The sequence below is a fragment of the Myotis daubentonii genome, chromosome 3 (genome assembly GCF_963259705.1).
Source record: "Myotis daubentonii chromosome 3, mMyoDau2.1, whole genome shotgun sequence".
In the NCBI taxonomy this organism is placed as follows: Eukaryota; Metazoa; Chordata; class Mammalia; order Chiroptera; family Vespertilionidae; genus Myotis; species Myotis daubentonii.
The window spans coordinates 204,793,898-204,865,986 of NC_081842.1; the positions used below are offsets into that span (position 1 = coordinate 204,793,898).

Genomic DNA, 72,089 nt, shown 5'->3' on the forward strand with positions numbered 1-72,089 from the left:
CATAAATTCTTCCATATGAATTTTAGAAATCCATTTATCTAGTCTCTCCCCCCAACCCCCCCCCAAAAAAAAACCAACTTGAGATTTTGTTGGACAATATATTGAATTTATCAATTACTTGAGACAGAATTAAAATTCTTATGCTTTCAAGTTGTCCATCCATGAACATGGTACACCTATCCATTGAACAGATTTCTATTAGGTCCTCTAATATTTTGTGCTTTCCTTCATAAAGGAATTATACATTCTTTATTAGATTTAATCCTAAATATCTTACTTTATCCTTTAAAGCCCTTTTTTATTTTTTTAGGGTGATGTTTGTTACAAATCCTAAAAGTGCAAAAAGGAATGACACTTTCCCACCCATTTTCCTGAGTACCCAGTTTTCCTCCAGAAGAAACCAATGTTACTAGATTATCTATTAATTTTAATGTGGTAAATATTAGTATACTAGAGGCCTGGTGCATGTATTCATGCATGGGTGGGGTCCCGAGGGGTGGGGGGGCGGCACATGTTCAGCCCTCCGGACAGGCGGTGGGACGCCCTTGCCAACCTGGGATCCGGGATCGGTTGGATTGGTCCCGCTGACATTCGTGCTGGTTGTTGGGAGCCAACTGGTGGCTGCTTTTATATTGTTTCTTCCTTACGGAGCATTTAGAGAAGGGAAGAGGCCATGGTGCCCAACGCTGACTTCCAGGAGGCTGGCAGCGCTGTAGGGATCATGCTGGTGGCACTGGTCTGTCGGTGCCTGGTCCGTTCTCTGGAGATTGGACCTGTAGGACTACTGAGGGAGTGAGTGGCTGCCGCTGGCCTGGTGGGCCACTGGGACAGGTCGGTTAGCTGAGCGGAGTTGCCATTGTGGAAGCACACTGACCACCAGGGGGCAGCTCCTGCACTGAGCGTCATCACAACCTGTTGTTCCAGTCATTCTGATTGGTTGGTCATTTAGGCTTTTATATAGATAGTTATATTGATTTTTGTTCCTCATGCTTGTATCTAAGTAACCTGGCTGAATTTTCTTATTATTTCTAATAGTACATTGGTCTTGGATTTCTTTTATGTATATGCATTCACCTGCAAAGAACAATCATCTGGTCAATTCTTCTCAGTGATTTTAATGCACTGGCTAGGATGCTGCTCTAATAAAGTAGCTATGGAAAGTAGCTGGAAATAGCTGTGATAGAGGGCAATCCTGTCTTATTCCTGACTTTAATGAAAGGGCTTCTGTTTCATATTTATATATGGAATTTGTTGGAAGTTCTTGGCAGATGTCTTTATCAGATTTGTTAAAATTTTACCTCTGTTTTGCTAAGAATGAGTACCATTACAGTTTTTATGAAATTATTTATGCACCAATTGAGGTCATATGGGTTTTCCCTTTAATGTATTAATTGTGCTGAATCACCCACTCGTGGGGAAAAAAAGTCTCAAATAAAATACTTTTACCCCAAATTATTATTTATTTTCATGAGGGGGGAGAAAAAAGAACCTTTAATGATAGTGAAAATATACTTTATTTTAATACAATAGCTGCCAGCAATATACTGGGTCCAGAGACAAAAGAAAAATACAAGCATTCTTCAATAGGCTTTCATTTGCCTTTTCAAATAATTTTAAAGGAAATACTCCAATTCTATTCAACATTATGACCTGGGGAGTTGAAACATTTTTCCATAATAAAAATATAAATTTGACAGCCCCAACATTTGATACTTTGTAAAGAATGGAATAAAAAAGCCCACATAGTATATAGATAATGAATGCTTCCCTCTCTTTGAATCAAATACTATTACAGCCAGTATAAGAAATTGGTTGATCAATCAACTTGATGAAATGTGTATCAAAATGTTCATGAAAAAAATATGTATTTTTTATCATGTTTACCTTGTAGATATTTTCTAAATGGATATTTTAAATGCACAGAAATAAAAGCTATTTACATGCAACTCTGGAGAGACTCAAAACTCAACAGAAGTAAAACTGCCTAAATTCTAGAGTTGACCAATTTAGAGTAAGAGTATGTGTCAGAAATGTCTTAATTGTATACAGATTGCTCAGGGGCTTAAAGGTAAGTTGTCTAAACCAAAGTTACCAAGAAGAAAGTCTTATATTAATTTCATCACTAGTCAACAATCCTAGTAAAAGTAACAGAGCTGTACAGAAAACCTGCATTTACTCTTTCTTTTTAAAGGAAGTCATCAACTGAAATGGAGAACTTTCCAACTGCTGAACATGAAAACGTCACAGAATCCCTTGGGAAACAGAGCTTCCACCCAGACTCTAATCTCCTTGTTGGTTTAAGTGAAGGGGGAAATGAGTCAGTAGTTGCCGAAATAACAGATGATTTCCATTACATAACCCATACACCTCATGAATTGTCATGTAAACTTTTATTCCCACATCTCCTAAGATGTAAGCTATAATCTTTGTACAGATATAAGGTGGGGTAAAAGAGCATTTGCTGGGACCACCCTATTTACCGCCTTTTGTCCATTTGCCAATCTCAATTTCATGAACTAATTTCCCTGATAAAAGCAATGAGGTCTTTCTACAGAGAAAAAACCATTCTGCCTTCATCCATGTTGTAACAGTCCTACCTGTTCCTTGGACACTGAGAGGGATGCATCATGGGATATGTTTTTTAAAGATAGAGAACAATCATCGGATACATTTTTCAAAGATAGAGAATAAATATTCAAGGTAAAAATACTTCACAATTGAGTTTTAGACTGTATTTTTCATCATTCTATTTATTCTAAGGAATGATGCTCTTTCCTCATTAGCTCTCTACTCCACACCACTTAGTCCACCATTCACTGGCAAGAGCACCACCCCTTCTTTTGACTCTTTTTCACACCCTAAGCTCTGAAGCAAGGTTCAATAATACTCGGATGCCAAGTTATCACTATTTAAAAATAGGGAAAGTGATGCTGGCTGTCTGTGTAGTGGTGGCAGATGTCACATTTCTACCCAATGAAGCTAATGCTATAGAATTTCTCAATAGATCACCTGTAGTAGTTCTTCCTGGAACCACATAAATCAGCATCCAATATTAATTACACAAAAGGTGGGTGCTCAAACTTTTGATCAGCAAGAGAGAATTTTAAGAAAAACAAAGCAAAAAAATCTCCCTGAGCCAAATAGATACAATATGGAGCTTTACTTATCTTTTTGAACTAATTACTGGTGCATTAAAAAAAAATGCAGTATGCTTATAAAAATCAGGTTGCTTCCATACAGCCAGTGCTTACTAAATGTTAGCGTATCGAAGGGAGGAATCATTGCCATTTTAAAGCAATATACTTAACATTTCCAGAAACAGCCTATAAGAACTAGGCTTCTTAAACAAGGAAAATAATTACGGAACGTTCTGTAGTAACAACCCCGTCCAGAAAGTCCAATTGAAAAAAAAATGAGTAAATAAACAGCAAACTCGTTTTGTTTTCACTAAGCCCATCCTCCCTTGTTAGAGCACAAATAATTCCTGCTTTAGAACTTCAATTTAAAAAACAAACATGCAGAATGCTATTCCTCAATGTGGCTGCAGAAAAATGTAATGGAAGGAAACACAATGGCTGACATTAGGCAAAACTGCTGTAAATATGCACTCACCATAACAACTATAATTTAGTCCAAAAGGTGTTTAAGCCCAAAGTCTAACAGTAAATAGGGGTGATTGGAACAGCTGCTAATCTGTGTGTTTTGTCTTATTTTCAATATAGGATGGAGAATGGGTTTTTTGGTTTCCTACATAAGCTTTAGAAACAAAATTCTATTTGATATTTTGACAAACCTTAATTTCTGTGTTAATTTTTACCTTCCTATTCATTGTACTGCTATAGCTAAGTCAACTAAATAGTAGTTTATGTAGTGTTGCTCAAAAGATCTACAAACAGCAAGATCTATGCTGACCTAAAAAGGAGCGTTTTAAAATAAAGAAAGCAGTAACGTTCCAAATGAATGGCACTGGGCAAAGTACATTAGCAAACACCACACTGAGACAGGTAGAAGGTGCTGCTGGTTTAGTTTATATGGGTAAGATGCTCAAAAAAAGACTGAGGATATTATCCCTCCCTCTGAACTTTTAGCTTCTACATAGTGTCAGATGTTATCATTGGTGTAAAGAATAAATGCTTTTAGGAAACGTGAAAATCCATGTACAAAACAGAATAGCAAAATCTGTAGTGACTTCCTGTGGAAGGCTCTCTCCTCTGGTGGTGAAACCTTTAGCACTTCTCCAGGATAGACTAAACTGAAACAGAGGGTTCTGATACAGTAGCAATCCTTTCATATACTCTTACTAAATATAAAATTCCAAAAATACATAAATATCCCTTGTACCATGCATTATGCACCAGTTTGGGGCTGACTGATGAGGTCATGCTTACTAGTTTTAACCGTTAAACATTGCACCTCAAAAGTCCTGCCATCTATACACAGTGAAAGGACAAAATGGGGAGGGCTCTAGAGATAGGAAACTACCTCTAAAGTAAAAAGTTTGTGATGAACTGTCTCCAAATTAGAAGAGAGGAGGATATGGGTTAGGGGAGGTAGGCAGGGTAAAATAATTTTAAAATAATACTGCTTAGGAGTGTATGTTTAAAGATAGCTACTATACCTTATCTATCCTTTATCCTAATCTTGAATAACTGTCATATTCATGCAAAATAAAATTTCTATTTTATAGGAAGAGGAGCAGCCTGTTAGAAAAAGCATATTCTTAATCACGAAGCGATGTGAAGACCTCTCTCATAAGTGCTGTTTTACTTGGTCAGTCTTTTGGCTACATCATTATATGCTATTTCAACCTCCTTATCACTGGGGCAGGTATTGGTGAACTCATCCCTACTATAAGCATTAGTTAAGTATCTCCAGATGCCAGTCATTCTTTTTGGAATATCAAAGTTGCGATATTTTTTGGCCACCACCTGAAAGACAAAGAGATCAAAAGTTAACATTTATTTTCCATGTTAACCAGAAACATCTCTAGATTTTAAGGAAAACTGATTTTGTGAAACTCTGAGAACTCCTTCTATTTGAAAGCTTAATGTCCTCTATACCATTCTATCAATTTCATCAGAGAGGGGGAGAATGAAGTTAGAAGTCACCTTCAATCTAACTAGAATCCTATATAATAAAAGGCCAATATGCAAATCGACCAAATGGTGGAACAAGTCACTATGACATGCACTGACCACCAGGGGGCAGACGCTCAATGCAGACACTTAGCCAGAAGCCAAGCTCAGGGATGGTGAGTGCAGTGGCAGTGGCGGGAGCCTCTCCTGCCTCCGTGGCAGCACTGAGCAACGAGCCGAGTGGTAAGGAGCGAGTAAGCAGGTGGTAAGGAGCAAGGGGTCCCAGACTGTGAGAGGGATGTCTGACTGGAGTGGGCCTAAGCCAGCAGGCAGACATCCCCTGAGGGGTCCCAGACTGCAAGAGGGCGCAGGCCGGGATGAGGGAAGCCCCCCTTCTAGTGCATGCATTTCGTGCACCGGGACTCTAGTTTTAAATAATGACGAGGACTGCAAACCACACCAGAGATTGAGAAATGTGATAGTGACTGCAAACACCTGCTCTGGCCATCCAGAGAGATGGCCATGGGAAACCCCTGGGCAGATACTTAAAACACACACACACTATTTTAGATCTGTTTTCCTCTATCTCAACCTTTACTGCACAACTAGTGTTTATTACTATTCTATTTAGCAGTGTCTCATACAATACATGCTCAATAAGCATGTGTCCCTTGGATAGAAAAAGCCAGGTGATCACAGAGCAGAATCTATTACATGTCAGTTAGCAAACTCCAATCCAAAGTTACCTGTTACATCTCTGAATTTTTATGCAGTCAGAGAAAAACGTAATATCCCTCTTTCTCACACACCTCAATTTTCAGACATAATTTCCATCTCATTAACTCTATGATGTGTAAGGCCTAAGCAGCGTTAAAGTACACTATTGGGGGGGGGGGTCCCCCAGTCATGTCAGAAGGTCAGAAAAGTTTACGCAGGAAGAAGTGCTGTCTTAGTACATAGTTGACTAGGTCTAGTGGCAATGAGACACCACATCCTACGGGCCTACCTTCACAATGTGCAGTTTGGGCAGCAGGTTGCAATCAGCCAATGTCATTTCATTGCCATCCAGAAATTTACGTGTGGAACACTTAATGTCCTCCATGCTGTTCTCATCAATTTCGTCAGGGAGGGGAGAATTCAGATATTCATCCAGTTTCTGCAGTGTCTTCAAGAGACCCCTCTCCAATGCTGAAAGAAAGATGGGAATATGATGAGAAGGGAGCCCACCCAAGCCCAAAGTAGAAGCATTACTTTCAGTCAGTAACTGTTTGTCAAATGCTCGCTCTGACACTAGCACAAAGACAGAACAGACAAGGTGCCTGCCCTCCTGGGCTTACCTACATGGCACAGGGGCGTGAGACAGATTTGTTTGGATAAATATCAAAACAAGCATGACAGTTTCAGACAGTGGTGTCTGTAAAATCTTGTTAATAGCTCAACAGCCTAGATATGAATACATAGCATAGATGATGTTTAAACTGGAAAGATTAGCTATAGCTGGTTTGGCTCAGTGGATAGAGCATCGGCCTGTGGACTGAAGGGTCCTGGGTTCGATTCCAGCCAAGGGCACATGCCTGGGTTGCAGGCTCATTCCCCAGTATGGGGTTTGCAGGAGGCAGCCCATCAATGATTCTCATCATTGATGTTTCTCTCTTTCTTTCTCTTCTCTCTTCTCTCTCTCTCTCTCTCTCTCTCTTTCTCTCTCTCTCTCTCTCCCCCCCTTCCTCTCTAAAAATCAATAAAAATATATTTTAAAAGATAATAAAAATAATAAACTGGAAAGATTGGTGAGAAAGAGCAAACCTTCTAGTTCAATTCTAGGGAAGAAAATCCTGCTGAAACAGAATTTTTACTTTCAATTTTAAGTCCTACTCCCCTAAGAATATTTGGATTTTTCATCACAAAATGTGTTGTTAAACCCCAATGCAAACAATCTGGAGAAAAAACCTGGAGTTTTTGCACTAATATTACACAGAAAGCCAAGAACAGCATATTGCATACTAACATGAAAAACAGAAGTCAGATTAGAGCTGAATTGAGGGTGTCTCTAGACAAATAGATTAAGATGCTATAATTGTCGTGATTTAGAGAGAAGTGGGACAGAGCCAACCCTGTATATCTGGAAAGTCAAGTTAATGACCTTCGTAGAGAGGAGGTGGGAACTTTGTTAGAAAGGAATATGGAATATATATAGACAGATCTTCTCTCATCCTTTCTTAACCTTAACCTTTCCAATCCACCTTCACCTCCCACTCCCAGAATATATAAACTTACACAAATGATTACAGTATTGGTTGTAAAAGGAAGTTAAATATTATGAGTTGACAACCTTTTAGGCTATAAATGTGAATAAAGTTGGATCTATTATGGGAAAAGGCAAGTTCCACATGCTGCCCATTAGATACTTCACCAGCAACATAAATATATCCTAAGCCAACACTTCTTCCAATGCTCCACCTACTCATCCCTTACCCCTTCAAGTAGTTCGGACAATAGCCAGTGGCCTTAACTAGATAAAAAGGAATGACGGATTTTACACTGAAATAAGTCAGACAAATACAGAGATACCTCATCTGACTGCGTCTGCTTTACCGTGCTTCACAGATATTGTGTTCTTTACAGATTGAAGGTTTGTGGCCACTTGTGTTGAGCAAAGTTTATCAGTACCATTTTTCTTTTCTTAAAAAATATTTTTTATTTATTTCAAAGAGAGGAAGGGAGAGGGAGAGAGAGAGAGAAACATCAATGAGAGAGAATTACGGATTGGCTGTTTCCTGCATGACCCCTCCTGGGGATCGAGCCCGAAACCCCAGCATGTGCCCTGACCACGAATTGAACTGTGACCTGGTTAATAGGTCAATGCTCAACCACTGAGCCACACTGGCAGGGCTCAGTGCCATTTTCAACAGTGTTTGTTCGCTTCATGCCTCTCTGTCACATTTTTGGTAATTCTTGCAGTATTTCAAACTTCCTCATTGTTATTATATTCGTTATGGTGATACCTGATTCGTGATCTTTGATGTTAATATTGTAATTATTTAGGGGCACCACAAACCACACCCATATCAAACAGAACTTAATGTTGTGTGTGTTCCGACTGCTCCACTGACCGGCCATTCCCCCATCTCTCTCCTTCTCCTCGGGCCTCCCTATTCCCTGAGACACAACAATATTGAAATAGGCCAATTAAAAACCCTACAATGGCCTCTAAGTATTCAGGGAAAGGAAGGATCACATTATTCCTCACTTTAAATCAAAAGCTACAAGTGATTAAGCTCAGTGAGGAAGGCATGTTGAAAGCCAAGGTAGGCCAAAAGCTAGGCCTCTTGCGCCAAACCATTAGCCACGCTGTGAATTCATGCAAAGGAAAGTTCTTGAAGTTCTGCAGCCCATGGATCAAGGAGTAATTCTGACTGTCAAGTCTTATTTAAGAAATACATTTTGTAAAGCTATTGCTGCCATAAATCATGCTCCCTTTGACGGATCTGGGGAAAGTACATTGAAAACCTCTGGAAAGGAGTCACCATTCCGGATGCCATTAAGAACATTCATGAGTCATGGGAAGAGGTAAAAAATACCAACATTAACAGGTGGGAGGCGGTGCGTTCCGGCCCTCACGCATGACATTGAGGGGTTTAAGACTTCCGTGGAGGAAGTGGCTGCAGATGTGGAGGAAACAGCAAGAGAACTAGAATCAGGAGTAGAGCCTGAATATGTAACTGAATCACTGCAATCTCATGATAAAACGATGAGGGGCTGCTTCGAATGCATGAGGAGAAAAGGTAGTCTGCTGAGATGAAATCTACTGGTGAAGATGCTGTCAAGATTGCTGAAGTGACAACAAAGGATCAGAATGTCGCATGAACTCAGTTCAAACAGCAGCAGCAGGGTTTGAGAGCACTGACTAATTCTGAAAGAAGTTCTATTGTGGGTAATATGCTATCGAACAGCATCACATGCTGCAGAGAAACCGTCCATGAAAGGAAGGAAGAATCGGCCAAGGAGGCAAACTTCATTGTTCTTATTTTAAGAAATTGCCACAGCCACCCCAACCTGCAACCACCACCACCCTGATCAGTCAGCTGCCAACATGGAGACAAGACCCTGCACCGCAAAAAGATTATGATTCATAAAAGACTTGTGCACTCACTAGATTATAGTAGGAACATAACTTTCATAGGAAGCCAAAAATTCATGTGACTCATTTACTGAGATATCGCTTCATTGCAGTGATCTGCACCAGAACCCACAGTATCTCTGAGGTACGCCTGGACCATATTGTTTAACTTATATGTAGAATCTACAGAGCAAAACAAATGAACAAACAAAACTCACAGAAACACAGAATAGATGGATGGTTATTAGAGGGAAAGGAGGTTGGGGAACGGGCAAAATTGGTGAAGGGGGAAACTAGGCTTATTGTGGTGATTATAGCATATACAAAGATCACATTGTTATGTTGTACACCTGGAAACGAATGTAATGTTACAGACCAAGTTTACCACAGAAACATTGGGATAATGATTATAACTGTCTACATTTCCATAATAGCTAAAAATAAAAGACTGCACAAAATTTTAAATGCAAAAAAAGGCAGTATCACTGAATATCTTGTAGTTTTTAATATGCTTTTAAAAAATGTATTAGTGTGGTGATTGCCATGTGGAGGGGGCGGAAGGGAGGTGGAAGGTATAGGAGGCATGTATGGTGATGGAAGGAGACTTGACTTGGTATGGTGAGCACACAATACAGTGTACAGATGATGTGTTGTGTGGATGTGTGCACCTAAACCTATATAATTTTGTTAACCAGTGTCACCCCAATCAATTCAATAGAAAGAAAGAAAAATTTATTAGTTATGTTCAGTCCTTGATACAGGTACTTCCTATTACTATTACATTTTAAAACCTTTATATTTTTAAACTCAGGGCTGGTTTACAGTAAACTAATAGTCTACTAAATCATGAACTTCTTCCTTGTATGATCACAATGAACAGAAGCATGGCCAGTAAGGAAGATAACATTGCCTACATTTAAACACTGAAATGTCTGCAATGGACTTGAGTGGTATGGCAAGTGAGCAAGCTAGTAATCTTCAACCTATTCTAAATAAATCCTTTTTATGAATTAACTTTCAAATGTATCCAATAGAAAATAAAATATCTTAAATTTACAAGGTTTATAACATATGATGCTTAGGATTCCAGATGTAAGGCACGAACTAAAATAAAGATAACAAAACATTACAATTATTGTTCTTTCTATAATTTTGGGCTTAGGACAGCACCTGCAATCAAGTTGAATTGCTGTATCTGACTAGAATCTTGGGTAATTTTTCAAAGGTAGAAATGTCAGAATAAAAGGTATATTAGTGAACACAAAGAATGCTGAATTAGTTTGCAACAATTTTTATGTGTCGATATAAGAGATGGCCAACAAAATAAAGAAAAATAGAAGTATCGAAAGGCACTAAAGAGCATCATTTAATAAACAAGTTTTGAAACCATAACAAAGGAATTTTAAGTTGGTTGAGAATAAGAAAATGTAAACATTAACCACTAGGAGGCAGTAGCAAGCCACCAGAAAGTAGCTCCTTGTCTTTTGTAATTAATAAGTAGCACTATTGTTCTCCAATACCCCTGCTGTAGTAACACTCGCATCTCTAAAAAGGTCTTTCAAAGGCTCTCAAAAAAATGAGTAAGTATAATAGAAGCCATACAGTCAGTTTTAAATTATGGAAATCAAAACACCCTTTTTTGCCTAAGAGAACACAGCAAAATTTAAGATTAGCACATGCACCCACCAGGGTCAGAAGTATGGGGAAATGAATACGAAATTTCACGTTAGTGGAAATATTAACTGGTATACACTTTTGGAGAATAAAATGTTTTAACCTATTTGGAATCTAGTACAAGGCAGTATTGTTTGTCATAATGGAAAAAAACGGAGACAATCTCAATGTCTATCAACAGGGATATGGTTAAAAATCCATGTTATGAAATATTAAGCAGCATTTCTTAGACAATGAAGTAAAGTTCGATATTCTAAAGAATTTCTACCACATAATATGTGAAAGACAAGTGCATAATGTAAATATATAAATACACCATTTATGTACACTGCAAAATTACATAGAAAAAAGATTGCGTACTGTTGGGGAAGAGATTACATAATGTGATTAAGGAGCACTGAAATATAAATTTACATTTATACTACTTGAACTTTTTAAATAAGCAGGCATAACTCTTATTACCTGCATAATTCGAATGAGTAAAGATAAGGCAGATACCATTAAATATAACAAGTCCCTAATTGTTGTAGAAAACAATACAATTCACAAAGAAGAAAACAAAAATTATGAACACTTACATGGATAAAACTATATTTTAAATCTTCTGCTAGTTTTAATAAAGGGTAATCTGACATAAACAATGTTTAAAGGCTAGGTAACACATTAGAGGAAAACACGAGAAGTAGTGTATATTTAAAGATGGTTAAATATATAATGCAGTTTCATAGCTACAATGATTAACAATCATCCTCTGATTCCACTTTTCCAGAAAGAGAGGAAGGGAAGGAGAATGAATCTTGAATGAATAGGAACTCATTAGAACCTACAGATTCAATTCCTCCATTTAAAAATAGGAATTTGGACATTAAGGAATATGCTTCAGAGCATATAATGGCAGGTTTTCATCACTAGTAAATTCAGGGAAATGAAGAATATTATAAACACCAAACAGACTAATAAATTATCAGTTACATTTGGGGGCTTAATAAGTTATATAAATTAACTGGGGGGATAAACAGATTTGGGACAGGTCGTACCTAACCCATCCCCGTAAAAGGAATTACTCATTAATTTCCTTTAATGCTTCAAAAGATTTCACAAACTATTACTCCAAACCAACTTGGACATGTTACCAAAAGAATTATATATTTTACCTATCAATTTCTCTATCTCTCAATCTATCTATCATCAGTGTTTATTTTATTCTTTTTTACTTTGGATCCCAACCTAAAATACTGTAGCATCTAGGCATTTAATCCCTTACTTAGAATGAGATCTTAAAATTGCCCAAAGCTTTGTAAAATATTAGAGTTTATAAAATATTTCACAGGCTGGTAAAACTAATCAAAGACCTGCCTATAATGACTTACCATATAAAATAACAAATCCACCTCCATGTAAGTTGTTCATTATTTGGAGAAATAAGGAGGTGGATCATTGATTTACTATGCTTATTTAAGGCATTTAATTATATGAGACAGGTAAGAGACTTGCAACAAACATACATAAGGGAGACCCATTAAGGTACAAAATTATTTGGAACATTGTTTTCTAAAGTCTCATGGCAGTGACAGGCCCCTGTGGAGAGAAGTTGCTTAGCAACTGGATTTCTTATTTACCAACAGGTAATTTAATATAAGGCCTTCTAAGTTATGCACTGTGTAATTCACTGTTGTTTGTTCTTGTTGGTTACAGAATTCTAAGGACAGTAAGTAAGCATAGGTAGCTACTTAAGACAGTAACAAATTGATAGGAAAAAACAGAATACATACAAAGCTATACTTAAATGACTCATTCTCTGCCCCCAAACCTGTCCACCAAAGCAATTTTCTTAAGCAAACACATTTTTTCCCTCTCCTCCCCACCAAGTGTCAAAAGAAATTCAACCACTCTCCAGCTTCCAAAAGCCACAAAAAGAAATGAAAACATTATGATTTAACTAAGAGCATTCAAAGAACTATGCAGCAAGAGCATCTGGGTATAAAAGACAGTTTTATGAAAAGGAAAGGTAGAAGAGTATAGAAACTGTGGACAGAGCGTGCTCCAGTGTAACTGTTTTCTTAGTGTGTAAAATGCTTAGACAGAAACACGAGTCAGAAAAAAAGTCAATTACGAAGGAGAGTTGCTCCCAAATCAAGACAGCCACTCGAACACATTTAATAGATGTAAGCCAGGCCTGAGCACTAACCTTCTCCCTTTTCTCCCTTCACTGTAGAAAAACATTTCATTCAGTGAATATTAATTATTCCGGGAACCATTGAAATTCAATACTAATTTATGAAATGCAATAATAATTTTTAAAAAGCCCGAAAAGCTTGGAAATCTGTCTAAATGATAAGGAAATCAGCAACTGTTTCAATTTTTTAAAAAATGTTATTCTTGCTTAAGCAGCTCTGATCCCCCCCACCCCACCCGACCCCACTTTCATACTCTTGGCCATTTGCTGCCATAAACTCCCACCCAAAAGAACCCCTCTAGGGTCATCCACAGGGTTGGGGACAAAAAAACAGCAAGAGGCAAATCACTCACTTCAGATCACCCTACATGCAGAAGTTTCTCCCACATATTACATTTTGTAAGGGTGGCACTGAGCAACAGAGAAATAAGATGTCAGGAATCTTGGGAACAAGTGCTCTGTTGTGTTATTACAAAGTTTTCCTACTTTGAGAAGTCATTAGTGGCATAACAGCTTTGTATTCAAAAAGCACACAAATGTATATTTTATATATTTAAATATTACATATTCATATATTTCTTCTTTAAATAGGAAAATATATATGAAAAAGAATTCAACAGTCTATAGGGGTGGGGAACCTTTATTCTACCAAGGGCCACTTGGATATTTATAAGATTATCCGAGGGCCATACAAAATTATCAGCTTAAAAAATAAGCCTGCTATATTTGGTCAAACACTTAATGAACTCACCCCTCATGCCTTGGCAGGGCCAGACCATATGATTTCACGGCCTTTGCCCACAGACAGGACGCTCCCCACCCCTGTAAAACAATGGGGGAGTCCCTGACCAGGTAGCTCAGTTGGTTAAGGCGTCATCCTGATACCCCAAGGTTGCTGATTCCATCCCCAGCGAGGGCACAAGAATCAATCAATGAATGCATAAATAAGTGGAACAAAATCAAATCAATAAATAAAAACAAAAATAAAACGATGATTAAAACCTTTAGGAGCTGCCAAAACCGGTTTGGCTCAGTGGATAGAGCGTCGGCCTGCGGACTGGGGGGTCCCAGGTTCGATTCCGGTCAAGGGCATGTACCTTGGTTGCAGGCACATCCCCAGTGGGAGATGTGCTGGAGGCGGCTGATCGATGTTTCTCTCTCATCGATGTTTCTGACTCTCTATCTCTCTCCCTTCCTCTCTGTAAAAAATCAATAAAATATATTAAAAAAAAAAAAAAAAAAACCCTTTAGGAGCTAGCTTTTTGGTTATTGTTGTTAGTCTTAATTAAATACTAATGCTCTCCCTGCACAGTTTCTTAACATCCCAAAGGAAAGAAAAAGGGAAATTAGTGGATGGTGTGGTTAAACAGGTTCATTAAATGGGACCTCTTTCAGCCCAGCCGATGTGGCTCAGTTGCTTGGGCATCCTGCCGTGCTCTGAAGGGCTGACGATTTGATTCTGATCAGGACACATGCCTGAATTGCAGGCATGATCCCCATAGGGAGCATTCAGGAAGCAGCCATTCAGAGGCAGCCAATTGATTCGCTCTCACATCAATGTTTCTCTCTCTCTCTCTCTCTTCCTCTTCCCTTCCTCTCTCTCTAAAATTCAATTTTTAAAAAAATGGGGGGTGGGGGGGAGGAGAAACAATACAAAAGGACCTCTTTCAAAGAGGCTTCCCTCCAATATACCACATATAAGTTTGGTGAATGAACTAATGAGAGAGTGTGTCCTTTAATAAATAAAAGAAAATCACATCCCTATTACCTAAAACCATTCTCACCATGAAAATATGACTTGAAATTAAAATCCTTTTAGGATGCAGAGAAATTTGGAAGGCTGGTGAGTCTAAAGCAGGGGTGGGTAAACTTTTTGACTCGAGGGCCACAATGGGTTCTTAAACTGGACCGGAGGGCCGGAATAAAAGCATGGATGGAGTGTTTGTGTGAACTAATATAAATTCAAAGTAAACATCATTACATAAAAGGGTACGGTCTTTTTTTTTTTCTTTTTTTTTTTTTTTAGTTTTATTCATTCCAAACGGGCCGGATCCGGCTCGCGGGCCGTAGTTTGCCCACGGCTGGTCTAAAGGCTCTCTTAGTTGCCGAAACCGGTTTGGCTCAGTGGATAGAGCATCGGCCTGCGGACTGAAAGGTCCCAGGTTTGATTCCGGTCAAGGGCATATACCTGGGTTGCGGGCACATCCCCAGTGGGAGATGTGCAGGAGGCAGCTGATCGATGTTTCTCTCTCATCGATGTTTCTAACTCTCTATCTCTCTCCCTTCCTCTCTGTAAAAAATCAATAAAATATATTTAAAAAATAAATAAATAAAGGCTCTCTTAGAGAAAATCCAAAAATTGCTCTGTAAGGGTAGTTAGCACAAAAATCCACTGAGGCTGATTTTAGAATGCTGGCACCTAACAATAAACAAGATTTAGTAATGGTTTTAAGTAAGCGCCATCAATCCATTGTTTTTTGTTTGTTTGTTTTTTAAATATATTTTATTGATATTTTACAGAGAGGAAGGGAGAGGGATAGAGAGTTAGAAACATCGATCAGCTGCCTCCTGCACACCCCCTACTGGGGATGTGCCCGCAACCAAGGTACATGCCCTTGACCGGAATTGAACCTGGGACCCTTCAGCCCACAGGCTGACGCTCTGTCCGCTGAGCCAAACCAGTTAGGGTTCAATCCATTGTTTTTGATGCGCCATTAGTTCTTTGTATAGCTCCCTTCACACAATATGAGAACAAATTCTCTCAATAAACATTTTATCACACACCTACTATATTGCTAGGTACTGTCCCATGAGCTAAGGACTTAACCTGGTTTTTCTCAACTCTCTGATCAACTGCGAAAGCCAGTTTTTAACACATATGGGAATGTCTGGACTCCAAAGTATTCATTTATAATCATTCTCATAATAGGGGTGGTTGTTGTTTTTTGCAGTGATAATCCAAACATTCTTTTTTACCTTCATTAGCCTCTGGCCTTGAATTCTTAATATATGCAGAGAACTTGGCAAAGATGTCCATTCCAGCAGTATTTGATTCTGGGTGCTTTGGCGAAAGCTTTAAGTACCTAAATGGAAAAGTGATAATGTATTACAGATCCCCCGAAGATACATTAGCATAAATCCCCTCAATCAACAAACCACTGTGCTAGCAGTTACTAGACATCTTTTAATAGTTATTATTACTCTAAGAAATACCATCATCTGTTTTCTGGGATATTTTTTAAAAATATTTTTTTACTGATTTCAGAGGGGAAGGGAGAGGGAGAGAGAGATAGAAACATCAACAATGAGAGAGAATCACCAATTGGCTGCCTCCTACAAGCCCCAGACTGGGGATCGAGCCCACACCCTGGGCATGTGCCCCCAGCGGGAACCAAACCCTGGCCTCCTGATTCATAGGTCGACACAACCACTGAGCCATGCCAGTTGGGCAGTTTTCTAGGATATTTTTAAGATTTTTTTTTTTCCTTAGGAAACAAGGCTCTGCAGTGTTTTTGTTCACACATTAATATTCTTGGCAATCAAAAGGTATCCGCACTCCACCTACGTTTTACAAACTAAAATGCTGAGGAGACTGTCTACTTGTTCAGAGACTTGTGCCAAGCCAGTGGGCACTTTAGAAAGAGATCCCTCGAGCCGCGCTAAGGAAACTTCTGTGACGATGGAAATATTCTGTATCTGAACTGTCCAATCGGTATCCCACTAGTGACATGTGGCTATTTGAACATGAATTTAGTCACAGCAATTAAATCAAGTTAAGGATTCACATTCTTCCAGCCACAGAGCTTTCTTAAGTAGGAATGCTAGCCCGATGCTTGGTGTATGGTGCCCTGAACCAGCCCTGGGAGCAGCAAAGTCGGGACTGGTCAGCATCTTGTTCATCCAGGGGGTTAGGGGCAAAGGCAGCGAAAGGCAGATCACGCACTTCAGATGACCCTACACTCGGGACTTTCCAAAACCTCTTCTATATTACATTTTGTAAGGGGCACTGAGCAACAGAAAAATAAGATGGCGGGAATTTTGCTAGCAAGTGCTCAGTTGTGTTGTTACAAAGTTTTCCTACTTGGAGAAGTTATTAGTGACACAACAGCTTCAAAAAAAAATGACACAAATGTGTATCTTACGTATTTCAATTTCAAACACGCATGCCCATATGTTTTTTCCTCAAATTGGAAAGTACATGTAAAAAAGTTTAACATTTTGCTCTTGCCTCTGACATCAGCTCCAGGGACTCAGGGCTAAAGGAATTCCGACTCAAAGAACCACTCTAGGAAAAGTTTATCTGCTAAAAGGCCCTCCAAAACTTCACCGGAAAATGGGCTTTCGGGGCAGTAAGACTTTAGAAAAATATCTTATATTGAACTATAATTTAGACTTATTTATATATTTTAAGGTACTGTTTTACCACTTTAAATTAAAGATGAAGATGAGGTATTTTTAGATAGAAATTTAGTTCAATTGCGAGGTGTGGTTTCAGGTTAGTTCTTATAGTCAGTATTTTTTACACTTTGCTATTTTGAATTCAAGAAATAATACATTTTCTAAAAATTGGACACAGCAGCCCTGGCCGGTTTGGCTCAGTGGATAGAGTGTCCGCCTGCGGACTGAAGGGTCCCGGGTTCAATTCTGGTCAAGGGCACATGCCTGGGTTGTGGGCTCAGTCCCCAGTAGGGGGTGTGCAGGAGGCGGCCAATCAATGATTCTCTCTCATCATTGATGTTCCATCTCTTTCTCCCACTCCCTTCCTCTCTGAAATCAATTTTAAAAATAATAAATAAATAAATAAATAGGGCCCAGTGTACTATATGGGTAAGAATATAAAATATCTATGGAACATTTATATGTTCAAGCATCTTTCTTTTTTAATATCTCTCAATTTTTAAGCTTAAAGATTTCTCTTATAAACAAAAGTATTTAAATAACTATTTTTAGTGAAAAATTATAGTATATTAATTTCTCCCAAGCTTTTATATATACATATATATATATTACGTATGTATGTTTTTTCTTCCCATCTATAGAAAACCTTATCCCCACACACTTTTTTTTGTTTCCCTACCTGCGCTGTAACAGTTAATCCCTTCTTCAACATCCCTGGGTTTCCCTTGACTACAAAAACAACCAACTTCCAACTTAAATGCTTTCACCACTGGTAATACAGTACCTTCATTGACTCATTCCAACAACAAAAAAAATAGTGCAAGGTACATAAATGCCTATCCAAATACATTTATGTCTTTCTCTAGCCAAGTTTCCAAAATTAGTCTTCTTTTCCCCAACCAATATTTAGCTGTACCAACTTTTTCTACTGAAGTAAACTTCATAATTTCCCAAAAAACTTACAGGAAGGCAGGCTTACATTACAGATCATGTATATACTCACTCTTCATACAGATATTTCTACAGATAATGTATATATTCACTTCATACATGATAATAATTCTAATTATTACCTATTATGTGTCAGGCATTGTACTAAGTGTTGGGGATGTAATGAGCCTTTCTATATGAGCACACTTGGTAGAGATCTATTTTGATGAACAGGTAAGAGTGAAGGACTGTCAATCAGCATATCCTTATTCATATGTAAACAGACGCTATTAAAATGTTTTTAAAACACTGTCTCTAAAGCAGGTTAAACATGCCCTGTGTTTCCCTTCCAAGACAAACGATTAAGTGTGTGTTCTTAACTTAATGCATACAATACTATAGCTACAAGAGGCCTTCTCAATGTTTCATTTTGCCTAAAAGGAATTATTTTCCAGCCCCAGTCACTGGATTAATTAAAAGTTTCCCCAAACTAAAACACACGTATTTCCAGTCCTCACCTGCAGTGCTTTTAAAACATAAATCAGCCCAGCTAGTGTGGCTCAGTGGTTGAGTGTTGACCTATGAACCAGAAGGTCATGGGTTAATTCCTATTAAGGGCACATGCCCAGATTTCCAGCTCAATGATTCTCTCTCATCACTGATGTTTCTATCTCTCTCCCTTCCTCTCTAAAATCAATAAAAATATATATTTTAAAAAATAAAACATAACACTGGATTTTAATAAATCATTCATTATTATTAGTTTTAACAGCTTGATAAAACAATAATTTTCAATTATTGTGAACATTCATTTTAACATTTAACAAAAGGAATGCAACTAGTTAATAAAAGGCTGTGTCAATCATAGAATGGACATGAGCATCCTGGGTATTTAGACTTTTAGATTAGTTCTTTACTCTGTATTAATGGTAGACTAGCTAATAATATTTCCATCATTTTAGGAAAGGTTTCATATATTTTCTCCTTTCTCATACTAATGTAAGAATAAAGTCTGGTTATACAGCTTATTAAATTATCCTTATAGCCGAAACCGGTTTGGCTCAGTGGATAGAGCGTCGGCCTGCGGACTGAGGGGTCCTGGGTTCGATTCCGGTCAAGGGCATGTACCTGGGTTGCGGGCACATCCCCAGTGGGGGATGTGCAGGAGGCAGCTGGTCGATGTTTCTCTCCCATCGATGTTTCTGGCTCTCTAACTCTCTCCCTTCCTCTCTGTAAAAACTCAATAAAATATATTTTAAAAAAAATTATCCTTATATATTTAACTTTGGTTTTTTGCCTGGGAAAGTTTATTTAGAAAATCACAGAGGCAGAAGAAATCAGCTCAGGAAACAAGTTACAGCGGGAAAAAAAAAAGGCGGGGGGGCCCTGGAACTTAAGCGACAAGGAAGCCTTGACTGGTTTGGCTCAGTGGATGGAGCGTCGGCCTGCGGACTGGAGGGTCCCAGGTTCAATTCTGGTCAAGGGCATGTGCCTTGGTTGCGGGCGCATCCCCAGTAGGGGGTGTGCAGAAAGCAGCTGAATCAATGTTTCTCTCTCATCAATGTTTCTAACTCTCTATCCCTCCCCTTCTCCCTTCCTCTCTGTAAAAATATCAATAAAATATATATTTTTAAAAAGAGACAAGGAAGATGCCCCCAAGGGAAGAGGGAGGGGAAAAGTGGGGGTAAACTCTACAGACAGCAGCACTGGGTCCTCAGTCTTTTTTTTTTTTTTTTTTTTTAATTGATTTAAGAGAGGAAGGGAGAGGGAAAGAGAGATAGAGTCATCAATGATGAGAGAGAATCATTTGTCGGTTGCTTCCTGCATGCCCCGTACTGGAGACCAAGCCCACAACCTGGGCATGTACCTGACTGGGAATCAGACCATGACCTCCTGGTTCATAGGTCAACGCTCAACCACTGAGCCACACCAGCCAGGCTGGGTCCTCAGTCTTGAGGGTATTTATCTGGAAGTTGCAGGGGAGGATCCCAAAAGGATATTCATCAGCTTTCCAGGTGAATACATTCAACTTTCATTGCATGTATTTCTCATTTTTTAAAAAAGGCTTCATAATACCTTTGCAAGCTCTTCTCCAAAATTATCTAGCTTTCTCTATCCTGCTATCCTGTTATCAGTAAGTTAGCCAAGTGTACAGTCCTGCTCCAGTTAAAATTCCAAGTTTCAGAGCTTTTTGAAAGCTTCTTTTGGGCGGGGGTGGGATCGAGGAGGCAAAGTAGTTCCTTCATTCAAGCAAGGGGAACTAAAAACATAAACACTTTCCCCATCGAAGAAAAAAGAGAAAGTTTCTTCTTAAAACCTATAGTTACACTGACCAGCAAAAGCTGCTTGGTTTAAGCTTTCCGTTAGTCTATAAATGCAAAACAACTCTAGAATAGACAGTTGCCTGTATTTATATTTGTCATTGCTAAATCAGAAGTGCTCACATAAAAACACTCTGTTCTCATTAGCATCAAATGCCAAAAACATTTATTAGAAATGCTAGATTTTAGTCTACCAGCTTGTACAATAATTCTGCCTTCCGCCTCATCCTATTTGGAAACAAGAAGGTTACAATTTTGTGAGGAGGATCAGCCAGAGTTAAGGACCTGAAGGTCTACCTGTTCTAGAGAAATGACAGTGAGCAGGATGGTCCCTGAATGCCACAGAACAACAAAGGAAAGGGAGAGGAATGCATGTCAGTCCCAGAAACCCGGCTCCTCCTAGTCCTCCTTCCTCTCCGTACAATTCTGCGCAACAGAGACGACTCTGCTGCCTGCTGAGCAGTTCACATCGCGGGCTGCAGCGCCCACGGAAGGGAAGGAATTCCCAATCCAAACATGCTGCTGCAGTCATATAAACAAAAGCTCGTCGGAAGTTAAACCTCACCTACTTTTTAAAAAGGACTCATTAAATTCAGTTTGACAACCACCTTCAGTCCAGCCTGCTCATCAGAGTAAAGTAAATTTTCTAGGATTTCTCGACCCTTCCTTTAAGCTTGAGCTAGCCTTCAATTTGGTACTCTTTAATGCACAATCCCACTTAAAGACACATTTCACCTCTTTTATAAAAGTCAAACTCAACGAAATGAGAATCAGAAAGAAGACAACAGGAGAAACATAGGTTCTTGAAGTTACATAGACCTGGCTTTGGAATAAGTACGTCAGCTCTGCCACCATTAACCTTGGACAAGTTGTTTGGATTACTCATCTTCGGGTTCTTCATGAAGTCTTTGAGGACTGAGATAATCCACAAAATAATCCATTAATGCACTGTACACAAGGCACATAATGGTACTTGAATGTTAGTTAATAACAGCAGAGGTATTAGCAACATCAAAAACCCTGCTTTCTAAATTAAGTGAATTATAAAACTATTTAGGAACTCTCTTTAGATTATAACCTACAACATAAAAGCAAAGAAATTACCCTTAAAGAGAATTTAGCACACTGTGAACCCTTTATAACAGAAAGATCTCCAAGTTTTAAATTAAATTATTTAAACTGAAAGGAAAGACCATCTCTGGTTAAAGTATCTGTATGAATACATCCAAACAAAATGAGGCTGAAATTTCTATGTATAAAAAGCAAAGTGAAAATGTTTATTTCCATGGTCCAATTCAAAAACCGATGTCTTACAGAGGACTAGGCATGAAGAAACCAGAATGTGCTGATATTAGATCTATTATCTTAATGTCCATTTCCTCTCAGAAAAATAACAAGAAGGTCTAATAAAATATTATTTTTGGCCCTAACTGGTTTGGCTCAGTGGATAGAGTGTCAGCCTGCGGACTTAAGGGTCCCAGGTTCGATTCCGGTCAAGGGCATGTACCTTGGTTGCGGGCACATCCCCAGTAGGGAGTGTGCAGGAGGCAGCTGATCGATGTTTCTCTCTCATCGATGTTTCTAACTCTCTATCCCTCTCCCTTACTTTCTGTAAAAAAACAATAAAATATATTAAAATAAAAATAAAAATAATCATTCTCCCCTTTAAAAAAAATTTATTTTTGTTGTTGCTGTTGATGAAGACTATATGAAAATATAAGAAAATGTCCATTTGACTGAAATGGTATATGAAGGTATCAGCATACTGATTTTAAAAACAACTATCTTGGGAGAATTTACACATTAAACACTTCAGACAAAACACAGTTTTCTTCACAGAGGATGGCAAGTCATTCAGACTGTTCCTCTGTTTATAATGTAATGTTGATACAATGATCTACAGTTACAGGAGAGGAGGATCACTTTCATTACTGTCTGAGGACAAGTAGACAAATGTGGAACTTCCCTCGGGGCTGACAGACTTTTAAAAATAAAAAGGGATCTAGTAGGTTCTATGATGCAACGTTCTTTCATAAGTTATTTCTACTACGTTGAATATTTGGTTGTAACAGCTCCTTACTGATATGTGTAAACCTACAATTTACATTTTGCAAATACAAAGATCCCAGTTTTGATTTATTGGTATTCTGCTTATATACAAGGTCTGGAAGAAAAGGCAAGACACAGTTTTATTAGTGTTGGTCTGAAGAAACTTTACTGGGATGGAAGGAAGGTTTGGACTCCTGATAAGCAGAGGTAAAAGAAGTTTGAAGCTCTTAGAAAAACAGGAAGGAAGGCAGAGGATAAGCTTTTATAATACAGGATTAAGAAAATGAAATTTTAAGCTTAGTACAAGATTGCTAAACAGAGGCCAATTCTGTTCATAATGGAAGATGGGTTAGATACCTCCAGGTCTCAAAAAAACCCCACTATTGATACAAAATTATTCTTCTGCCTAGAATGATTGCCACTCCTTCCCTCACCTGGTGAATGCCACTTTTTAAAAATTAAAGTTTAATTCAAGTATCATCTATAAAGCCTTTTGATTCCCCTCTCTTTCTTTTTTGCCATTTAATCATTTATTTTTCAGTTACAGTTGATCCACTCACTTTCCCAAACCACCACCACCACCACCATCCACATTTGTGCTGCAGGAACTATGGCTTATTCACTATTGTGTCCACACGGATCTGTTGCCCAATAACTGTTTGCACAGTGAGTGAATGAATGAATATTGAGTCATTAGTTATTTTGGAAACCTCTGACTCAATAATCCCATTCCTGGGAAATTTATCTGGATATAGAAGATAAATGATGGTAACTAGCAAGAAAGGCATGGGGGGGGGGGGGGGGGGCTTTTTTTTTTTTTTTTTTTTTTCAGTTTTGAAGATAATGAAACTGGAAAAGCCTAGAAGAATTCAGTAATGCCTTAAACCTATGCCAAGATTACAGTATGATGCAAAACTGCCGATCTGTATCTTAGGTAACTATCATGAGAGTTCATCTAGTCTACAACTGTACTTTACATTATAGGAAACAGAACTACAAAACTGTTAACCATGTAGGACCTGGGGATCTAGAACACCTCAAAGAAACACATAAATAGAAAATTAATCCCAGGGACACAGTCTAAAAAGTCAATTCCCTTGGGTGGCAGCTTCAGAACGTTACCTTTGAAATGACCTGGTAAGAAATCCCCAGCAACCTGCACCACTCCCCTGCTTATACATCCTGGCTGGGTTCAGTTTAAATCTGTCTTTCCCCATCTTTTCTCCTCCCTAAACTTCTCTTTAAACTTGGAACCAATGTCCCTTTAATGACCGTCTTTCCTGACCTATCTTACACCATGTCCTCTACAGCTTCCTACCTAATTAGATGCCTACCTTTCTTAATGTAGCTACTGGCCTCGCCAGACGCCAATTCTGACATCTGTGTGGAATTAATTATAATAAGTGAAGGGGAGCCCAAGACAAAGCTTTAAGGAGATGGAAGACTTTCCATGCATTTTTCTGATACTCACTTGGGAGGGCATAAGACTTCTTCAAGAAATTCTTCAATTTTATTTACATCTGTTTTGACTTCATTGTTGAAAGTTATAAATGGTGGATGGGTCCCAGGAGCCAAGTTCTGCAGGTCTACAGGCTTCCTGTTAAACAAAAACAGTGGTCAAATTGGACAGAAGGTGTACCCAGTCATCAAGCAAAGAGAACCTAAGACTCAACTTCTAGATCTCACCTGGCACTCTGAGGCCTCAGGTGTTTTGTTTGACCCACAAAGGCTCATTTTACAGATGCTTTACAAACACTTAACATTTCAAGAACTGTAGTGTGAGATAAATGAAACTGAGCTGATAGGAAATGGCTAAAAATGTATAAATATTTGGTTTATGTCATGAAAGGCCTTCAATAAATATTCAACAATTCAGTCAAACTCATTCAAATGTTTACCTTGTGTGGCATATCCAGAAAAAGCAAAGTACACAGAATTCATGCCTTGAGATAAGAGCAAAAAATATACTTCAATGTTTGGGAGACTTTTTTCATTCTTTTGTTAATGTTGTTATTGATTTCAGAGAGGAAAGGAGAGTGGGGAAGAAAGAAAGAGAAACACAGATGTGAGAGAGAAACATCTATTGGTTGCCTCACGCACACACCTCGACTGGGGATCGAACCCACAACCTGGATATGTGCCCTGACCGGGAATCAACCAGCAACCTTTTGGTACACTGGACGATACTCAAACAACTGAGCCACACCAGCCAGGGCTGGATTTTTTTTTTATTTTATTTTTTTTACTTTTAATGTTACTTATCAAAGTAGACCTTTTTTTTTTCATAGTAGGAATATTTTAGATTAAAAAAATATATATTCTGTTCTCTCCCATTTTGTTCCCAGGTGAAGAAAATAAAGAGAAACAGACAAACAATAAACAGAGAGGGAAAGAAAGAAATTCAAAGGAGGAACCCGACCGGAGCTAATACTTTAAGCAACTTAAGTGGCTTAATGTCAATTAAAATTTAATCGGGTACACTTGCAACAACTGGAGGACGTGGGGCTGGTGGCTCAGTTCCAGCTGCCTCGTTTAAGAGGAGTGCGGCACAGACACAGGACACTGGCGCTGATTCTTAAGATGACCTGTCTGTAATTAGGTGACTCACTAAATGGAGAAAAAATACTAAGTATGTAGAACTTCCCCTTTCCTTTTGAAGGCTCTGAGTTTCAAGGCATAATATTAATTCACACAAATCAAGAGAATACTGGACACTACAAAGCAAACAAGCAAACACAAGTTAACATCACAAATCCTTTATTTATTTCAATGTACTCCTATGAATTATTCTTCACTAGCTTTGCTACTTTCCAATAGTAAAGCCACTAACTGAATCAGTGGATTGTGGACTCACCAAGACACACACCAGATCCTAGTTACTAAGCATCTGTCTAGTTGTGCCAGTTCAATCAGTTAAAGGATTTTATTTATTTTGATTCAGTGTGGTATACTGCTGATCTTTGTCTACTTCAATGTTGGTTTGTGGCGCAGTTGTTTTAAAACAAAACAGCACCCATGAAAAGGTTTCAAATACAGCTTCTATGATTCTTAACAGATTTTATTTACACAGTTTACAAGTAGAGTTTATATTAATAACAGAGTTAGAAAGCTACTCACTAACATATTTCTAATTCAGCTCTTAGTGGCCTCAACAGAGTTTATCATCTTTGAAATTATCTTAAAAAACATCATAAAGCCACGTGGCAGCCAAGTTCTCCCTCTCTGTCTGACTATCTCGATGTATGTCTCTCTTTCACACACACACACACACACGTGCACACGGGATATACATGATTCAGGATGCACTGGTGAGACACGTATCTTGAATTGTTAGGATTAACAGGGCTTCCTGTAACTCAAATCAAATGTACAAAGGGGAAGAATGGAGTTTGTACTTTCCTGACTGGCCAGCGATAGGGAGTGGACGATCTCTCTAAAAGGCTGGCCTGTTCCATACATTTAGTCTGTGTGTCTCAGTCACCCGGCTGTTTCTGAGGAACTACCTGGAAATCAAACTGATCTCTCAACTTGCTGAAAGCTGTTTTCAGAAAGTTAGAACCACAGAGACATGATAATGAAAGCAAACTATGTAAGGGATCTATTTTGAAATCAGACTTTGTTCTAAGTTTATAACGGCACTTTAAGATATGCAGAACTATTCGTTTTATCATTTCATTGTAACATCTTAAACTATTACTAAGTTGTGAAAGGTTAAACTACCATAATCTTCTAAACCTTTATGCCATTATTATGGCAACCTACATGTGAGTGTGACTCACATAATATGTTACAATTTGGTATGTTGACATTTGAAACAAGAGAATCAGTAATGACATTGCAGAGGAAATAGTTTCAGTGTTTAAGGTGGGGATGAGGAAATGGAAACATGTATTTCTCAGACTTTTAAAAAAGTGGTCTCCACTTTACTTTCTCTTCTCAGAGAATACAATGGAGGGGGATTTTACTCACTAGTAATATAGCAGATATCATTGCTTCTACAATAAATTCCTTAAAAGTTATCATTTCTACTCTCATTTCTCAAAACCAGAGTTTCCCCCAGCAAGTATGTGATGAAATACGGCCACACCCAGCTATTGCCAAGTCAGTGTCTCAATTTCTTTCTCTTTCTTTTTCTCTCTTTCTCTCCCCCTCCATTCTCATACTTTCTTCTTTTCTCTTCCTTGCCTACATCTCAGGTTTATCTGTGCTCTAAAGATGCTAATCTCTGATTTAGGAACTTCTGGGCATAATGAAGATAGTGTAAGTCTTCAAATAAAGATCTTGGTCGCTGCCAGGAACCTGTCAGCCAGAAAGATCCTATAGTAGCCGTGTTATTTAAAAAAATGAATTACAGCCAAAACCGGTTTGGCTCAGTGGATAGAGCGTCGGCCTGCGGACTGAAAGGTCCCAGGTTCGATTCCGGTCAAGGGCACGTACCTGGGTTGCGGGCATATCCTCAGTAGGAGATGTGCAGGAGGCAGCTGATCGATGTTTCTCTCTCATCAATGTTTCTAACTCTCTATCTCTCTCCCTTCCTCTCTGTAAAAAATCAATAAAATATATTTTTAAAAAAAAATGAATTACATTCAGTAGCAGGTCTGAAAATGGTTTAGTAAGAGTAGTAAGAAGTACTCTGAACAATGGTTAGCACATAATAGACTGAAGAAATGTTAGTTTCCCTTCCTTTTTCCTGAATTTAAAAATGAGACAACTGACCTCCCAGATGAGACGCTTGCCCAAGGTCCCAGGGCTCTCTTCAAACAGAACCAGGTCTCTACCCCTGATACTTGCTACAATGCACGGTTGTTCCCCTTTGACGACATGTGATAACATCTTTAAACATTCGCCCCAAATTTTAATATTTCCACTTATTTATCTGAACTTTTTGTTCAAATAGTGGTTGATGTAAAACCTAAATTTCTCCAAAAGCTTGGGCACTGTTTTGAATCCAAAAGTTCTGTAATGCGATTGTAGCATGAACAGAAAATTAGGTTTAAAACGGACTCCCACACTAACGCATTAAGGCAGCACTGGCAGGCAAGCGACGGGAGATTGTTCCAAGTTTCACAGGGCACATGAATACCGCCAGCACCGTCATTAACACCAATTGAGATTCAAAGAGACCGTGTCACACTGTGCCAGAACTGGCTTGATTTTAATGGATGAAATGTCATGTAACAATAATTTTTTCACAGCATAGAGTGGGTTTTTAAATAGCTCTCAGGAAAGTTCTATTGCTCACCACGTTTCTTCTGGGATCAGTACTTTCCACTGAGGAATTAGGCAATTAATCAGAAAAAAAGCAGGAAAATAAGCACTATGGGCATTTTCTCCCACACAGCTTCCTATAATCAGTCATAGTTAAGACTAGATTATGAAAGGTACTTTTCACTACAGGATGCTGTATTCCTCTGTGACAATTTGATTTTATAGTTTTTTTGAGCCAATGTTCACTTTCTCTTTGAAATCTAACTAAAGACTATAAGTAAACTCATAGAAAAGGATTGGAAAGATAAAGACCAACTCTAAATATATATATTTTTTCTTCTTTTTTTTATTTCACAGAGGAAGGGAGAGGGATAGCCAGATAGAAATATCAATGATGAGAATCACTGATCAGTTGCCTCCTGCACTCCCCCCACTGGGGATTGAGCCAGCAACCCAGGTATGTGCACTTGGCTGGAATCAAACCTGGGACCCTTCAGTCCGCAGGCCGATGCTCTATCCACTGAGCCAAACGGGCTAGGGCAAGACCAACTCTAAATACAATGATATTTGTGAAGAGAAGTTGATGACTAGGGGTGGAGGGACTCATTATCATGTACTGCTTTTGTATATTTTTAATTGCCCTTAAGAACCATTTTTAAAATATATATATACTATAGACCTAAGATTTCTAAAGAAAACTAAAAAAATATAGGCTCCCATGTTAGTGTACTCTGTTGACTTTACAAAAAGCCCTAGGAAATAAAATACCTTTTTTTGAGTGGTAGTATTTTCTAATAGGAGGCCCTGAAACTCCCTATGTGTCACTTCTAAAAAATTTTTTAAATCTATTTTAGAGGATGAGGGGAGAGGGAGGAAGGAAGGGAGGGAGGGAGAGAGACAGAGAGCGAGAGAGAGAGCGAGAGAGAGAGATCTATGTGAGAAACATCAATCAGTTGCCTTCCCATACAAGCCCAGATGGGGATTGAACCCACAACCTGGATATGTGCCCTAACGGGGAATTGAACCCACCACCTTTCCATGTATAGGACGATGCTCCAAACAAGTGAGCCACACTGGGGGCCCATGTGTCACTTTTGACATGTAGGATACATTACACTTAAACATATGCTCAAATATCAACCAACTTACAAGAATAATGCCTTTTAAAAAGTTTGTAAATGAAAAGTGAAACCAATGACTTTGAAATAGCCATTATGTGTTTACTTCCTTTCCTGAACCAGACGGTCTTCGTTTATGGTACCATTACTGGTACGTACTCCAATCGAGCACTGTATTGAGCTGTTGAAAGGATTTTTGGAAGCATGGCAGTCAACTCACTTGCTCCAACCCAAAAATGGAATAGCAGAAATACATGTATTTTAGGCCACAGTCAGGGTGTGTGCCTGGCAGCATGGTCTATTTTTAGAAGTTATATTGGGAAACTTCTTTGCGAATGCATGTAGGAAAAAAACAGTAATCAAAGGATAACTCCATGAATTATTTCATTCTTACAATAGCTCTGTCCGATATGAGCTAGGTCATCCAAAGAACCTGCAGTTTTAACTCTTACTATCCCCAACGGCCTTCTCTATATTCATATACATAACTAATGGGGTTCCTGGCAGATTTCAGGCTTATTTTCAATAAATAAATTCTAAGTCTGCATATTTTCAAATAAGTGCACTAGCAGTAAGTAAGGAATAAACTGTAAGGAACTGACAGGTGTCCCAGGGAATGCTAACCTAGAACGGGGAGTAAGTTCACAGCTCTCACGAAACTCTCACTCTGTGATGCCCGGAGGGATAACAGAGGAATTCTGCCATCCATTAAGTGACAGAAAAAATCCCTATTTTTTTCTTGAACACTGATCATGACTGATCTGCTTAAAAATAAGCAGCAAACGATGTTGTGTCAAGAGGAACACATTTCCATTGCTGAGTCCTAGATTGTCTATTGCTACAACTGTTCTTAACCCTTGATTTAAGTCTTTTTTCTTTTCTTTTAAGTATGAATGTTCTTCACCTCAGGAGGAACAGGAGTTCCTGAGTAAAAAGACCTTACTACCTATCAGGGCTCTTCTCAGCCTTCTCCCTCTCCACTGTGCTCCATGGCAAAAGTTAGAAACAACTCTTCAACTAGCAAGAACAATCACAGCCACGGATAATTGCTCTTATCTCTCTATATAAAAGGCTAATATGCAAAGTGTCCCCTCAGGAGTTCGACCGGGAGACCTGGAGTTCGCTCGCTCGCTATGACATGCGCTGACCACCAGGGAGCAGCACAGAACATGGCAGGCGACCAGCGGTAGCAGCAGGACACTGAGGGAGCGAGGGAAGGAGGAGGCAGGGAACCTGATCGCCAGCCAGGCCTAGGGACTCTACCCATGTACAAATTTCATGCACTGGGCCTCTAGTTTTACAATAATACTTAACCAAATATGATGGAAATGGTATTATTAAAAAATCCTATTTTAATTCCTAGAAAGGAGGTTAAATAAAATAGACCTAGCTGTATTTATCCTCCTAAAATCCCATTCTTGCCTTTAAGGATCTGGATTATATAGGCCATGTGTTTATCAGCAAACTTGAGCTCAAGAAGCTGTCAGCTTAGAAAGTTCTTCATAGACCCATGTTTACACAGAAATGGCAAAGATTTCACTGCATCCACACCAAAACTTCGCTCCTGGTGCTGCTCTTGAAATGTAAGGTAAATATACAACGAGTTCCTAAAAAGACTGAGTGGCGACATGCAATTTCCTCATATTGTGAATTACCATAATACTTAATTCAAGTTCAATTTGTCCACACATCAGCTGAACTTTAATACAATATACTTTCTTCAGAGAAGATATGGCAACAAAGTGAGGGACGGGGAGAGAATCAAACTGAAAAGGTGATCTACATATACTCAGATAACCGCAACCACGTCTTACCTTTTCAGGTCAACAGTTGTGACACTAAATACAACTCCTTTGAGCCAAAGAATCATGAAGAGCCTCTGGGAAAAGGGGCAGTTTCCTATGCTTTCACCATCACTGCCAGCCTGGGAAACAGAAACATGAAAAAACAAGGTCAAAGAGATGGCACTCAAAATGGACCTTTTTTCTGAACTCTAATCAAGAGTACAAGGAGACAGGAAATGTTGCACTATTGGAAGGAAGGGTAGAAATTCGGGTCTTTATTATTTTGCTCTTTCATTTGCCTCTTTCTCTTTTTAAAAATGGCCAGTCTAGTATAGACTGTCCAAGAGAACTTTCAGCAACGATAGGAATTATCTCTATTACCACTGTCCAATATGGTAATCATTTGTGACATGTGGCTTCATGAGTACTTGAAATGTGGCTAGTTCAACTGACCTAAACTTTTAAATTTTTGTTTACTTTTAATCAATTTAAATGGTCAGGTCACATGTGGGTAATAGGACAGCACAGGTCTAATTGGCCCCTAGGGCAGCCATGGGCAAACTACGGCCCGCAGGCCGGATCCAGCCCGTTTGAAATGAATAAAACTAAAAAAAAAAAAGACCGTACCCTTTTATGTAATGATGTTTACTTTGAATTTATATTAGTTCACACAAACACTCCATCCATGCTTTTGTTCAGGCCCTCCAGACCAGTTTAAGAACCCATTGTGGCCTTCGAGTCAAAAAGTTTGCCCACCCCTGCCCTAGGGCAGGGGTCGGCAAACTGCGGCTTGGCAAACGGCGGCTCACCAGCCACATGCGGCTCTTTGGCCCCTTGAGCGTGGCTCTTCCACAAAATACCGGCTCTTCCACAAAATACCGACTTCTGAACATGGGCCACGAAGTTTCAATCGTACTGTATGTGCCCGCCCGCACATGGTATTTTGTGGAAGAGCCACACTCAGGGGGCCAATTAGCCGCATGTGACTCGAGAGCCACGGTTTGCCGACCACGGGCCTAGGGGATACATATATCCTTGCCCCAGGGCAAAGTCAAAGTCTATCATGGGTTTTATAAAATGCAAATCATGTTTTGTTCTATGAGATAATATTCTTTATAGGGCAACATATAAAGGGAAACTTGTAGGTGTGTCCAAAGAGTTAAGTTTAACTGCCAGCCTCCCCCATTCTAAAAAATATTCATTATAAAAATTACATATCCTGTTTTACACATTCCTTCAGGGAGAGAAAGAACAAACGTAGCTTTACATTAAGCCATTTGTAATCCTATTAATGAATGCCGCAGTTGACTTCCCCGAGTTCAACAATGAAGTAGGATTTTCCTAAAAATCAGAGTGGAACAAATCTTTAATTCCATCACGTGGGCCCCAAGCTTAAAAAGAAGGAGGGGGATGGGAAATTGGGGTTGGAGAGCCAGCTGCTGGAAGAGAACATTCTGACACTTGCTAGGGCCCAACACAGCTCCCTTCACCAAGAGGTCTATGGAGAAAGCCAGAAATGACCTCCAACAAGTCATTCAAAGACGCTGGTAAAAGTACTGTCTATTATCCTGAAGTAACTCTCAAAGCAACTCAGAAGCCATGTCAATAAAATGCTATATCCAGTTAAGTCATTAATTCCTAGCTAAGGTGAAATGGGGGGGAGGGGAGCGGCAGGAGGGTGTAAAAAGATAAAAGCAGTTAGCTGATTACACATAATATAACCAGCAAAACACACGGGCACATAAGGACCCCAAAACCCTACCCTAACCAGACAGTATGGGATAGTTACAACTGAGCTTGGAGGGAAAAAACTTATCATTCTTTATCAGAAACAAAATATACACAGAATTGTAGCCAGAATGAATTTTATTAATTTCTAATACTGCAACTTATATAAAATTTACTTCCTAAAGAAGTTCTAGTCCTTAAACTTTAGAGTGACTAAGAATAACCTAGAGAAAGCATTTAAGATGAAGATTTCTGTGCCTTACATCCAGAGACTCTGCTGCAGAAGAATTCCCAGGGCGAGGCCAGGACACCCAGAGTCACAAAGAGGCATCTGCTGGGCACAATGCGGAACACTGGTGTGAAAAGGTTAGGACAGTATTCCTTTATTTATTTATTTTTATTCTTTTGATTTCAGAGAGGATGGGAGAGGGAGAGACAGAAACATCAATGATGAGAGAGAATCATTGATCGACTGCCTCCTGTATGGCCCCCACTGGGACTCGAGCCTGCAACCCGGCATGTGTCCTGGCCAGGAATCAAACCATGACCTCTTGTTTCATAGGCTGACACTCAACCACAGAGCCATGCCAGCTGGGCAATATTCCTTCTTTAGAGCATAAGTCAGTTTTTTAGGACTAAGTCCTATTATATAACAAACTGATACTCAAAGTTGCTTTTTTGAAGGTGCTCACCATCCAAATACATAGAGCACTGATAGCATACAAATGAGTTTATTACAGATCAGAAAAAGTTAACACACTACCTTTCTAAATAGCTTGGTGATTGATATTTTCACACAAGCTTGTATCTTTAGATAACCAACTTTTATCCTTGTTTTTCTTTTGTTTTTCTCCAAGTTTTAACACGGTTAGCAGCAGAAGCATAAATACAAAAAAAAGGATGCCAAATTTGAGACTTACTGAAAAAGCAGAAAAGTTTAGTAAACAAATTATAAGTCTGACTAAGGTCTTCATCCTTTTCCATTTACTTAATCTGTAAAATTAACTACAACTTCCCAAACTACCTACCACAGCAGTGTTAAAATAATTAAATTGGGCTCTGACGGGTGTGGCTCAGTCGACTGAGCTTCATCTGTTCACGGAAAGGTGCAGTAACGTAAGTCCTATTATTCATTCAAACTATTCACTGAGTCCTAGTCGGTTTGGCTCAGTGGACAGAGCGTCGGCCCATGGACTTAAGGGTCCCAGGTTCGATTCCAATCAAGGGCACGTACCTTGGTTGCAGGATCAAACCCACAACCTTTTGGTGTATCAGGAAACCCTCCAGTCAACTGAGCCACCCAGCCAGGGCTACGTAATTCCATTTATAGAAAACGTCCACAATAGGCAAATCCATAGAGACAGAAAGTAAATTAGTGGTTGCCTAGGGCTTATGGGGGGGAGGGGGGGAGAGAAAGAGAGTTAGGGAGTAACTGCTAACAGGTACAAAGTTTCTCTGGAATGATAAAAATGTTCTAAAATTAGACTGTGGTGATGGTTGAACAACTCTGAATAGACTAAAAACAACTGAACTGTATACTTTAAATGGGTTCATTGTATGGTCTTTGAATTACACTTCAACAAAGCTGATTCCAAAATATATAGACACAAATTATAAGTATAAATATACATATACTGGACAAGATTTTAATTTAGAATATATAGTTTTAAAATTGTAATTTCATCTTATAAAAAATTAATGTCTATAATTTTTCTTAAAAATCAGAAAACCCAAATAATCAAAGCAAAAATTTGAATAATCCCACTGGCCCAGAAATAATCACCAATTTCCAGATAAAAGATGAATTAGCTTTCATTTGGGTTTTGTTCTTATAAAGGGGGTAGTTTTGACTAACTTGCTGTCTGGGGTTCCTCTCACACACTCAACTCTTCCTCGCCCTCCTCCATCAGGACCGCTGTTGTAATTCTTGAGTTGCCTAATACCACTATTTAATCAGAAACTGCTGGATTAACTCCCACATTGCAGAAAAGGGGTCAGTGGTAGATGCCATAAATATTTTAATGTTTTACTAGTTCAAAGTTAAGGAACTGCTCACTTAGAAAACCCAGCGTAAGCAGTTTATAGAAAGTCAGACCTTAAAACACCAAAGGAGATCTTCAACTTCATTCTTCTCTATTTCTTTGTGTTTATGGGTCTGGGGGTGAGGGGTGCTGATGAGTAGGGAAAAGAGAGGCTGCCTCTGAAGGTAAGAATGGGCTCCTGACCATTAAATCATTTCCTTTGACACATTTTCTAGGAAATGTATAATAAAACAACGTGTTGCCAAAAAAAAAAAAGAAATGCACTCAAAATTTAAAGACCTCATTTAACTTTTAGTGTGGATTCTATCTAAATTAGCTATCTAAATACACAAAAAGGCTTGCTTTGATTTAGATTAACTTAAAAGTCAGAAAACAACATGATAAATGGGTAGTCACCTGGCTTCTATTATCTATTTCTTTGGTTTTTGCTACACACATGCTGAAACCAAGGTCTAAAGGTTTGTTTAATAAGCTGTTATCCTTCCACAGGGTCTGCAGAGTATGTGGGAAATAACAAGGTTTAGAATCAGACAAACCTGGAGTTGAACCTGATTTCACTACTTATTAGCTATGGAATCTTCATTTTAACATTACTTAACATCTGTGAAACTCGACTTCATATAACTCTTATTATGGGGATCCAATTAGTTAGGGTACACACACAGTTCCTGGCACATGGTAAGAGTTTAGTAAATGTTACCTAACTTTAAAGATGCTTCTTGCACAGAACTCAGCCTAACAACCTGCTCTTCAGTTGACGCCCTTACCTATGTGAAATAACCTTTGATGCTTACTGGGGGAACAATTTATTCACTCACTGAACAAACGTTTATCAGGTACCTACTGTATAGAAAGCAATCATTGGACAAAATGATAAACAGCAAGGACTTTGGAAGCAGAGTCCCTGGTTTAATACAGGGGTTCTTCTACTTAACCACTTGTGTGATGTTAAGCATGTTACTTAACATCTCTGGGACTCAGTTTCCTTACATGTAAAATGGGGAATAATAGCTACATCATAGAGTTATTTTTTTTAATATATTTTATTGATTTTTTTACAGAGAGGAAGGGAGAGGGATAGAGAGTTAGAAACATCGATGAGAGAGAAACATCAATCAGCTGCCTCCTGCACACCTCCTACCGGGGATGTGCCCGCAACCAAGGTACATGCCCTTGACTGGAATCGAACTTGGGACCCTTCAGTCTGCAGGAGGAGGCTCTATCCACTGAGCAAAACCGGTTAGGGCCATAGAGTTATTATTAGCCTAAATGAGTTAATATATGAAAATCTCTTAAAATATAGCCCAGCATGTGGTTAAGTGCTCAGTAACAAAGTATATGCCAAGTGACTTCATGGAGCTTGGGGGACAGGGGTACTACAGAATGGGGTAATGGGGTACCACTGATGGGTTTTGGTGGGTGGGGATGTGAGCATAAAATCCAATTTCCATTTTCAGGCAATAAATAACACTTGCTACCATATGGAAAACAGGTTGGGGGCATGGGGCTGATGAAGAATGGAAGCTGGGAGACCTACTGCAGTAGTCCCAGCAAAATGTGGCCTGGATTAGGTAGAGGCAATGGAGGTGAAAAAAATGCATAGATTAAACTGAATTCAGAAGGTACAACCCGCCAAAACCGGTTTGGCTCAGTGGATAGAGCGTCGGCCTGCGGACTGAAAGGTCCCAGGTTCGATTCCGGTCAAGGGCATGTACCTGGGTTGCGGGCACATCCCCAGGAGGAGATGTGCAGGAGGCGGCTGATCGATGTTTCTCTCTCATCGATGTTTCTAACTCTCTATCTCTCTCCCTTCCTCTCTGTAAAAAATCAATAAAATATATTAAAAAAAACCAGAAGGTACAACCCTAAAGACTTGTGGATGGTTTGGATGTGGGAAGTGGGGGTAAGAAAGAAATCAAATAACTCTTAGGTTTCTGGTTTGAACGACTTGGTAGAGGAAAGCCTCAAGAGAGCGGTGAACGTGTCTACACTTTGTTGCAAGTTAAAAAGAAAATCCCGTCAGGAGGTAACAGCCATAGAGCTGTACGAGCCTTGGCTTGAAAATATTTTTAGGTGTGAAAGGCTATAATCCAAAATTAACACTGTCTATATCTCAGGACACATTTGGGGAGAGGAAGGGACAGGGATGTTAACTGTATACACCTCTGCACTGTTTTATCTTCTTTGTTTGATTTAAGAAAAAAATGTAAAGAAAATATTCCAAATGTTTACACATGATAATCTTCTTGTCCCTAATCACTGCCAAAATAGTCAACTGCTTAAATACAGACCTGCTTTTTCCTTCATATTGCTTTAAAAAATGTTGAATGCAAAATAGTCAAAAACCACTAGCTGAACTAACAATGACAGTTAAAAAAGATCCTACTGAGTACTTTTGCCTGCTACATATCTGAAGCATTTGCTGAAAATGAAAACAACGGCTCTATCTGTATTAAAAATCAAATCTGAGCCCTGACCGGTTTGGCTCAGTGGATAGAGCGTCAGCCTGCGGACTGAAGGGTCCTAGGTTCGATTCCGGTCAAGGGCATGTACCTTGGTTGTGGGCACATCCCCAGTGGGGGGTGTGCAGGAGGCAGCTGATCGATGTTTCTCTCTCATCGATGTTTCTAACTCTCCATCCCTCTCCCTTCCTCTCTGTAAAAAAATCAATAAAATATATATTTTTTAAAAATCTGAAATGTTTCAGCAGGAATACTTTATTAAAACAAAGTGTCAGATATACAATGACCAGACTTTCCATCTAAGCACAACAGAACCATAATGAAAACAAGTTCTGAGAAGTTTACATTCACTCCTCAAAAGCCTAAAACAGGAGGAGCGAAAAAGGCTCTAGTGGCTCTATTTTTTAAAAAATAAAAAGAATCAGGCAAAATTAATTTAAATAATATTTTATTTTATATTACCTAAAATATCATTTCAACATGTAATCAACAAAAAATGTTATTACATTCTTTTCTTGTAGTAAATATTTGAAATCTGGTATATATTTTAGACTTATAGTACACTTCAATTCAAACTAGACACATTTCAAGCTCTCAATAGCCACATATGGCTGGTGGCTATCGTATTAAACAGAGGAAAAAACCTCTGAAAAACCAATGGTCGTGTACCTGACCCATCAACTCAACATTCAAGCTCTCAGAAATTATTTATTCTTATTTCAAACAAATTTTAACAAGTTTGCTTATCTGGCTTAGCCAACCACAACAGATTACAATAGAAAATGAAAGGAAATGGGCTGCATCAATAGAACTAAGTTGGCAAAGGAAAAAATAGAAAACACATATAAACATACACGCACCCATGAACTCACACAAAGGAGATCTAGATTCAAAAGGCATAACAACAGAGGCTTTAGCAGAAAGGCAAAAGCAGTCTTACCCAGGCCACGAGTTCCCGAGGCCACTGCTGCAGGACTGAATTAGTATTCAGAATGCTGACATTAACTGGCAGTTAAATTCAGCATTTTAAGAAGTCACGGAAACAATGTTTTAGAAACATTTCCTTTTAAAATCAATTTGAGAACTCTGTGCTATTTTTGAAATTTTTCTATAAATATAAAACTATTCTAAAATTATAAAGTTAATTTTAAAAAATCAATTTCAGCCCTGGCCGGTTTGGCTCAGTGTATAGAGCATCAGCCTGCAGACTGAAGAGTCCCGGGTTCGATTCTGGTTGAGGGCATATGCCCGGGTTGTGGGCTCAATCCCCAGTTTGGGGTGTGCAGGAGGCAGCTGATCAATGGTTCCTCTCTCATCATTGATGTTTCTATCTCTCTCCCCCTCTCCCTTCCTCTCTGAAAATCAATTAAAAAAAAACAATTTCAGGCTTCGAGTATGACTAAGTAGGTCCCATAGGATCAACCCTCTGCCCCAGAGCAGTGACAGCTTCCAGACAAAAATAGCCCACTTGACAGCACTGGAGAAGGAACAAAAAGCAGGCAGATGTGGGAGGGGACACTTGGAAAAAGGGAAATAGAGTAGACAAGTTGCCCCAATTTTTTTCTTTTAACCTTGTGCCATGCAGGGCAGCTAAGACTCCAATGGAAAATTCACAATGTTGCCGCTTGAAGAACCAAAGGGCAGAGTGAAGAGCCACCATCACCACGGGAAGAGAAGGTAGAACACCACAGAAAAGAGAGCCAAAGAGAGGGAGTCCTAGAACCCCAAGTTTGAGTTTAGCTGAAAATCAAGTCAAATCAAGACAATTTCAGATAAAACTCAGCAGAATTTAAATGCTTGGCATTTAAAAGAGTTAATTTCAGGAATGGAGAAAACCAATGTGTTCATTATATTAAGGCATGGTTCTACTATTAAAAATAAACATGTGCCCTTTAAAATTAACTTATTCTCACTTTGGTCACATACAAAAAAATTTTTACCTCAAATTTTTTCACTCAAAGCCTTATTCTTTAAACATCTTCTAACCAAAGATAAATTCACTGCCAGCCTTCCCTTGTTTATCAGCAGAAGCCAAATACATTGTGGGTGGGTAAAATCCTTACGTAAGTCAGAATCCAGCAGCCCGCTTTCCCTAAGAGCAGTTTAAAAATACACATGCAGTAGTACAAACTAGTCCCAGAAAGGGTCCTGGGAGTGAAAGAAAACAATTCAGTGTTCAAAAACACTCTTCCCAGACCTGTGCGATGGCTGCTACCTAACTCTAGTGGGTAAGGGCTATTTCTCTTTATAAGCAAATTCCCAGACCTAGAAATTCCACAAAGAATTCAGCAGTAGAGTAAAAAATCCAACTTGTCCTTTTGTAAAAAAAAAAAAAAAAAAAAAATCTAAATTCTCCAGAAAGCTGTTTGTTTTTAAGAGATTATACTTTTGGTAAATAAAAGAAAATAAACTGGAGAGCATTATGCTAAGTGAAATAAGCCAGTCAGAGAAAGATAAATACCACATGATCTCACTCATTTGTGGAATATAATGAACAACATAAACTGATTAACAAAAACAGATCCAGAGACAGAGAAGCATCGATCAGACGGTCAAACCTCAGAGGAAGGTAGGGGAGGGTGGGGGTAAGGGGGAGAGAGCAACCAAAGGACTTGCATGCAAGCATATAGCCTAACCAATGGACACAGACAACAGGGGGGTGAGGGCAGGAGTGGGAGGGATGGGGGTAACATGGGGATAAGGACACATATGTAATAACTTAATCAATAAAAAAAGGACACATATGTAATAACTTAATCAATAAAAAAAATTTTTAAAATAAATAAAGAAAAGAAAATAGAGAATTCAGAGGATAGCCCTGGACAGTATGGTACAATGGTTAGTCGTTCCACACACACACACACAAGGGTCACGGGTTCGAATCCCAGTCAGGGGCATGCACCTGAGTTGAGGGGTTTGCTCCCGCCCCCAGTGGGGGCACACGCAGGAGGCAACCAGTTGGTGTGTCTCTCTCACACAGATCTCTCTCTCTCCCTCCTCTCCTCTCTGACCCCTCCTTTCATTTCATTAACAAAACAAAGAATTCAGCCCTGGCCGGTTTGGCTCAGTGGATGGAGCGTCAGCCTGCAGACTCAAGGGTCCCAGGTTCAATTCCGGTCAAAGGCATGTACAGTGGGGCCTTGACTTAATTGCATTATATTATTATGTACAAAAATATTGGCTATAAAGGTACACATCACAGTACTGTTTGCTAAATTTTGGACCTCTAAATGACTACAAACAGTGGATTAATAGTGATAACAATGAACAATGAAAAACTGCAGTCATGAACATGCTACAGAATGTTTTAATATAAAATATTAGCACTCAATAAACATGAATCTAAAAAAAAATAAAAAATAAATAAACATGAATCTTTTGCTGGTATTTTATTTTGAATTATCCATGTTTAAAATTCTCATTAAAATATATTACAAAGTTTGTTTTTTTAAAATTATATACTCAGCAATACATTGAAACTGAAAAGTTAACATTCAGAATTCTTGTCTCACTTTTTAGCTGGCCTAAAATAAATTTAAAATATCTGACTAGTACTAGATACCTTGCTTATTAAAATTTTTGCTTACCATTTCAATGCACAGATGCCTTAAATATGATAAAGGCAAATTCTAACTGAGAATAGTTCTGTATCTGTTTTACTTTAGACACAACAAACAAAACCTTCCCTTTACCTTTCAGGTTGTTCATGTGGAAACTGTATTTTCTACTAAAAAAAGTCATTCTTGAAATAGTTCTCATTTTTCTGGCAAACTGCTCCCATTGTCACTGGGAATTTTTATTGGCTCCATTTATATTTGTTGTCTAATAAACTGCTGCTAATTATGAGAATTTAATTATCTGGATCTGACTCTGAAATCTCAACTTCCTGTCTGAGCCTAAACACCTACTTTAGTACATAAAGTAAATCTGGATTAGATTGAACATCCCTCCTAAGACACACACCCACTTTACAGGTGACAACAACTTGAACCTCATCTTCCATTATGCAATTTGGAGATTCTAGACCTCTAAGCCAATCTATTAAGTTTAGATCCATGGCTATCAGTCTAGTAAGCAAATTATATGTCTTAAGTTCAACAACGGAATATTATTTTTACCTCTGGTATAAGACAACACCAGAAACAGACAATACTCTCTCTTCATGCTTCTATCCACAGACTATGCATACCAATTTGCCCAAAAACAAACACTAAGAGATACTTATTGAATTAATGAGTTATTTCCTATATAACAAGATGTATGTTAGGTGGGAGATATAAAAGATAAAGAAAATAGTCCCTGATCCCTGATTTCCTGGAATTCACATTCTAGCCTGGAACACAGATGATGAAAAATTCAGAGGAGTGACAGAACATGCAAAAGCAGAAAGTGCTCCAGACAGGTAGTAGGAAGGATTAGCTCCACTGAGGGTTAAGGAAGACTTTGGAAGATATCTGAACTCAATTCAGGAGGGCAACTTTTTAATTATGTTCCAAAATATTTCTAGTAAAATATGTCATAAAAGTGTATAATTCTCCTCAGAAGCATAGCATGCTTCTAAGTGCCTGAATGTTTTTGGCACGCTTGCAAAGGGCTCTCTCTGAGGAGGAGCACGAAAGCTGAAAACAGTTATTTTAACAACGCTTTCGCATTGTTTCGCAATGCTTTCAAAAGTCCTTATTTGAGAACAACATGAGTTTTGGCCATAAATAGGAGACTGATTCCTTCACTCTGTTCTATAGTATCTATAACCAATCAAGCGGAAGAATCCTATTACCACTTGAACACACTGAGATCTGACTTAAAACTAATAAACCAAGAAAACACTAAGTAAAACATGTTTCTTACACTAGACCACAAGAGTCTAGCCTCACAGTAAAAATATATGTGAAAAAGACTTAGGGATAAAAATAACTAAAAGAAAAAAACTGGTGGTTCGAAAATAACCATAAGTCAAAAAAAAAAAACCTAAAAAAAATCAACAATCTGCTTCAAAAGGAGGAATAAGCAAGTGGTTATACACAAGCAGGTTTTCTTTTTTTACTTGTGTGTTTGTTTTACAGAAAGATCCCTTGTAAATAAAGGATTTGGGGTTTTTGAGGGACAATGGGAGGCAGACCACAGGACTAAACAGTTTGGTAACTGTTTTAAGTGAGCCAAAAGTTAAATAAAAAAGAAGAAACAAACCAAAAAAAACACACCCAGATCCCAAAGCACTGGCTGATCTCATTAGCTCTGCTTAAGAAACTTCATAGATGTGACTTCACTCCTGGATTACACGTCTATATTTAGTTTATACCTAATATGGATAAAGTCCTGAACTAACAGCCATTTCCTCTCTCCACAAAAAGAAACTTCCTTGCTTTTTTTCTATCAACAATGCAAAGATTAGTAGTGTAGGCTCCTCTGAAGGGAGAGGTTAAACACACACACACACACACAGACACACACACACACACAATTAACAACTTAGTACTTTTTTTTTAACTTGGACTGCTTTGACACTTCTAAATTGGAAAAAAATTCTAAAATCAAATAAGTGATGGTCAAGTCAAGTTCCTTAACAAGTTTATAAATAACCCTTTTAAAGACTTTATAAAATACTAATTAACCAAGCCCAAAAATGCACAGAGGTGAGGCAATGGAAATTTTACAGTTTCCTTTCCAATGTGGCCAAAAACTGAAAGCAACCAAACTCATTTAAAGAACCATCAAGACTCATTGGTTGTTAGCATGTTTTAGAAATATCCTTCAGCAATCTGATTGATTTATTTATTTTGCAGGCTGACTGAAAAGAGCAAATAGTAACTCTGGTAGATAACATTCAACTTTGAATAGAGAAAAAGAATATAAACAAGATAAAACAAGACAACTCTTAGTGGTTAAGAGTTAGGCTCCAAGTCATGAAGACCTTGGTGCAAATTCCAATACTGCTACTTACTAGCCCCACGACCACACACAAGCAAGGACCTCTCCAAGCTTCAATGTAGTATTGATAGCACCTATTTCAGAGTTTATGAGGATGAAATTGGCTAACATATGTAAAGGGCTTGGCACACATGTTTTGGTGCCTGGACCATAATGTGCACTTACTGCTATCTATTATCTTATGATTATTATTCTAACTTTAACAGAAAAGCAAAAAACCTACTGTTCATTTTTATATATCAGTGTACTCTATCTTATATAGGAATAAATTAAGTAGTTTCAAAAAGCTTATAACATTATTATAAAATGAATGCTTTTAAAGTCACCTTATGATCCTACACAGTTTGGGTTAGTGGATAGAGCATCAGCCTGAAGGGTCCCAAGTTCGATTCCAGTCGAGGGCACATGCCCGGGTTATGGGCTCGATCCCCAGTAGGGAGCGTGCAGGAGGCAGGCGATCAATGATTCTCCCTCATCATTGATGTTTCTATCTCCCTCTCCCTTCCTCTCTGAAATCAACAAAAATATATTTAAAAAGAGCCCTAGCTGGTTTGGCTCAGTGAACAGAGCTTCAGCCTGCAGACAGAAGGGCCCAGGTTTGATTCCAGCCAACAGCACATGCCCAAAGAGAGAAAAAAAAGCACATGCCTGGGTTATGGGCTGGATCCCCAGTGGGGGGCATGCAGGGGGCAGCTAATCAATGATTCTATCACTGATGTTTCCATCTCTCTCTCTCTCTCTTCCCCTCTGAAATCATCAAAACTGTTTTCCAAAAAAATAAATAAATAAATAAAGAGTAAAATGTAAAATGTAGTAGCACAGGAAAATAAGTGAAATATATATGCCAAAATCCATAATTCAAAAGAACTTCTGCAAGACCACTAGATCCTATCTATATGCCATAGATTATTCTTTACTTCTTTTGTGCTCTCACAAAAGTCAGGGGATGCTGGGGGTGGGGGAAGGAGTTGAAAAGAAAAGAGACAAGGCAAACATTCCTACGGAAATGAACTCTCAGCTTTAGCTACAAGTCCAAAGAGTTGCTGAGGCAGACGGTCTAAGACGGCAGAGTCCAACCTAACTATTCTTTAGTTACCTAGTGCATGTCGGCTGGATCATGGTTCACGGACGTTAATTCAGGAAGAAATTCAAGTCTAATCTTGAAAATTTTTTGCACTAAACCTGCTCTTCTGATAAAAAATGGAAACCCCACCTATTTGTAGGGACAGCCTGGCAGATGCTTCTCTTAGTAACATCCTGGAGATTGGAACCATATATACTGAATATATAAAGTAACGTGGGCCAATACAATCTTAACTCAGCATTCCAAAGGCCCATGGAAGAATAATAAGGCAATGCTCGCTGTGTCAAACGTAAGAACTTTCTCATGTAGCTACTATTACCCCAGTGGAGACATGAGAGCAGCTAGGGAAAGGTAGAACCAGGATTGAAGCACTGTGCATGACATGACACTCATATCCACTCTTCCAAATCACAGCCCACTTGCCTACTTGAAATATTAATTCTAACCATCGTCAACTCTGAAATAGACCACTTAGTGCCTTCCATGGGGAACACAATGATATTTCAAGTCAACAACCATTCCCTGGGTGTGACTTTTGAACCTTTTTACAAGCAATACCAAAGCAACCCCATAATGTAGCATTGGGGTCCCTGCTGAGTCTTCAGGACAAAGACTGCAGCTCTTCATCCTAGCGGCAGTCGACACATACCTAGAGCCAGATCATAGGTGTGGGTTCTCTGTTTGATCTTTTATGCAAGGGGAAAAAAAGTAATTATGTTCATTTCAATCTAAAATAAGAGTTGTTTTGAGGCACTAAATCAAAACAGCAAATATGAACTGAACCCAATGACTTGCATTATATTCTCAGCCTATTTCTCTGGCTTCTTGTATGAATATTTCTATGAATTTAACGAGCATTTGCTTTTCCCCAGATATTTTGTTTCTTTTTTTCCCACCAGCCTCCTCTGGAACCAGCCCTGTGCAGAGGGGGTGGGGGAAGCTTCCGTGCACTTCTTCAGCAAACATTTTATTAAAGAACAATCAAACGAGTTGATACAAGTAACGCACTTAACACAGTGCCTGGTACACAGCAAGCACCCCATAAATGTTTATGTTATTTTAATTAACTATGAAATACTCTTCTATATATTTCTTCTATCTTCTGCATTTGGGAAATGCAACAAAAATATAAGACAGTGGGAATAAGCATCAATTCTAAATATACGTACACAAACCAGATCTTCCAGTCAGTGAATTATGACTCGTGGAAAATATTTTCCTTTCTAACATGATGGTGTACAGTGTTTCTTCCAAAATTATAGTTCTTATGGCTCATACTTAAAAAAAAAAAAGCCTTCCCTTGACAGGTATCCCCTTCCAGCTACCAACCTCTCTTCTAATTAGCCAAGTTTCCTGTTAGAGTTGGTTTTGCACAGAGACTCTACTCTTACTTCCACACACTCTACTATGGCTTTGCCCGCACCACCCCAAAGCTATTACTAGTAAGGTTACCAATGCTTCCAGGCTGATAAATCAAATAGGTACTCATCTTTCTTGACACAACTGGTCACTCCTTCCTTCGTAAAACCCTCTCATAAGAGTGAATGGCACTTCACTCCTGTAAGTTTCCATCTTCCCATTCATTACTGCTCTATTGCAATCCCCCTTGTTCTCCTTTGTCAGCTTCTCCTCCATTACCCAACCCCTAAGTACTGAAAGTTCCTCAGAATTTGGTCCTGGGCATTCTCCCTACTCTTCACTCATCCACACTTTAAATACTATATATCAAGTCCCAAATTTCTTTTTGTGCATGAGATCTGTATATCCAACTTTCTAGCAGACATCACCTGACATCTCTGTCATGTCAAACTCAAGTCAAAAACTGAAAATTCTCTCCTCCCCTCTATATTAATAAAAGGCATCTTCATCAACCAGTGATTCTAATTAGAAACCTGTTATTTCTCACACTTCTCTCTCTCAAACAAGTTCTTCTTCAATATATTCCTAGTGACACCTCCTTCAAAATTTATCTCAAATCCATTCTCTTCTCTCCATCATCACCCTAATCCAGTGGTCGGCAAACTGCGGCTCACGAGCCACATGCGGCTCTTTGGCCCCTTGAGTGTGGCTCTTCCACAAAATACCAACTTCTGCGCATGGGCCACGAAGTTTCAATTGCACAGTACGTGCGCGCCCACACGTGGTATTTCGTTAAAGAGCCACACTCAAGGGGCCAAAGAACCACATGTGGCTCATGAGCCGCAGTTTGCTGACCACTGCCCTAATCCAAGCCGCCATTGTCTTTCTTGATTGCAATGGCCTCCAATTAGTTTTCCATTTTTCTATTCTTGCCTCTCTTCAATTCATTTTCCAGAGTGGTCAGACTACTCATCTTAAAATGCAAATCAAACCATGACACTCCCTTCCCTAAACCCTGTTGAGAAATGTTCTTTATACTAAGGATAAAATTCACATGACATACAAGGACCACCATGATGCAGCCCAACTATTTGCTCACTCTACACCTCACTTTGTTCTCTATTCCAGGCGCACTCTCAATTTGTTGAATTTATTCCGGCTTTATATATGCCAATTCCTCCAGCCTGGAATGCCCTACCCCTCATTTTTCTATACTACTACTCGTCGTACATGTAATTTCTCAGAAGCCCCCATGGAGCTTCCATCTACATTGAGATTCCTGTCATTCTTTCTCAAGATGCCTTGTTCTTGCCCTTAATGTAACTATATACTGTCTTTATGTATTTCTTTAACATAAGCCACTCTTACTAAACAACAGGTTCCGGGAGCTCTTTTTTCTTCCCCCTGTCCCCGCAAAAAATTTGCACCAAAATAAAGCAGAGCTCTAGTTGATAGGAGTGTGTTATTTAGGCGTTAGTAGTACTGGTTTCACTACATGCTCACTGGACAGTAGTGCAACCCCAAGAAAAAGATAGTTTCATGCGTTCTTAACACATTTAAATTTAACATGTCAAAAACTAAACTTCTCTTATCCCCCCATTAGAACTAGTTCTTCCCAATCTTCCCAACTCGGTTAATGGCAATTCCATTATTCTCGTTGCTCAGAACCAAAAAATCTCAGAATCACTTTTGACTCCTTTCTCTCACAATCCACATTCAATCCATCAAAATAAATATATCTCCATCTTATAAATACATCCAGAATCAGACTACTTTTCATCTTAGTCCAAGCCACCATCATCTCATGCATGAATTAATAAATAGCCTCCTGCCCTAACCGGTTTGGCTCAGTGGATAGAGCGTCGGCCTGCGGACTGAAGGATCCCAGGTTTGATTCCAGTCAAGGGCATGTACCTTGGTTGCAGGTACATCCCCAGTAGGGGGTGTGTAGGATGCAGCTGATCCATGTTTCTCTCATTGATGTTTCTAACTCTCTGTCTCTCTCCTTTCCTCTCTGTAAAAAATCAATAAAATATATTAAAAAATTAAAATTAAAATTAAAAATAAATAGCCTCCTAATTAGTCTCCCTGCTTCTCTGTCCTTACCTTCCTATGTGCTGTTCCCTATAAGGCTGCCAGAATGTCGTTAAACAGAAAACAGTACCCCCTATCATTCTCTATACTCCTTATCCTGCTTCATTTTTCTTCAGAGCAATTATCATTAGTAGATATACATTTATTGTTTACCTCCTATAATTCAGTAAGAACACCATAATGTTCATTGATATATCCAAGCCACTAGAACAATGCCTCAATATTTGTTAAATGATTGCATGAAAGAAGTACAAATATTATTCTAGCAAGCAGAAATTGGAGGTGGGGGGAGAGGTTGAAGAAGCCAAAAACATTTCAAATAACGGAAACACCAGCAACAATCTTCCATGAAGGCAGAGAAATAGAGGGCATGAAGTAAATTTGCAACTGCAGTGGGGGGGACAAACCTGGAAACATAATTTGGGATCATAATCTGAAAGACTCTAAATGCCTGATAAAGGAGTTTGTATCTAATTCAATAAAGAATTAGAGAAAGCAGGATCCATTTAAGATTTGAGCCAAGAAGTATCCATCTTATTTTTAATAAATTAAAAATTTATTAAAATTATAGAATATGACACAATTATTAAGGGAAAAAATAAAGGTTTTTATAAAGATGGTGCAGAGCCATCCTAACTCTTTTTTAAAATATATGTATTGATTTGAGAGAGAGAGGAGGAAAGGAGGGAGGAAGGGGGAGGAAGAGAGAGAGAGAGAGAGAGAGAGAGAGAGAGAGAGAGAGAAACATTTGTTATTCCACTATGTATGCATTCATTAGTTACTTCTTATATGTACCCTGACCGGGTAGTGAACCTGCAACCTTGGATGATGCTCTAACCAACTGAGCTACCTGACCAGGGCCTTTAAAGTTTCTTTAAACAACTGATAATACACCATACTTAATAGATTCAGTAATACAAACTACCCTCCATCTGTTAGCATACAATGTAAACATTTCGCTCATTTCTAAGTCAATTATCTTATTTAGGTTGCCACCTAAATAATTTCTTATGGATTTAATTCAACTGGAAAAGCACATGAGACGAAGTCACTGTATCATATAGGAAAAAAGCCATCATACATGATGGCTCATTTACTTACCTTCTGGCTACTCATTAGGCTATTGTGAGCTTCTTGAAGACAAGGGACCTGTTCTTGTTCCTTTCTCTTTCCAGCACTCAGTGCCCAGAAAGTATTAAATGTTTGTTTCTATTATGATCCCTATACTGCAATCAAGTGTTCCCAGGCAAGATTGTATCTTATATACACCAACTATAAAATGATCTCTTGCCCTAACCGGTTTGGCTCAGTGGATAGAGCATCAGCCTGCGGACTCAAGGGTCCCGGGTTCGATTCCGGTTGAGGGCATGTACCTTGGTTGTGGGCACATCCCCAGTGGGGAGTGTGCAGGAGGCAACTGATCAATGTTTCTCTCTCATCGATGTTTCTAACTCTCTATCCCTCTCCCTTCCTCTCTGTAAAAAATCAATAAAATATATTAAAAAAAATACATACATATATATATATATATATATATATATATATATATATATATATAAAATAAAATGGTCATCTCTTACCTACTACATAGCTATTAAAGGGGACAATTAATACTAAAAAAATTTGTATTTTCAGAACAGCTTTCTCCTAGAGAGCACAAAAGGGCATACCTTCAAACCATTTAATAAATATCTGTAACATGAGCAATTCTACATGTTGGCAGATTTCACAACATAAAAGCTTGCTTTCTTCCAGCAAAGATTAAACAGGGCCCAGTCGGCATGGCTCAGTGGTTGAGCATCGACCTATGAACCGGGAGGTCACAGTTGGATTCCTGATCAGGGCACATGCCTGGGTGGCAGGTTCAATCCCCAGTGTGGGGCATGTAGGAGGCAGCCAATCAATGATTCTCTCTCATCATTGATGTTTCTATCTCTCTCCCTCTACCTTCCTGTCTGAAATCAATAAAAATATTTAAAAAATAATAATTCATGCAAGTTTATAAAGAAGACAAGGATATATAACAAAATGGTAACAGCAGCCACTTCTAGAAGAAAGGTTTTAAGTGAATTTTATTATATTTGTGCTTTTCTGTGTTTCCTAAGCTGTCTACAGTGAACGTGTAACTTTTTTAATTGGAAAAAAACAGTTTTAAAAGAGCATAATACATGCAAATGAATATACTAGGAAGCAAAAGGAAACAAAATTGTTTTTCAAATTTAGGGCCAATATTTAAGCTAAGACAGACTTAGGTTAGCTACCACTTATGCTAAGCCATTTTTTTAAGTATATTTGTAATCAAGATTCCTCCTGACAATTACAAAATGTAAATGAAGGCTCTTATTGAGGATTAACAACAATTTCTACATGATTTAATGAAGAATCAACAACCCCTAATTTTTAAGCCAAAATTTTAGATTCCTGTGTTAACAAAAATATGCTGTGACCTAGAACATCAAATAATATAAAACTTCACAGTCTTCAAGTTTATGTCTGAAATATTTTTATTGATTTCAGAGAGGAAGGGAGAGGGCGAGAAAGACAGAAACATCAATGACGAGAATCACTGATCGGCTGCCTTCTGCAGGCCCCCCACTGGGGATCGAGCCCGCAACGAGGGCATGTGCCCTTCACCAGAATCAAACCTGAGACCCTTCAGTCCACAGGCCAATGCTCTATCCACTGAGCCAAACCAGCTAGGGCTGTTTGAAAACTTTTTTTAATTTTTTTAATTTATTGATTTCAGGGAGGGAGGAAGGGAGGGAAAGGAACATCAATTTTGTTGTTCCACTTATTTATGCATTCATTGGTTAATTCTTGTATGTGCCCTGATTCGGGGAGCAAGGGGGACCTGCAACCTTGACATATCAGGACAATACTTGAACCAACTGAGCACCCCTCCAGGGCTAAAAATTTTTCAATTTAGTCTTGGATATATATATGTTCAAAGCCAAATTTTCATTTAAATAGCAAGCTTCTTTTTTCTTTTCTTTTTTTTTTTTTTTGAGAGAGAGAGAGAGAAACATTGACATGAGAGAGATATATGGATGGGAGGGGATCAAATCCACAACCCCGTCATGTGCCCTGACCAGGAATCCAGCTGAGATCTTCTGGTGCACGGGATGATGCTCCAAACAACTGAGCCCCACCAGCCAGGGCATCGCCTTCTTTTTCTCTCCATTAGTCTATGTAGTCTGGTCTCACAGCTACCACTCTTCCACTTTCCCAAGTAACACAACAGACTAATTTGGCTGTCTTTAGTTTTTAATGAACTTTCACCCTGGTAATCTACCATCTGGTCTCCATGTCCAAAATAAAGTAGTTAAAGAAGGAAAACATGCACAGAACTCACATAGTGTTATAAGTTAATTACCTTTGCTTTCAATGAATTATTTGATATTGTATTCTCCAATGTTTGCTCAGATTCTTTTCCTCTCTCACACATCCAATAAATAGCTATGCTAGATGGTGGTAAATTTCAATACTTAGATTATCACAGATAACTGACATTTTTACAATTCTATTATAGTGAAAACTAAATCTTTTTCATAAAAAGGAATTATTTAATATGTAAAGTTAGAACTAATAATTTTATTACAAAAAAAGGGGAGAATCTATTGAGACAAACTATGTTTGATGAACATGGCCTTGCTTCTAATATCGTTACTTCTTCAAAACATTACCATTAAAATTTAAGATTCTCTTAGTCCATCTTTGGCATAACTATCAGATATAGTCTTATTTATCTACACTAAGTTGCTATTCTCATAAATTTAGACTAATATAGTCTCCTGGCTTTATATTTTAAATAAAGGAAAGTAACAAACCAAATAAGGCAAATGGATATCCTTTGTACCAATACTTGGTACTGAGCACTGAGGGATAAAAGCCAAGTCTCAAAAGAAGGACAACAGGATTAAAAGTTCCAAGAAAGCCCTGGCCAGTGTGGCTCAGTTGGTTGAGCATCGTCCCACCAAAAGGTGGCCAGTTCAATTCCCGGTCAGTGCACATGCCCAGGTTGTGGGCTCAAGACAGCTGATTGATGTTTCATTCTCTCTCTCTCTCTCTCTCTCTCTCTCTCTCAAATCAATAAAAACATATTTAAAAAAATAAAGGTTCCAAGAGAATTCACAAACCAATGCCCTAAATTAAATTTAGATTTCTGTTAAGTCATAGTTGGATGATTTGTAATCATGGCCTAAATGTCATTTTCCTCCAGAAACTCCCTTTCCACTCTCTACAACAGCCTCTAAAATAGGCCCACCCAACCCAACTTACTCCCTTACTTGATCAAAATCTTAATTCCTGTCTTAATCACACTTGCCATCCTGCCTAACACATTTCCCTTTTATGGACTCACTGATTCCCTATTTAGGAGACACCAGTGAGCCTCCACAGCTCGAATGAAACAGGAAGGGGGAAAGTGTTGCTCATCATCCTTTAACTTACTTCCAAGCAACTCTGCAAGCATCCCTCCAAACCACATGTGACTTTCAGTGACAGCCAGGCCCTCCGCATCGCCTCTTTTCTAATGTTATTCATACTGTGTTAGGTTTTTCTTGTGTTCAGTCCCCTTGGCTCAGAAGTCTCCTGTTTCTTTTCCATTTTGGGTCCCTTTCTCTCAATTTCTTTACATTTAACCGGAATTATCACCTTTATTAAGAGTAGCATTGTTAGATCGTCAGTAACATCTTAGACAAAACTTAGCAGGAACACTTCACTTTTTTACATTCATTTTTATCTCCTGAATTGTCCCTTCTGAAACCCTCAAATGAATGATAAATTAATTTACATCCAAGGTAACACTCTATTGATGCTGAGTTAGTTTTTGTTCAATTACTAGAACAAAGTTCCCAGCATGGTTTCCTGTAGAAAATTTATTTCATTTGTCCGTGCTTTTCAAAAAGAGGTTTGAAGCCTGCTCGTGAAACAAAACAGAGAACCCCCACTTTATACTGGCAAAACAGCTAAGAGTTTGCCCATCTGTCTGATCCATTCACACCTTCCCAAATCCACTGGGAAGTTGTAGAATATATAGTTGTTGAACAGGAAAGAGTTGGGAGAATAAACGAGGCTAGCAAAATGTATTAGCAAAAATCGAAGTTAGGTTTTAAAAGTCTCATACTCAACTTTTAAATAATTTGTCTCCCTGGCACTATGGACTTAATTTTATTCCTAGTTCCTTCTTCTTTCAAGTTTCAGTCTATCCATTGTTTCCTGCATAAGGAGTTTACAAATGATGTCATAACTAACATTGCCATTCTTGGCTATTCCCAATCCACCTACTTCACCCACTTTTTCAGGAGCAAGTTCAACCTTACTTTCATCTTTCTGAACCATCTCCTAGCCCCGTGGTCAGCAAACTGCGGCTCGCGAGCCACATGCGGCTCTTTGGCCCCTTGAGTGTGGCTCTTCCTAAGCCTTAGGAGTACTCTAATTAAGTTAATAACAATGTACCTACCTATATAGTTTAAGTTTAAAAAATTTGGCTCTCAAAAGAAATTTCAATCGTTGTACTGTTGATATTTGGCTCTGTTGACGAATGAGTTTGCTGACCACTGTGACCTAGCCCAACTTAATGTGAACCATACTTGACTCCAAACCATCTTGTATTGTTTTCTTTCCAATAAAATGTATATACCTAAAGACAGGAAATATTTAATAGCTTTTATAACTCCCAGAGTACTTAACGCAGTATTAGGCACTTAGCTCATGCCAGTAAAAGTCACAGATAATCAGATGGAAGTGACTTTAGTGATTATCTAGCCCAAACCCTTCTATACCTTACTTATATGAATTACGCTTGACAATCAGAATGCCACCATGTACTTTTTTTAGAAAAATGGTTCTTAATCCTTGGGTTAGGAATCTGCAGTGCGGAAAAAAATTCAGAGAATCTTCTATGTAATTTCAAGGATTTACAGAATCCCTGAATCCTATTACAGTAATGAAGCCCACATTATTTTGTAATCCTCACCTGAAGATATTTTTTTTTCAGAGAGAGAGAAAGAGAGGGAGAGGGAAACATCAATTGGTTGCCTCCCATAGCACCCCAGCCTGATCAAACCTGCAACCTAGGTATGTGCCCTGACCTGGAATTTAACCCAAAACCTTTTTGGTGTATGGATGAGGCTCAACCAACTGAGCAACCCGGCCAGGTGAAGGCCACATTTAAGAATAATATACTGTCTGCCCTGGCCAGTTATTTCAGTGGTTAGAGCGTTGACCCTGGGACTGAAGGGTCATGGATTCCATTACCGGTCAAGAGCACATATCTTGGTTGCAGGCTTGACCCCTGGCCCAGGTCGGGGCGTGTGCGGGAGGCAACCAATCTATGTGTCTCTCACATCTATGTTTCTCTCTGTCTCTCCCCGTCCCTTCCACTCTCTCTAAAAACCAATAGAAAAATGTCCTCGGGTGAGGATTAACAGGAAAAAAAATAACAACACAGATTACCAGTTTATCCCTTCAGGAACCCTATAAAATTGTCATTATTATATCCTGATATGAGAGATCAGGAAAATAAGGTACTGAGTACGTATAAAATTTGCCTGACACTCCTGGAAGCCAGATCCAAGCCAAGCAGTCTTGCCCCAGGGTCCAAGCACATTAGAAACCCTGCCAGATATCGCAAAGAAACAGCTATTCTTATGTGTTAAGCCACTCTGCACAAGATTTCTTTCTTTCTTTTTAACAACCACCACCCCAATTCCTTACTATCTAATAGGAGGATCTGTAACTAAATATGTACATACAAAATGACACACAAGCCCTAGCCAGTTTGGCTCAGTGGACAGAGCATCAGACTGCGGACTGAAGGGTACCAGGTTCAAAATAACACACAATTAGCATTTACTTGCTTACTGTGTACTAGTCGCTGTTCTATGCCATATATATTCACTAATTTAATCCCATGAGTTTGGTCTATTAATAACTCAACTGTGCAGATGAGGCACAGAAAGTCTTAAGCAACATGTCTTGAAACACACAATAAGTGAGCAAATCGGATTAGAAACCCAGATAGCAGTCAGATAAGACCTTGCTAAAGAGTTGAACTTCACCCTCTTGGTTGGTGGATCCCAACTGGGGCTGGCGTTATCAAAATATATACACCTACACGTGGCGAAAGTGGGTATCCTCACTGTTGAGGAGGGCTGCCTTTGTAAGCCTCTTTACTCCTAGGAAGGTTCCTGTCCTATCAGCGTTGAGGTAAACACACAAAAATAGACAACTGCTGTTATACAGGGGATGGCGAGTCACTGGGCTCATGGGTAAATGATTCCAAAACCGATATTCCCCAGGAAGCGAAATGCAGTCACACTAGTTGGGAAGATCCTAGCCTATTTCTCTTAAATTTAAAGTTATCTAAATTTAGGTAGGCTCAACGCTTTTCACTTGGGCTTTAAGTTTAGATAATTTTTTCTTTTTATTTATTTTTCATATTGATTTCAGAGAAGGAAGAGATAGAAATATCAAAGATGAGAGAATCATTGACTGGCTGCCTCCTGCATGCCCCTTACTAGGGATGGAGGCTGCAACCAAGTTACGTGCCCTTGACCGGGATTGAACCCTGGACCCTTTAGTGGGCAGGCCGACACTCTATCCTCTGAGCCAAACCGGCTAGGGCTAGATAACAGTTTTCTGCTACAGAAACCTTTTGGCAGAATAATTAATACGGTTTAAAATACCACTTTGGACAACCATGGCCTCTGCCCCCTCACTGCTTTCAAAATAGCTATATTTACAAAGGTATTTTCCCCCATTTGCATTTTTCGCACATAGGTTTCGAGAAGAAAGAAAAATACTCTTTACCACAATTTATCTGCCCCCCCACTACCTTTTCTCTCCTTTGAAACAACCATCCTGGTTTACATCAGTACAAAGTTTTGCTTATACTGAATCACCCAGCAACAGAAAACATGTCGCCTTTTGCTTCAGAAACGAAAATAAGTCTCTGAGAGGGAAAACAACTTGCCCAGAGTAACCAAGTCAGTGAGTAAAGAAATGACTTGAGCCCTCGAGGGTTTGGCTCAGTGGATAGAGCGTTGGCCTGAGGACCAAAGAGTCCCAGGTTCCATCCTGGTCAAGGGCATGTAACTTGCTTGCAATCTCCTCCGGCCCTGGCCGTTCAGAGGCAACCAACCGATGTGTTTCTCTCCCATCGATATATCCCTCTGTCTTTCCCTGTCTCTTCCACTCTCCCTAAAAATCAGTGAAAAATATCCTTGGGTGAAGATTAACGAAAGGAATGTGACTTGAACCCTGATTCTCTGCCACTAAGGCCAGTGAGAAAGGCTTACAACTAATGATAAACAGGATGTTTTTAGCTGGTTCACAAACCTTTCTATCTTTATAATCATCACACCTAACCCATAATTTCACAGGAATTATTACTTAAGGATAAGCTGTTTTTTAAAAAGTGAGCTGTAGAGCCCTGGCCAAGTGGCTCAGTTGGTTAGAGTGTCATCCCGTACACCAAAAGTTGCAGGTTCGATTCCTGGCCAGAGTACATACCTAGGTTGTGGGTTTGATCCCCAATCAGGGCACCTGCAGAAGGCAACCAATGGATGGTTCTCTCTCCTACCCATGTTTCTCTCTCCCCCCCTTCCTCTCTCTAAAATCAAAAGCCATATCCTCAGGTGAGAATTTTTTTAAAAGTGAATTGTATTTAGTAAACAATAATATCATAATACTGATCTAACACAAATACGGAAAGCTGGGAAGAAGTATGCAAATGACTCAAATTTGGGAAGTCATGTTCCTCTCCTTTATTTAAAAAATATATATTTATTGATTTCAGAGAGGAAGAGGGAGAGAGAAATAGAAACATCAATGATGAGAATCACTGATCAGCTGCCTCCTGCAGGACCCCTACTGGGGATCAAGCCCGCAATCCCGGCATATGCCCTGACCAGGAATCTAACTGTGACCTCCTGGTTCATAGGTCAAGGCTCAACCACTGAGCAACACCAGCTGGGCTTCTCCTTCTAATATAGTGGTTAAATTAATAGTAAACAGGGCATTAGGCATTGCTCTCTTCCTCTCTAGTTCATACACCTCATTTTTCTTGTCTTATGGTATTGACTAGGACCTCCAGTACAATACTGAAAAGAAACCATTACTGATAGTATCCTTATCAGATTCTAAATTTAATGCTACTTCTAAGGTTTCACCATTAAGGATAACTTTTTTTTAGATTTTTTCAGTAGATATACTGTTTTTGAGCTTATGGAAATTCCTTCCTATTCCTAGCTCAGTAAACAATTTTAACACTAATCTCTGACCCCCGCACCCCTTCTCAATGTGCCTTCCACTCTTATTTCAGCTTCCTTCCTCCACTCTCTGCCCCTCTGAATACTCTATCTGCCACCCAGAGTAACTGAGACTTTTACGATATTCTGGGGTTTCTATGCCTATCTCCTGTTTCAGTTCCCTAGACCAAAATCTTTCTACAACTGGTAACCTAAACACAATCCTAAAACAGACACTGTTCCGATCGCTTGCAGATCAGTTCTTCTCTCCATGCCTCAAACACACCCTTCCCATGTCTTCCCTTCGTTAAAATAAAAACTCAGGAAAAAAATGAACAAAATCGTTCTGCATTTCTGTTAACTCTCCTTCAGAGCCCAGCTTTGAATGAGTCTGCTGAAGACAGTGACTACGAGAATCTAGAGGATTTTAAAGAAGTTTCTTTTTTAAAATGTATTTTTATTGATTTGAGAGAGAGGAAGGAGAGGGAGAGAGAGAAACATCAGCGACGAGAGAGTATCAGGGACCAGCTGCCTCCTGCACCGGCTTAAAGAGGTTTTGAGGAAGGCAGCTGGATCCAGATGTTTCTAACTTCCACCCTCTCCTTTGCTCAAATGAAAACTATCAAAACAAAGAAAGGGGCAGGGGTAGTATTGGCAAGCAAATAAGGTAATTCCAGGATCTAACCATCAGAGAGACCGGAGCGGGAAATCAACCCTGTAAAGCCCAAGCCAGTGGTGAATTCTTTCCCTCCTCAGTTTTTCTTTCAAAACAAAAGAGCGCACACACTCTTTCCCGGAGGCAGCACCACCAGGGGAGCAGCCAAAACGTTGCATCATACGAGACATTCCGCGCCCGAGAAACCAGAAAACCAGATGGTGGTAAAACACCTAAAGCAGGAAAACCCACGTTGGGAATCTCGGGCTTCTCCGGGAAGCCAGGAATGCCTGCTCTTTTTTAAAAAAAAAAGATAGGATTGCATGGAAAATTAAAGTGAGTTTCACACCAGCGGGGAGGGAACTGTTCTTTCCGAAAGCGCCCTAGAAGTTCAGCTCATCTCACCACCGGCTCAAGGCTTCTGCCGCGGGGAGCGGGGGTCGGTGACGGGACGCACCCCGCCCTGGCCCCGGGGCCTCTGGGGCCCGAGGGGGAGCAGCTAGTCCCACCCGGACCCGGACCGCGGCCTCGCGAGGCGGCGACGACCGGCCCCGACTGCTAGTTTTCGGGGGTCCCGGTCCCACTCTGGCTCCCGGGACCCACCTCGGCGGCGGGAAGGCGCGGGTGAGCCCGACACAATGGGCGGGGGCGCGAGCAGCGCAGCCCCTCAGCCCCGGGCGGGTGCCGGGCGCCACGGGGAGCGCCTCGGGGTGCGGGGGCTAAAGACGCAGCCCAGGGACCCCGCCCCCCGCAGGCGCTGGGGACTCTGCGGGGCGGACGGCGGGCCAGCGCTCACCTTGACGAAGAGCTCAATGATGGGCTCTTTGTCCTCCTCCTTCAGCCCGTTCAGCGGCATCGACAACGCCATGGCCGGCTCGACGACACTCCGCGGACAACGGTAGCGGCGGCTGCCTCTGCTCCGGGGATGCTCGGGGTGGGTTCCCGCCGCGCGGCGCCTTCCTGGACGGTCCGGTCCGGGCGTAGCGCTCGCCTCCGCTTCGGCTGCTCAGCACCACCCGACGCCTCGCGCGCGACTCCGGGGCGGCCGCAGCCCGAGCGGCTTCTAGCCGCGGGGCGGGGCCGGGGGCGGGGCCCGTGGGGGCGGGGCCTCGTTGGGAGCGGGCCCAGGCCGGCGTCTCGGAACTCGCTGGAGGAAATGGGACTGCCGGGCCCCGGGGCGTGGCCTCGGTGGGGGGGCGGGGGGAGGACGGAAGGGGGCGTGGTCCAGGCTCGGGGGCGTGGCCTAGACGGAGGCTGTGAGCGGGTCTCCGAACCACCCGCCCCGCCCCGCCCTCCCTCCCCCCGGGGCTGGGGCCTGAGCCTGACACCGCCTCCCGCCGCAGCGCGGGCGCGGCCAGGCAGCTGCTGCTGGCGGTGCGCCAGGTGACCTCATGCCTCCTGTCCGCCTGGTAGGCGAGAAGGCGCTTCCTGCCAGCTCCCTAGCTGCAGCCCCAGGATTCATTGCCCTTCCCCGGAGCGGCCACTTCCCCAGCTCCCTCTGTTAGATGGAGCTGCCTTTTCCAGGACTTTTTTAAAGTTTTCATCCCCTTAGAAACACTTTTTTTCCCTTTGACTCTCTTGTCACTTGCATTTTGGGAGCCAGCCTAGCACCCAGGTGAATCTAATGAACACTCAAGTTTGCCAGGTGAATACATCTCAAATATTTAGGAGGCCCTACTGTGTTCCAGGCCCGCGGTGATGAACAGTAGGGACAGGATTCCTCTCCTCCCAGAACTTAGTCTTGAACTGCAACCCCAGTGTCTGGAGGCCAGGAGGACTCCCAAAGCATGTCCGTGCTGTTCCTCCTGCCTAGAGGATTTCTGCCCCTGCTCCCCCCATGCACCTGGCAAGCTTGAGTGTGCATCAGCTCCACCTGGGCGCTACTCCCAGACCTGCATTATCCAACTCTGATTCTCCTCCAGAGAAAGGAGAAATGCACATTTTAACAAGCACCAGGACAATTTTTAATGTAGGGATCCTCAAACCAGAAATACTGCACTGAGGACAGGGCTGTGATACTTTAAGCCAGCCACCCAGTCGCACCTGGTCCAGGCTGGCTGCTGTTGAACACCTGGACAAAGGTCACCCCCTCTGGAAACAGTTAACTTGTTCCCTCTTCTGCCTTTCTGTGATGTTTGACTCACAGCTACTCCTCCCTAATTCCCTGGTTAGGTTGAATGATGAGTCTTGGAAAGGCCACACATAGATGTGTTTCCACACCCTTAGTGCACCGCAGTAAGTTTCACAGGTGATCTAATTTTCGAACAAATTAAATGTATGCCTAAAAATACAGCTAAACCTGCAGCTTCTTCCTCTCCCAGACCAAAGCAAGTTACTCACATATTTTTGTAGGGACTCTGATAAAGAGACAGTGGACTCCAGAGGTTAGGAGCCCATGCTCTAGAGTCCCACTATCCTGAAACTTCAAAGTGTCTAAACCCCTAGCCTCGATTTCCTTACCTCTAAGGCAAGGACAACTACTGGTCCTGGTGTCCTGTTCAGTCAGTGATGGCTATTGTCACTGCATTGGGCTTCCTGTGGCCACTGTTCACCCCTGCAGGCCGGCATGGCATCATATTCAACTCCCTCTGTGACCAGCTTGACTGTTGAAAAGAAACACCGGAGGCTGCCCCCTAAATGGGTTCATGAGCCAAAAACAAACCGAGCGCCTGGCTGGACTCTGAACTGAACCCGGTGTTGGTTTTGCGCGGAATCACGAGCTATACCAAAGTTCCCTTCCAGCCTCCCCCTCCTCTGCCAGAAAAGGAACCCAAATGGTGAACCGGGGCAAAGCAGATCCAAGATCTACACCTACAAGATCAAATGGAATCTCAAAGAAGGCCCACCCTGGCCCCGAGGAAGGCGCTGTTTCAAGGCTGGTTTCAGAGGTGTGTCTGGGGGTTTATCAAATTCAGTCTGAATCAGAGAATGTTCGCTGTGGTGATGACCTGGAAGACTGAGCAGACTACGGATTTTTAGGCCGCGTTGACTGAACTTGGATCTTGGCTGGGAGGAAGCCAGTGGCGTTGTCCTCCACAGAGCCCTGAGGTGGTGACGATCTCCCAGGCTCAGACCCAGAGGCTCTGCTTAAAACCTGGTCACTGTCATTCACACCAACTTTTCCCAATTTCCACCCCTGTGTGGCTCAGTCATGAGAATGGTCAGAGCTGGTCTGGGGAGGTTGACAGAGGAAGAGAATGTTTATGCAGGGGAGGGTCCATAAGCACACTGCCTTCAAGTCTCACCTTTGAACTTTGAGAAGCTTGCATATTTTGCATTCTATACTCATGGTTTTTATAGCACACACACTAATCTGGAAGACGGGTGGAGATGTGCTCTCCTCCCTCCTCACCGGCCCTTCTGACCTTATCTCTTATTACTCTCCCCTTTCTCTCCACCCCAGGCAGGTAGCCTCCTTGCTATTTCCTAAACATGTCAAACACGCCCTCACCTCAGGGCCTATGCACTGGCTCTTATCCCTCCACAAAACATTCTTTCCCCAGAATTCCTTCAATTCCCACTCCCTTGCCTCCTTCGGGTCTTGGCTCAAATGCCACCTTCACGGAGCCTCCCGGAAGCTTCTCCTGATGACACACTCCCCTCCTCCCACGCCTGAGTCTGTGGTGCGGCTGGCTGACTCTCTCACCCACTTTCCCCAATTAAGGCAGTAGCGTCAAGTACTATGTATGGCAGACCATGGGGTCAGACTGTCCGGGTTCCGATCCTGCCTCTGTCATTTGCCAGCTCAGATAACTTTTTAACCTCTCTGTGCTTCAGTTTCTCCTCTGTAAAATGGGTCTAAAAATATACCTATTTCGTAGGATCCTTGATAAGTAAATTTATGTTAAGTGCTTGGAATGGTGCGGGGCATGAGGTAAGTGCTCGGTAGGGACTAGCTGTAGCTATTATATCCAACTGTCCACAGCCTCAACCACTGAGCTCCCATGCTGCCTGCCAGACACCTAGCTGGGTGCTTTTATAGCCAATCACATTTATTCCTCAGGGTGTTTCAGTGGTTTTCATTGTGCCCATTTAACAATTAAGGAAATTGAAGGTCAGAAAAGATAAGTACAAGTTATTCAGCTGGGAAGATGGTGGAGCTGAGATTCAAACTCGCGTCTCTTCACTGCACTCTATATTAAGGGGGTGTGGGAAAAGGTAGTCTGCTACCCATCCTTCCAGGCCCAACTCATGTCGCCTGCTCCAGGGAGCTTCTTTCTGCCAATGCTTCGGTCTGAACTCTCTGTCACCCATCACAGCAGTCAGGGTGGTGCTGCAGTTGCCAATGCGGGCTTCCCTGGCAATCTGCCTGTTTTTTAAAAATACATTTTTGTTGATTTGAGAGAGAGCAGGAAACATTGATGAGAGAGAAACATGATTTGTCTGCCTCCCACAGGCCCCTACTGGGGATTGAGCCCGCAGCCTGGACATGTGCCCTGACCAGAATATAAACAGTGACCTCTCAGTGCATGGGAGGACACTCAACCAACTGAGCCACACTGGCCAGCACAATCTGCCTGAGTTTGAATTCCAGTTGGGCAGTTTGAATTCCTAACTCAAGCAAGTTTCCTCATCACTGCAATAGAATATAACAGAACCTGACTCATAAAGTTGCTGTAAGGACTAAAAGAGATAATCCGTGTAATGCATTTAATGTTAGCTATTATTACTATTCTTTTCTTTTAAGTATGGAACACTTCATGAATTTGCGTGTCATCCTTGCGCAGGGGCCATGCTAATCTCTCTATCATTCCAATTTTAGTATATGTGCTGCCAAAGTGAACACTATAATTACTCTTCTTATCAATGTCTTCTTCCTCGGTATGCTGTGAGATTCTCAGAGTGCAAGGAGCCTTGTTATATCCACCTTTACTTGAGCAAAATATTTACCTTCCTAGCTGTGTGATTTTGAGCAAGTCACTTTCTCTGTACTCAATTTCCTCATATAAAGTGATGGTAATGAGCCTGGCCGGTATGGCATAGTGGTTGAGGGTCGATCTCTGAACCAGAAGGGTCACGGTTTGGTTCCCTCTCCCTTCCTCTCTGAAATCAATTTAAAAAGATGTATTTTTAATAAATAAAAGTAAAATGGTGGTAATTACAATAGGTACCTCATTGGGTTGTTATGGAGATTAAGCAGGTGAATAACTGTAAAGCACTTTGTACACTGCCTGGCATGTGATAAGCGTTCAATCAACACTAGTTTTTTTTTTTTAATATATTTTAATGATTTTTTACAGAGAGGAAGGGAGAGGGATAGAGAGTTAGAAACATTGATGAGAGAGAAACATCGATCAGCTGCCTCCTGCACACTCCCTACTGGGGATGTGCCCGCAACCAAGGTACATGCCCTTGACCAGAATCGAACCTGGAACCCTTGAGTCCACAGGCTGACGCTCTAGCCACCGAGCCAAACTGGTTAGGGCTCAACACTAGTTATTATTTACATTCTCCTATACCTAAATCAGGGCCTGTGACATACTAAGATAACAATAATCAGAGTGAAAGGACGAATTTTTAAAATTTCAAACGTTGCCTTTTAATCTCCCACTTACCAAACTTTCTATTGTTTTTTCCTCTCACTGCGTTTATAGCAGGTGCTCTGTTCATCATTGACGATGTCGGCGAACCCAGCTATGGAAGATTCTAATGCAGCTTTGAACGTCAAGTATGTCCCCATGATGTGTATTGGGTCCTGTAAAACCTTGCTAATTGTGACTTACTCATAGTTTTGGCCAAAGCCTAACCTGAATGCTGTGTCCACAGAAGCACCAACCTTTCCTGCCTCTTTGTGGATCCAGGAGCCCCTGGAGCAGGGGTGGGGAACCTGTTTTCTGCTAAGGGCCATTTGGATATTTATAGCATCATTCGCGGGCCATACAGAATTTTCAACTTAAAAGTTAGCCTGCTATATTTGGCCAAACATTCAATTAACTCACCCCTCATGCCTTGGCAGGGCCAGACCAGATGATTTCACGGCCTTATATGGCCCGCAGGCCGGATGTTCCCCACCCCTGCCCTGGAGGAAGCAAAGTCACCCAACAAACACAGGAGCTGGAGACAATCAGTGCAGCTTTTCCAGGCTCTTGGAACAGACTTCCAGGACTGAGTTGTTCTTCTTGGCCACGAGCCCCAGTAGATGGACCTTCACTGAGAGGAGGACCATCCAAGTACCATTTGTAACAAGGATACAGTGGAGAAAACCGAGGCTCAGAGAAGTTCAGCAGTTTGCCTCGGGTCACACAGCTGATAAGTGGCAGAGCCAATAATCAAACCCAAATCTCTTTGTCCCTGTTGCCCGTGCCCTGCCAGCCACCTGCTCCTAACACTGCCTCAGAGAGTTCTTTTGAGGGTTAAGAAAGATAATATGGCCTGGCCAGCGTGGCTCAGCGGTTGAGCGTCCATCTTTGAGCAGGAGGTCTCCGTTCAATTCCCGGTCAGGGCACATGCCTGGGTTACAGGCTCAATCCCCAGTATGGGACGTGCAAGAGGCAGCCGATCAATGATTCTCTCTCATCATTGATGCTTCTATCTCTCTCTCCCTCTCCCTTCTTCTCTAAAATCAATAAGAATATATATTTTTTAAAAGATAATACATAAAGTTTTTGACAGAGTGTAGGCATTGAAAAAGTCACCTGCTTCGGTATATATATTCACAAAAAGACTTTGAAAATGTTTTGATCAAGGCAAGTGAAGTAAAAGCAAAAATAAATGAATGGGACTACATCAAACTAAAAAGCTTCTATGCAACAAAACAGAGAAACGAACAAACAAAACAACCCTCAACAAAACAAAAAGGCAGCCAACTAAATGGAATAATATATTTACAAAAGATACCCCCAATAAGGGGTTAATATCGAAAATATATAAAGAACCTATACATCTCAACAACAAAAAAGTAAACAATCCAATTAAAAAATGGGCAGAGGACCTGAATAGACACTTTTCAAGGAAAACGTACAGATGGCCAACAGATATATGAAAAGATGCTCAACTTCACTATTTATAAGGAAAATGCAAATTAAAACCACAATGAGATATCACCTCGTTAGAATGGCTATTATCAATAAGAAATAACAAGTATTGGAGAGGATGTGAAGAGAAGGGAACTCTCATACATTGGTGGCAGAAATGTAAATTGGTGCAGCCACTATAGAAAACAGAATAGAGGTTTCTCAAAATGTCTTAAGAATAGAACTACCATATGATCCAGCAATCCCTCTTCTGGGTATCTACCAGAAAATTTGAAAGCACTTATTTGTAAAGACATATGCACTCCTATGCTCATTGCAGCATTATTCATAGTGGCCAAGACATGGAAACAACCTGAGTGGCCTTTGATGGATGATTGGATAAAGAAGATGTGGTACATAAATATACAATGGAATACTACTACTCAACCATAAAAGAAGATGAAATCTTGCCATTTGCAAAACATGGATGGATCTTAAGAACTAAGTCAGACAGAAAAGGACAAGAACCACATGATTTCACTCATCCTATATAATAAATAGGTGATATGCAAATTGACTGTCACTCCTTCACACAAGATGGCTGCCCCATGTGGTCAAAGATGGCCACCCCCATGTGGTCACAAGATGGCCAGCACGGGAGGGCAGTTGGGGGCGACCAGGCCAAGAGGGGAGGGCAGTTGGGAGCGATTGGGCGGCCAAGGGAGCAGTTAGGCGTCAATCAGGCTGGCAGGGGAGTGGTTAGGGGTCATCAGGCAGGCAGGCAGGCAAATGTTTGGGAGCCAGCAGTCCTTGATGGTGAGAGGGATGCCAGATACCTGTGGGATTGGGCCTAAACCAGCAGTCGGACATCCCCTGCGGGGTCCCTGATTGGAGAGGGTGCAGGCTGGGCTGAGGGAAACCCTCCCCCACCAGGTACTGAGATATAAAACAAAAAGCAACAAATCAAGAAACAAAAAAGCAAGCAAACTCATAGATACAGACAACAAAATGATGGTTACCAGAGGGAATAGTGGGTGGGGAAAGGGTGAAGATGATAAAGACTTCAAATACAAGGTGATGAAAGGACACTAGACTTTGAGTGATGAGAATACAATGTAGTATATGGATATCTACACTAATAAAAGAGAAAAATGGTAATTGGCGTACAACGATACCCTTTTCATTGGCTAATCAGGGCTATATGCAAATTAACTGCCAACTATGATTGGCAGTTAACTGCCAACTAAGATTGGCAGTTAACTGCCAACAAGATGGCGGTTAATGTGCGTATGTAGGCACAATGCAGGGAGGCGAAAGGGAAAGCAGGAAGAAGCCCCCTGCCACTGACAGTGATCGGAAACCCAGGGGGGAGCTAAGAGCTGGGGGGCAGGGCAAAGGCAGCCCTGGGGCCGCCTTTGCCCTGCCCCCCAGCCATGATCGGAGAATCAGGCGCCTTTGCCGCCCTGGCCAGTGATAGCAGGAAGTAGGGGTGGAGCCAGCGATGGGAGCTGGACACGGTCGAAGCTGGCAGTCCCGGGAGCTAGGGGTCCCTTGCCTGGGCCTACAGCAGAGCCCACGATCGCGGGGCCACTGCAGCTGCGGGTCCCCGCTGCCCGGGCCGGACACCGAGGCCAGAGGCTTTAGGCCTGGGCAGGGGCGGAGCCTGCAACCACGGGGAGCTGGGGGTCCCCTGCCCAGGCCTGACACCTCTGCCGGAGGCCTCAGGCCTGGTCAAGGGGCCGATCCGGTGATTGGTGATCGGAGGGTGATGAGGGTCAACTCCTCTGGCCGAGGCATCAGGCCTGGGCGGGGGGCGGAGCCGGGGATTGGGGGGATATGATGGTCCCCTTGCCCAGGCCTGAAGCCTGGGTCAGAGGCGTCAGGCTTGGGCGGGGGGTGGAGCAAGCGATCAGAGGGAGATGGGGGTCCCCTGCCCAGGCATGATTCCTGGGCCAGAGGCCTCAGGCCTGGGCGGGGGCCAGAGCCAGTGATCGGGGGCAGATGGGGGTCCCCTGTCCAAGCCTGACACCTCTGGCGGAGGCGTCAGGCCTGGGCAAGGGGCCGATCAGGTGATCAGAGGGTGATGGGGGTCTACGCCTCTGGCTGAGGCATCAGGCCTGGGCAAGGGGTAGAGCCAGCAATCGGAGGGGTCTGGGGGTCCCCTGCCCAGGCCTGACACCTCCGCCAGAGGGCAAGGGGCCCTGGGCAAGGGGCCGATCCTGCGATTGGAGGGTGATGGGGGTCAACGCCTGAGGGCTCCCAGTATGTGAGAGGGGGCAGGCTGGGCTGAGGGACACTCCCCCACACACACCCCCAGTGCACAAATTTCGTGCACCGGGCCCCTAGTCTATATATATAAAAGCCTAAGCAACCATTACGACCAAATGACCAGAATGACTGGAATGACCGGTTGACCAGTTGCTATGACGCACACTGACTACCAAGGGGCAGACACTCAACACAGGAGCTGCCCCCTGGTGGTCAGTGCACTCCCACAGCCAACCTCCTGTGCTCCCCCCCGCCCCTGCCCCGCCGGCCAACCTCCCACAGCCCCTGCCAGCCGGCCCCCTGGACAGACCCCAATTGGGGGGCCGGCCAGCCAACTCCTGGGGTCCCACCCCTGATAGGCCTCAATCGCTGGCCAGGTAGAATTCGTGCACCAGGCCTCTAGTTGTATTACAAAGTTGTACTCCTAAAATTTATAGTTTTAACCAGTGTACTCAAATAAATTTAATTAAAAAAAATAATTAATAAATTTAATACAAAATTGCCCTACCCGGTTTGGTTCGGATAGAGTGTCGTCATCCTGTGGACTGAAGGGTCCCAGGTTAGATTCTGGTCAAGGGCACGTACCTTGGTTGCAGGTTCCCTGGCCCTGGTTGGGGTGTGTGCAGGAGGCAACCAATCAATGTGTCTCTCTCACATTGATGTTCCTCTCTGTCTCTTCCTCTCCCTCCCACTCTCTCTAAAAATCAATGGAAAAATATCTTTGGGTGAGGATTAAATAAATAAATAAATACAATGCAGTCTTTGGGTGCAATCAATAACACAATTTTGAACAAACAAACATAAAACAAATTGAAGGAAGAAAAAAAGAAGTGTGCCCAGCCCTGGCCAGTTTGGCTCAGTGGATAGTGTGTCAGCCTGCGGACTGAAGGGTCCCAGGTTCAATTCCAGTCAAGGGCATATGCCCAGGTTGCGGGTTTGATCCCTTTGTGGGGCATGCAGGAGGCAGCTAATCAATGATTCTCTTTCATCATTGATGTTTCTATCTCTCTCTCCCTCTCCCTTCCTCTCTGAAATCAACAAAAATATATATATTTTTTAAAAAGAAGTGTGCCCAACATGGGACTAGAACAAAAAAGAAAGAAAATGCTTTGATAAATTAAGAGGCATAATCTATTCTGAGGATAAGGAGACTCAAAAGTATCAGGATATTTGGTCTTTCCATATTAATCTAAGATTTATGGTGATACTCCTATATCATCTTGGCATGCCTGTAATGCCTGTATATCATTTGCATTTCTCTCTGGAAAGGTGCACAAGAAATTGGTAACAGTATTTACCCTCAAAGAGAGGAACTGGGCACTGGGGACAGAGACGTACATTTGTTTACTACATACTGTTTTGTTTCATAACTCTAAAATTTTCTTCTATGGGTATGTATTACCTAGCCAAAATTTATATTAAAAAGAAAAAAAACAACAACAGTTGAAAGCATTCTGAGAGCAATTAGGTCTAAGCTTGTGGACAGTCACCTTTCCAGTTCTGCAGTGGGGAGCTCTGTGACCTGGGGCAGGGCTCATCCTCCGTGCCATCTCGGCCTCCTGCCCTGTTCCATGGTTGGGTGGGAGCAAAGGAAGCCATGTCTCCTTGCTTGTCATCTCACTCCTTTCCACTGCATCCAGCTGCTCCCCAAGAGGACTGGTCTTGGGGGTGGTGACCTGCCTCTGTGACTGGTTCTCTCTCTCTCTCTCTCTCTCTCTCTCTCTCTCTCTCTCTCTCTCTCTCACACACACACACACACACACACACACACACACAATTAAAACAATTTGGGTGCAATGAATGCAGATCTGTTCCCCTGGGAGCAGAAACTCTACCCTCAGCCCCTTCCTGCCCTGCTCGCCTGGAGACGGTCTCGTCTTGGGAAAGTTACAGGTTTCATTTTGTCACTGGAAGCTGCGGCAGCCAGGAAGGGCACTGCGTTGACTTGGAGCCAGGGCCTTCATTGGATTGGATCCCTGTGGAGGCCATTCGCCTCTTGCTGCAGCTTGGCAGAGAGGGAATACTTCCTCCCCCATCCCAATTCCATTCTCACACACCCAGCCAAGATCTTCCATGGCCTCCTACCCAGAGAAGGTACTGTGTTAAGTTTCCAATTATTAGTATTCTCCCTTCCATTTGAACCACTTTTTACTTTTTCCAGACACTAGCAAACTCTGTATTGTGAGCAGGCTCATTTGCCACCAGTTTTTACTGAGGGTCTACTATGTGCCAGGCACTGTTCCAGACCCGGGACGGGCTGCATCTTGACTTTCACGAAGAATGCATCTATTTGAGAAGTCAGATAAGCCAATACCCAGCCCCACTTGCCCATGTCAGAAGGTAATGAAAGCTACGAAGAAGAATGAAGCACAGTAAAGGAATGGAGAGGAGTGCTGGGGGCAGAGGAGGAACAGGCTCTGAGAAGATGACATTTGAGTAAAGGCCTGACGACCGTGAAGATGCTATCTCGGGAAATAGTGCTCTAGGCAGAGAGAACAGCGAGTGCAGAAGCACTGAGGCAGGAGTTTCCTCGGTGTGTTGGAGAAAAGTGAAGAGAAATCAAAGGCCAGAGTTTGGTGAGTTGTTTGCTGAGACATCCTGCTGCCAGCTCAGTGACTCTGACCCTTTCCTCTGCCTGGTGAGCACTGGAGAGTAGCAGAGGGTTTAGAAACATTTCTTGAGCCCTGGCTGGGTAGCTCAGCTGGTGAGAGCATAGTCCTAAGATTTCAGGTTCGATCCCCCATGAGGGCACATCCCAGAATCAACCAAGAATGTGTAAATAAGTGGAACAATCAATTGATCTCTCTCTCTCTCTCTCTCTCTCTCTCTCTCTCTCTCTCTCTCTCCCCTAACTCCGCTCCCCCCCCTTAAAAAAAAACAACAACCAATCAATACATTATTTTTTTAAAAAAGAAAGAAAAGAGCCCTTGCCAGTTTGGTTCAGTGGATAGAACGTCAGCCTGAAGACTGAATGGTCCTGGGTTTGATTCTGGACAAAGGCACATGCCCATGTTGCAGGCTTGATCCCCAGTATGGTGCGTGCAGGAGGCAGCCAATCAACGATTCTCTCTCATCATTGATGTTTCTCTCTCTCTCCCTTCCTCTCTGAAATCAATAAAAATATATTTTAAAAAATAAACTAAAAAAAAAAGAAAGGAAAGAAAAACTTCTTTAGTTGGATAACAGAAATTGTCCTGTGATTATAAATAACCCAAAAGAAAAAGATGACATTTAGGAGGATATCCATAAAGGCAAAAGAATAAAAACTATATCTCTTTAAAAGTGCTAATCATTAGAAGAGAGAACTAATGTTTGTAACTCTACATGATCCTATATGTGGGGAAACTATGGCTCGAGGAAGATGTATGGCTTATTTAAGACCACACAGCCACACAGCCCGGAGTTTAAACTCAGGCCCGCTTGTATGCCTTTCTTTCCTCTAATCATAAGTGTTGTGAGGGCAGATCCATGTCCATCTTTGCCTTTGTATGACCGGCACTTAGCACAGGGCCGGGCACAAAGTGGATGTTCAAAAAAATGTTGACTAAATGATTGAAGATATCTTCAAAGCCTGTTCTGATTCTGATGCACCACTTTGCTTTCCTGGAAAATAATCCATCCAATCATTGAAATATTCTGTTAAAAATGATGTTTGCTGAAATAAAACACAGCTCATCTACGGAATGAAATAATACACAGTCGTCAAAAAAGGTGAGGCAGGTTGCTGAGCACGGAGCTGCTAATGAGGCAGGAACTAGTGGAGTCAGCAATCAGGATGATGGCGCTGTGTCTGGTGGCCTCGTGCAGGGCCACTCACTGCTCGCTTGGCCCACATCCCCACTCCCACCTGGGCCCCAGCTCCAACTTCCTAGCCAAACCTAATGCAGCAGCCTGGAGGCTCAGAAATAACAATGACCTCCACCACCAGCAGCAGTACTATTATTATTATGACTAGAGCTTGCACTATTATTAGAGGTGTGTTGAAGGAACACCTAATATGTACCTGATTAAGTACATCGTCTATACAACCTCATTTAATATGTACAACCTAAGTTGAGTAGTAGTATTGCTTCGCATTTTGCAGAGGAGAAAACTGAGGCTTAGAGAGATTAAGTCACTTGCCACAATCAAATAGCTGGTGTTAGGTCTGATCAGATAATTGAATCAACATCCCCTCCCCTGGGAACTGACCTTTTGACCACCTCACAACCAACATTCCCTTTTGCTTAGACCACATTTCACTTGCTAAAACCACATTCCACTTGCTAAGACCATTATCTTTCCCTTCAAAACCCGCCCAGAGAATTCTCCTCCCCTCAAAAAGCCCGCCTAGAGTCCTTTAAAATCCCTGGGTGCTGGCACTATTTGGGGGCTGAGCCCATCTGGTTTTCCAGATGATCTAATCTATATATATAAAAGGCTACCATGCAAAGTGTCCCCTCGGGAGTTCGACCAGGAGACCAGGAGTTTGATCGCTCGCTATGGCATGCACTGACCACCAGGGGGTGGTGCGGAACATGGCGGGCGACCAGTGGTGGCGGGGGGCACTGAGGGAGTGAGGGAAGGAGGAGGCTGGGAGGTGGGAAGTGGGGAGGCGGGGAACCTGATCAGCCCTGATCGCCGGCCAGGCCGAGGGACCCTATCCATACACGAATTTTGTGCACTGGGCCTCTAGTAAATTCATAATTCTTTACCCCTTTTGGCCTCGTGTGTTCCTCCTTCAGCAACCCTAACATTATGTAAGCAGCAGAGCTGGGATTTTAACCCAAGTCTATTCTGACTCCAGATGGTGCAGTTTACTACGCTGTCCTGCCCCCTCCCATCACCTATAGCCACACTGTGGGCAGTGCCCTGCCTTCAACAGTCTCCCCCCAGATACCTTCTCTGCCCTTTGCCCCTTAACCTAGGACTATGGATATGACTGACCTCCAACATAGAGAAATAGCTTTCATCACAGAGAGTCCCCACCAGAGCTGGGGGCCTTGACTCAGATGAGGTGCCCATTTTCTGCTGCCCAGCTGTTGCCCCAGGGGAAACCTGGGGTGGTAGTCCGCTTCCCTGCAACATCAGAGCAAAAATCAACTAGCGTCTGACCATTAGGAGGGGCTCGGACATGCTCCTCTCCGGCCACAAAGTCTGATTTGAATGCAGACATTCCTTCTTCATCCTTGGGCATTCAGTTCACTTATTGGTACTTTGGGGCCTGGTTAAACTATTTGAAATTCAAGCAGGCGACTGTACTCTTTCAAAGCGGAGCAGTGTCCTTCATGCTTCAGAAGAAGAACGCGTCCCCCAGCTCTGAGCTGTGCCATCTCAGCAGCCAGAGACCCGAAAGCAGGGGGAAGGGAAAATCAACAGGCCAACAGGCCGATGTTTTCCCAGCTGCAGCCCACGCCCTGGCCGCCTGCCTCCCTC

At 41.2% G+C, this 72,089-nt stretch overlaps 1 protein-coding gene, 1 long non-coding RNA gene and 1 other non-coding gene across 3 annotated transcripts; all 3 read right to left on the reverse strand.

Moving 5' to 3' along the window:
* Window positions 1-1,490: 1,490 nt before the first annotated feature.
* CLIC4 (chloride intracellular channel 4) lies at window positions 1,491-58,500 on the reverse strand. The gene is made up of 6 exons (XM_059690769.1): window positions 58,250-58,500; window positions 30,881-30,990; window positions 24,212-24,337; window positions 16,019-16,125; window positions 6,082-6,263; window positions 1,491-4,928 (listed from the first exon to the last, which is right to left on the reverse strand). Exons 1-6 carry the CDS (start codon window positions 58,319-58,321, stop codon window positions 4,764-4,766), a joined length of 762 nt encoding a protein of 253 aa, XP_059546752.1. The 5' UTR covers window positions 58,322-58,500; the 3' UTR covers window positions 1,491-4,763.
* LOC132231520 (uncharacterized) lies at window positions 50,045-58,239 on the reverse strand. The gene is made up of 2 exons (XR_009452073.1): window positions 57,687-58,239; window positions 50,045-57,417 (listed from the first exon to the last, which is right to left on the reverse strand). It is a non-coding gene; the product is annotated as an uncharacterized LOC132231520 (long non-coding RNA).
* A 3,635-nt stretch (window positions 58,501-62,135) lies between the features above and the next one.
* On the reverse strand, window positions 62,136-62,239 carry LOC132232060 (U6 spliceosomal RNA). The gene has a single exon (XR_009452223.1). It is a non-coding gene; the product is annotated as a U6 spliceosomal RNA (small nuclear RNA).
* Window positions 62,240-72,089: the final 9,850 nt, after the last annotated feature.

What these genes read in the sequence shown, in the direction of transcription:
- CLIC4 (XM_059690769.1), bottom strand. Translation starts at nt 58,321, where the DNA reads ATGGCGTTGTCGATGCCGCTGAACGGGCTGAAGGAGGAGGACAAAGAG. An exon ending in TCATTGAGCTCTTCGTCAAG is followed by an intron (nt 30,991 to 58,249) that starts GTGAGCGCTGGC and finishes TCTGTTTCCCAG; the next exon opens with GCTGGCAGTGATGGTGAAAG. An exon ending in CCAAACTGCACATTGTGAAG is followed by an intron (nt 4,929 to 6,081) that starts GTAGGCCCGTAG and finishes TTTGTCTTTCAG; the next exon opens with GTGGTGGCCAAAAAATATCG.